The 69,085-nt window shown below is 50.7% G+C and overlaps 2 protein-coding genes across 3 annotated transcripts; one reads left to right on the plus strand and one right to left on the minus strand.

The window, feature by feature from the left end:
- The first annotated feature begins 8,902 nt into the window (after positions 1–8,902).
- On the plus strand, positions 8,903–40,277 carry COL2A1 (collagen type II alpha 1 chain). Of its 2 annotated transcripts, XM_039882196.1 has the most exons (54): positions 8,903–9,331; positions 13,323–13,529; positions 14,994–15,010; positions 15,203–15,235; positions 15,336–15,368; positions 15,466–15,519; positions 15,676–15,777; positions 16,753–16,830; positions 17,460–17,504; positions 17,604–17,657; positions 18,068–18,121; positions 18,877–18,930; positions 19,315–19,368; positions 19,502–19,555; positions 19,859–19,903; positions 20,442–20,495; positions 23,145–23,189; positions 23,702–23,755; positions 25,253–25,351; positions 25,650–25,694; positions 25,788–25,886; positions 26,059–26,112; positions 26,505–26,612; positions 27,002–27,055; positions 27,141–27,239; positions 27,385–27,438; positions 27,877–27,975; positions 28,365–28,418; positions 28,808–28,861; positions 29,295–29,348; positions 29,568–29,621; positions 29,844–29,888; positions 30,079–30,177; positions 30,392–30,499; positions 30,830–30,883; positions 31,195–31,248; positions 31,591–31,644; positions 32,054–32,107; positions 32,411–32,518; positions 33,118–33,171; positions 33,621–33,674; positions 34,440–34,601; positions 34,842–34,949; positions 35,179–35,286; positions 35,614–35,667; positions 35,835–35,942; positions 36,052–36,105; positions 36,262–36,369; positions 36,642–36,695; positions 37,152–37,259; positions 37,615–37,903; positions 38,365–38,552; positions 38,893–39,135; positions 39,687–40,277. In XM_039882196.1, the coding sequence occupies exons 1-54, from the start codon at positions 9,247–9,249 to the stop codon at positions 39,831–39,833; spliced, it is 4,464 nt and encodes a 1,487-aa protein (XP_039738130.1). In that variant the 5' UTR covers positions 8,903–9,246; the 3' UTR covers positions 39,834–40,277. The 2 variants fall into 2 exon arrangements, with proteins under 2 accessions (XP_039738130.1, XP_039738131.1); XM_039882197.1 differs by lacking the exon at positions 13,323–13,529 and having other exon boundaries at positions 9,247–9,331.
- Positions 40,278–43,564: 3,287 nt separating this feature from the next.
- TMEM106C (transmembrane protein 106C) lies at positions 43,565–49,054 on the minus strand. The gene is made up of 8 exons (XM_039882198.1): positions 48,906–49,054; positions 48,203–48,417; positions 47,066–47,129; positions 46,413–46,572; positions 46,177–46,317; positions 45,694–45,743; positions 45,189–45,242; positions 43,565–44,300 (listed from the first exon to the last, which is right to left on the minus strand). The coding sequence occupies exons 2-8, from the start codon at positions 48,387–48,389 to the stop codon at positions 44,204–44,206; spliced, it is 753 nt and encodes a 250-aa protein (XP_039738132.1). The 5' UTR covers positions 48,390–48,417; positions 48,906–49,054; the 3' UTR covers positions 43,565–44,203.
- Positions 49,055–69,085: the final 20,031 nt, after the last annotated feature.

Raw genomic sequence — 69,085 nt, forward strand, 5'->3', positions numbered from 1 at the left:
GGAAAAGAAACTGGAGCTGGTGCCACACGCAGCTACTTCACCTTACAGGTGAAGCATCTGAGGCTCACAGAACAAAGCAATTTGATCAGGATCACATGGCAACTTAGATACATAGGTAGGTGTAAAATTTAGGTTTCCTGACTCCAAGGCCAGAGTTTTTTTTTACTGCTTCATGCCCCGAGAGATTCACAGGAATGTATAAGCTGTTCAAGAAAAGAAATAGAATAGTAATAAATATGCATCTGTAGTATAATGCACAATATATGTGTTCTTTAAGTGTTTGTTTGAAAGGATGATAATGAAGTTGCTTTTTTCTTGTCTTCTTACTCCTACCCACCACTTCCTACTGTTAGATTCATCTTGCACACACTCTTTCTGGGATAACTAAACCTCCCGTCATCCTACACACATATCTCAGCAATAAAGCAACATCTTTAATGAGTAAGTCACCATGAGTAAAGACAAGTGAAGTGATGAGCACTGTAACCACAAGGAAATTTTCCAGGTGATAAAGAAGAGAACGGTAGCTCTTTTTGTGCTTCTAGACACACCACCCTGCACATTTGCAAACTGTGCAGCCCAAGGCAACAAAGTGGTGATCAGTCTGGTCTGAGCAAATGCATTAACTTACAACAGCCAACATTTATCGAAATCTCCTTACCTCTTTCCCACCTCAGCCCTGATCATGGTACTCACCAGTTCTCAGGCTAGAAAACTATCTGATAGTTACCACCATTCAGTGTTATCTCCATTGAGAATTGCTGCTAAACAAAAGTGATCGCTGCCCTTTGGTTTAAGGACCAGCAAACACACCAAAATGGACAGACACTCACAAGGCATTAATGTTGGGGAATCTAACATCTGCTAAGTGCTCTCATTTAATAAACATCAGTGGGTGTAATCTTACCAAGAGTAACATATTAACTAAATTCACAGATAGGATGTTAGGTATCTATGACTCTCTAGGAGAGATGGTATGATGTTTGCTGTTAGGTTGCATTTACACTCTTCAGGCCATTTGCTCTTGGGCGCTTTGCCAGCAATTGTAACCCTCTACCACCAGATGGAGGTTCTGAATAACTTGGTGCATGCAGTTTTCTATTCCATATAACTTCCCTGACAAACTAGAACCCTTTATTAATACAGTTAAGAATAAAGATCACAGAGAGTCAGGGTAAGTAATTTGTAAACAAAGTTACACAAGTCCAAGGAAGAGATAAAAACACAGAAACACTTAGATACAATCAGGCATCATTTTCACTTATTTTGAACTGTACTCCCTAACTGGGAAATACCACATTGGTGCTACCCTGACCTCCTTGTCATGTCTTTGAGTTAGATCCTCTGGAAAGCCTCATCAAACCAGATCGAAAAGCCTCGATTCTTGATCTTTTCCATTATATCAAACTTATCTTTTTGTTGAAGCTGATAGTTGTTGAGAAGATCAGTCTCTATCCTAGTCTTCTTAGCTTTCGTGATAACCTTGGAAGAAAGTATTTATTCTCCTTTTTAGGGAAAAGTTGTGCCCAGGTATTGGGTCCGTGTATCCCCAGTGCCAAGTTTCCTTTTTTAGGTAATATTGAAAGTTTGCAAATGCCAAGTTTGTGTTACTGATTTTAAAACATCTTCAACTCTACACCTCAAATTCCAGGATATTCAGCAATCAACCTAGAGGCTATCAGTGGTAATCCAAACTCAAGGAAACATAACTGGTAAAACAAAAATGTTAACAGGACTCAACTAAGTTAAAAACCAAGAAATGAGGTTGTTTCTTTCTGGTAATGTAGGTGGGGGAGGGGGAGGGAGGGCAAGGGCAAATTCATGGAGTGGAGACCTTGAGCTCTGTAAAGCTCTCTGCAGAAGCTCCACTTCTGTTACTTCATTCATTCTCCCTATGAGCCCGTGAGCAAATTGCTATATTACCTATTGTATGCATGAGGTTCAGAGAAGCTTAGTAACTCACTCAAGAGGACGGAGCTGGGAAGTGCAGTCGCCATGTCTAACTGGGCAAGGTGAAGGGCAGCCTGCGTTTCTTTTTGTGTCTATCCAGGAAAACATTAAGCATATTGTGCATTTCTAGGCATTTTTAGGATTAAACTAGACAGGCTCTCGACAGGCTGGTATAAGAGGAACTGGGTCCAAGCAGGATTCTTTATTCTTGTTTCCATGAGAATGGAGTCCTTGTACAACCAGTGGAGGATTCCAGGTCAGGGTCCCCACATGACACGGAGCAAAACCATTGTGGGGCCTCGCTGGTATCTTAGTTGGGCTGCCAGAAGAAGAAACTCACAACTGGGGATGGAGAGGGTGGAAGAAGGCAGATTGCTGCAGATTCTAAGGATTAGTAACACTATGAGACAGATGTGACCAAACTGCCTTCACTGCCCAACTCTGTGTCAAGAAGAGCTATTCTTAGCCAAAGGCCAGAACAGAGTGCTTCAACAAATGGCATTGCACTGTGCTGTGTCACACCACATTATAGTATATTATATTATAACTCGTTTACCTTGTAGTTTGGCTCGTTATGTGGATATCTCCCCTGAGGTGGTAATCTCCTGGAGGACAGTATCCACATCAAATAGACCTTTCTCGGTGTCTCTCACACCAACTAGCAAGTGCCTGAGGTGCAACCTACTGCAGCTGTGGGAATACTGGTTGAGGACTGGGAGGGGAAAGGGGACGCAGGAAAGAAGACAGAGCGAGGACGCCCAGGGTTCGAGGCCAGGAATCTGGGAGAGAGGGGTATCAAGGGCAGTGGGTGGTGTCAGCCAGGGCGATGGCTTTCTGGCTGGAGTGGGCTGGAGGCCTGCAGAGCCAGGTGCCCTGGCTGGCCCTGGACAGGTGCCTTGAGCAGGGCAGACAAACTTGCTCTCACTGGGTTTGTGGCATGGGCAAGGACGGCTCGCACTGTCCTTCTGCTCCTTCCAAGGTTGTTCTTGGCACAAGAGCCCACTAGAAGCTGACCACACATTCCCTTGAGCTTTTCAAGGACTTCCTGGAGGGCAGAATAAACTTTGTTTCCAGGTGCCTGGGCTTTTCTGAGGGGCGTACATACCCTGCTAGGCCCAGAAGAGGCATCCCACTCTAGCTCCTTGCTTCTCATGATACTTCCCACCCAGGAAGAGTTCAGAAGGCAGGGCTAACGGACTGTTGGGAAAGAGGTAAGCTGTCAACCTCCACTCTGTTCCCAGATCCGCCCTGGCACTCTTTCCACGGAATTCAAGACTGAGCTGTGGAATGGATCAGTCTCTTTCTAACACTGATCCCATTTCCTGTTGGAGAAATGGTACATGGGAAAAGTGACCTCCCATTTACTTCAGAAGACAGCCTTTGAGAATTAACACACTCACACCCCAGCAGCAGGCTCTTCAAAATCGTGTGTCTGTCGCCTCCTGTATAGCCCTCTGTCAATCATCTTCCCTCAGCTCACTTTTCCTTTCTGCCACCTCTCGACTTGGGCCCCCTCCTTGCTGTGCATGCAAATGCAGGGCAGGTAAGATCCTTGTGGTCTGGAATTACGGACCACACTGCTCTATTAGCCAGGGCCACACATCACTATCCGTCAACCGATATTTAGATCAGCACTTCTCTGACCTTAATGGGCACGTGAGTTTTCTGGAGATCTTGGTAAAACGCCAATCCTGATTTAGTAGATTCTGTTTTTCTAACAAGCTCCCAGGTAGGTTAAAGCTGCTGACTCATGAACTACACTCTAGTAGCACTTTAGAACACTTACTATGTGACAGCACAGTGACAGCAGGGTGCTAGATAGATTCTGTGGTGAATACTTTAAATGAACAAGTTATAGCCCCTGCTCTCAAGGAGGTATGTGAATAGACTTGCATAGAATTTCTCTTCAAGTTTGAGTGAGTGAATGAATGAGTGAATGAATGAATGAGGACAAAACTCCATGGTACTAGCCATATATAAGTTCAAGGAGTTCGAGGGTGGGAGAGAGATGAGAGATAGAAGCCACCCACTTTCGCATATCTGGCAGGTCGTTGGCCCCTCAAAGGGTGTCCCCTGGAGCCACTGCACTGTGCCGTTGCTTGATGAATGCCCAGAGCAAATGCTCTATGGTTGAACGACTACCTGATGTGGAATTGATAATGTCACATGTAACCTCTGTTGGGAGTGCTTTGGACATCCTGCACTGAGGCATTTATGTTTTTCCCTTCACAACAGCACCCTTGAGAGCTGATGAGATAGACATATGTTCTTTAAAGCCAGAAAGCCATGCACTTCAAGAAAGTGCAAGATTTGACATGAAAGGGTTTTGTGTTTTAAAAAGTATCGTTTCTGTATAAAAGTACAGCCATTTCTTCAAAAAGTAGTCTTTAAAAAACTCAGACATCTTTCTCTCTTTTCCTAAAGTCCTTTCTTGTAAGAGTTAAGTAGAAGAGGGAAAAATGAGAAGTGAGAAAGGCAAGTCTGAGCCAGGCTCAGTGACAACTAGTGGCATTCATGCAGCCCTCTGAGTCTGGCCTCGATTTCGTCGCTAGTGACATGTCTTATTCCCAGTGGCCCCCTTGGCTGACTATATACTGTTCTGGACCCCTTGCTTTGTCTTCTGGTTCATCTGCCTTTCTTTGCTTTCCTACCTGAGCCATTCTGCCTTCTCAATATAGCTCTGCATTTCAAAACCCCACCCATCCTTGGAGACTTACTTCCTCTGAGAACCTTCCCCAGTAGTTTCCAGAATGCTTTTTTTCCTTCCTTCCTTCCTTCCTTCCTTCCTTCCTTTTCCTTCCTTCTTTTCCTTTTCCTTCCTTCCTTCTTCCTTCCTTCCTTCTTCCTTCTCTTCTCTTCTGTTCCTTTGTCTTCTTTGTCTTCTGTCTTCTGTCTTCTCATATCTTCTTGTCTCTGTCTTCTCTTCTCTTTCTCTCTCTCCCCACTTTCTTTTCTATTTTTGTTGAGCATTTTTGAGGGACACTTTTTCAGTCATTTTTTTCTGGTTTCCTCTGCAGATTCAAAGATAGTCTCTTAATCCTCTCTGTCTCCCCATTTCATACAGGGGCGAGTGTTCGGTATGAGTGCTGAATTCTCATGGTGCTGGGCAGGAATGAGGAGACTGGGTGGGATTCTTAATGTTATTTGCATTTGAGAATACAGAGCAACACATTCATGCTCCTATGGAATGGACTGGACACCGTAAACCTGGAAGCCCTACCCTGGACAGTCCTGACCTTGTTACTCTACCCCCAAAATGCCAAAGCAAAACATAAACACATCTTAAAAGGATGTCTGAACTGAGCCCAGCCAACAGAAGTGGAATGTGACTGAGTGAGCTGGACCCACTCTCCTCCACCCGACTGCCTGTGTGAAGCGTGGCTAGAGGCTGAGTGAAGGGTGTGCATTCACCACCTGCCATATTTGGGGTGGACTTACCTCTTTGGAATGTGAATCCTTCCTCACTTTTATCACTATTTTTAAATGGGATTTGTGTCAAGGGAGAGAAAGATCTTTTCTTTCAGTTCTCCTACAAATATCTTTCCCAATAAGGCTGTGTTTACATAAGTCCAAATTTAAGGTCCCCACACAAGAGAGAAAAATAGTGAAACAGTTATTTTGCCTACACAAAACAAAATGACAAGTTCAATTCATTTGTCTCATTGAGTGGTCTGATTTGGAGTAGACACTGTTTGTGTCTGTTATTTTTAACCGTCCTACCTTGTGTTAGGCATGCTGTACTAAATGGTGCATGTGAACGATGGAGGAGGGACCTTCATCCTCAGCCACCAATGCCCTGCTTCCACTGAGTGGGGAAAATAGCAGCTCTGATTCCATTTCTACAGTTCTAGAAATTACAGTGCTTCTGTGTGTATCTAACCCTGCTAAGACATAAGATTTTTCACATTAAGTGAATGAACATTCGTTTTCATTATGTTTAATGGAAACCTTTCTGAAATGGAATGCATATTTCCCTGTCTCTTTGAAGACACCATATTACACTTAAAATAACATTTTGTTGGACATTTAAGTTCATCATTATAAACCACAGGGACTGCTATAAACCAGGATACTCCCTAGAGCCACTGAGGACCCTACTGTATTGGCCCTAGGCTACCATGTTTTTTATACATTGTGTCAACACATCTTGCTTTTCTGTCTCTTTTCTTATTGTCCCTTCTAGCTATTCTTACTGTGTTTTTATCCAACAACTGCTTTCCTATCTTATTTCTCTTTTTCTGCATCTAAATGGTGAGGTCAGATGACACTACCTGTCAATACAATATCTAAACTATGGATAGACACAGAGTAAGAGGGACTCTATAATGCTCAAAAAGCACAAGCTTTAGAACATAAATTCTGGCTGCTCAGAATTCTGAGTGGTGTTGCTCTCCTAGCTCTCAGATTTATCCACCCTTCTTTTCAGTTTCTTGGCTATGTTCTGGATAGTGAGATTGCTGGATAAGTAATCTCCAAATCAGGGATTTATTTTTATTTTTTATTTTTATTTTTTTGCCACATAGAGGTTCAATTCCAGCCAGAGTCACAAATTAGAGGTTTTTAAATTTCAGTTGTTTAGATCCATGGGTGGGTAAAATATTAATATTTGTGGTTAGTTGACTTTAGAGTTTAAATAATTTTCATAGTTTATTTTGACTTTGCCAATTTGTTTTATTTTGCTTTTATCAATTCTCATCTGTGATTTTAAAAAAACTCCCCCTAACCCCATAGGGAGTAGAGAACTAAACTTCGTATACACAGGTGAACCATGATTACTAGAAAAATCCAGAGATCTATATGTAGATACAGTTCACTGGCAAAGATGAATCACAGAGTTAGAGGATGAAATCAAGAGCAACTTAGCGATAGAAGTATGTATCACTTTGCTAACCACTAAACTAGATCACTTTAAAATGGCCTTCAATTTTTTCATGTATCTTAGTGTTTTCACCAAAATTCTCTTTTTACTTGAATTTTTATGACTGCTTGTATGAATGCCTAGCTTTATAGCTGCTTGTGTATTGCTTGTATCATAAGTCATAGTTTACATCTAAATGCATTAGTCCACAGGGGTTTAACTGAATCTATGTGTTAAAATTGTGCTGGGCACTGTTCTTGTCCCCAAGGAGCTTCCAGGCTCATTGATAAGATAAAGGGCAAAAATGAGAACTACACACAAAGGTATGTAGCTTAGAGTATAAGGGTGTATGCAGGCTATAAATACCAGAGGGATGCAGAGAGGCAGAGAGACACTGTGTTTAGAGATATCAGGGAACATTTCTCTGATGGGTTTAAACCTAGAAAGTCTTGAGAAACGTGTGAGATTTGGTCTTCTGTCTTGTAGGTGGAAAAGATAGGACCTTTTCCACCTAGGAGGGCACGGGACACTGTAGCTATGAGAACAGCTTTCTCTTGGCAGAGGCTGGAACTGAGGAGTGTCAGGGCTCAACGCAAGGCTTAGAACAAGAGAATGGTAAAAAGCCAAGGAAGGGCCAGGCAGGAGAGGAGAAGCTGGAACCAGTGTTTTAATCCTTCACCCATCTCCATTTAGCCTGGACAAAAAACATGGCAGCTTCTCTTCAAACAAAGTTCCTTCCTTTTCCAGCCAGCACACTTTCATAGAAGTTAAGTTCTGCACACTTGGAACTCAGAGACTTCAAATCAGAAGGAGGTGGGGAGGGGGAGGGGAAGGGAAGCCCGGAACCCCCTGTGGAAGGTTGAGACCTGGGTGGTAGACGTAGCTTTTTCCAAGTGCCCTCAGCTTCAAGGCAAAAAGTGCTGCAGAAACCCCACGGCTGGGGTGGAAAGCTCTGGTTAAGTCAGACCCCAATTCCGAGTTTCCCGAAGGTTTGCATTTGCCTAAAGTTCTTTGGGGGGAATCTTATAATCCTCGAGGACAGAAATCTATCTGCTCAAGAGGAAGAAGGTCCGTTTGGAGGTGTTTCTTCCCTGGCATCAAAGGAGGCACCACAAGCAAAGTGATGATTACAGCTGAGCCCTGGGGAGAAGGCAGAGCTTGGAACAAAGTGCCAGAGAGCCCTCACCGGGGAAGGTGAGGCGAGGTGGAAAGCGGAGGGCCAACTAAGAAATTCTGGCTTCTCCTCTGGCTCAGAGAGCTCTGTCCAGCTGGAACTGTCTCCTCGCTCCCTGGACAGGGCTGCAGCAGTGACCAACCGTCTCTGGCCAAAGCTGCTCAACGCGGGGGGGGCACCTCCCACTTCCCCTGGGACTCCCGGAGCCAGGCCAGGAAGAGCAGACACCACGTCTGAACCTGGAACTAGACGGTCCCCCACCTGGGCAGCGTGCACAATTTAGTCTCGGCTCCCTCCGTCCTCTCTGGCTCCTCGAGTCCCTTTCCCAGGACCTGCCCCCGCCCCCCACACCTTCACACAGGTCTCCCTCTGTGCTGTAACACACCGGCCCCTTTCCTGGCGATCAGCTCCGACCAATGTCTGCCCAGGCTCCAGAGGAGGCTCTTTCATTGCATAGCTGGATGGGGGGAGGGTTGGGGGCTGTCGCTCTGAACTTCCAGGTGGGAGCCCGGGGGGCAGGTACCCCGGGGAAGGGCCCCCAACTTGGCACTGTTTGCCAGTCTACCAAGGTTTAGGACTCCAGATACCTTCCAGGGCTCCACCACCCGCTGCCGCCCAAGGTCCCAATGTGGGGACCCCCTCTTCCTCCCCCGCTGGTCCTTTCTACCGCTTTTCCCTCCTCTCTCCCAAGTCTTTTCCGTCCTGGTCTAGGACTCTTGGCCTGAGGCTCTGCAAACACCCTCAGCTCCCGCCCCCCGCCCCTCCAATCCGGCCAGAACTCCGAGGGGAGGGGCCGGAGGTCCCCCTTCTCGCTGGTGGTCGGAGGGGGCAGTGCCACAGCCCCGGGTGGGGGAGGACAAGGGCCATCTCTGCGCCCCGCCCGATCAGGCCACTCGGAACACTAGGGGTGGGGGGCGGGAAGCCGGGCTAGCAGAGAGGGGAGTCCGGCCCAGGCAGGTGCGGGCTCTGGCTGGGCCTGGGCGGGCTCCGGGGGCGGGGTCTCAGGTTACAGCCCCGCGGGGGGCCCGGGGCGGCCCGCGGTTTGGGCCAGTTCACCAGCTTCAAGTGGGGCCGGGCGCATATAACCAGCGCCGCCGAGGGGACAAGACGCAGAGCGCTGCTGGGCTGCCGGGTCTCCTGCCTCCTCCTCCTGCTCCAAGGGCCTCCTGCATGAGGGCGCGGTAGAGACCCGGACCCACGCCGTGCTCCTGCCGCCTCGCCGCGCTCCGCTCGGGCCCGGCTCCGCCAGGCCCCGCGGTGAGCCATGATCCGCTTGGGGGCTTCCCAGACGCTGGTGCTGCTGACGCTACTCGTCGCCGCTGTCCTTCGGTGTCACGGCCAGGATGTCCGTAAGTCGCCCATCGCCCCTGCTTGCCACCCTTCTATGCCGTCCCTCCGCATCCTCCTTCTCGGCCCTCTACCGCTCTGGAGCCCGCGGCTCCGGATTAGAAAGGCTCTCGGGGTCATAGAACGCCGAGACTCGGTGCAGGATGAGCAGGAGCTTCGCGAGCGGAGTTTTGCAAGGCGGCGACTCTATCCAAACGTCCTCTGTGCGGGCCGCGGTCAGAGGCTTTTCCAGGTCCCTCCGCTTCTAGGAATATTAAACGTGCACAGCTTCGGGTCGGAGAGGTTTGCGCACAGATTTAAGCGCGCTCTTTTCTACTAGCTTTGATAATTAAGCGCACAGGCACATCACTCGCCTCGCTGAAGCACTCGGAGTTCAGGAAAACAGGTCGTGACCCATCGATCTAGAAGTAGGAGAGAAAAAGCACGAGCAAAGGAGGAAGCACGCACCAAGGGATAGACTTCGCAGTCGTGTCCAGCGGTTGGTGGCCGGGGGTTCAAAAGGGAGTCAGACAAAGGAGATGTTCTGGAAGTGGTGGGCTGAAATCCAAAGCCACAAAGAAAGACTTAGGAGGGGCACTCTGAGACTTCAGTGCCTCTGTGGGCTCCCTCCCTGTCCCGGCTGGCCCTGGAGCAAGGTGCAGCCCCCGTTCGCATCTCCGCTCCCTGCCCCCCGCCAAACTTCCCGTAGGGAAGGCCATCTGAAGGGGGATAGCATTCCAACCAGACCGTGCTTTTCAAACGCCCTGGAAAATAGCGCCCTCTCCCCATGGTCTCTCTCCCAAACCCCCGAGGAACTACAATGAATTACTTTTCTGAGTTTCTGAAACTCTTTGAGCTAGGCTGCGGGTGTGTGTGTGTGTGTGTGTGTGCGCGCGCGCCCGTGCGTACGTGTGTGTAGCAGGGGAGGGGGCACAGTTAGTCAATTGTTATAACTATTTCAAATGAATATAGTTAGAGATGGCAGTTTTACAATCTGGTCCAAAGGCCATTAGGACCCCATCGTTCCATCGCCTCCTTTGGTTAAGTCCCACTGTCTGGGATTATATTTAGGACAAACGAAGCCTGGAAAGTGTATTAGGTACAGAGATTTTTTTCCACGTGTTTGGGCACGTTTCCGACGGCTGGGATTCCAGCCTTCTCTTTGCATGTTACAGATTGTAAATCAATCGCAGGGAAAACTTTTTTGGGGGGGCGGGGGGAGGAGGGGAAAATCAAAGTCCCTCTGCCGATGAGGCTCTATGAGGTCTCCTCTGCCACCAGGCTGTCTCCAGAGACGGTTTGGAAGGCTGCGGGGCAGGAGGACTTTCGGCTCATTAGAGCGGCTGATGGGGGCGGGAGCAAGACTGGAGCCCGTGGCGCAGCCCCAAAGAGATCCTGGCCGGGTGGTCGCGTGGTGCGCTAAATTGGCGGAGCGGGCCCGGGCACCTGTTGAAATATGATGTGTCTATAAGTGGCCCTAGCTCAGACTGACTATATTTTTGTCTTAAAATTAAATGTACACACTAACAAAGCCGTCTTCTCGACTGACCTCTGCTTTAGTGCGCAACGGAATTAGCTAAGTGACTCTAAAATAATTCCTAAATTCTCCATCTGGTATTTGGAGGCGCTCAGTTAAGTGGCAGAGCGCTTTCGCTGCCGCCGCTTTCCCGGGAGGGAGTGAATTCCTGCTTCTTAGGCCCAGCTCTTCCAGTCGCTTCTCCTCCTCCCCAGGGGGAGTGCATCGGAGCCGCTGATTTTGCGCCCTGGCTCATCCCAGCTCCATAACCCCCTCCCCCGGGCCAGCAGACCCAAAAATGTGACGTGGGGAAAGGCTCAGTCTGCGTGGACTTCAGGAATGTCAGAAACCTGGAGCTCCGGCACGCCCCTCCTCCCCGTCTTTCCATGAGTTTGAGAAACTTACTGGCGGCGGCGTCTTTGACCCACATCTGCATTTCACAGCCCTCGCCTCCAAAAGTACCCCTCAGCCGGGGGAGAGACCTCAATCCTCCTTTGTAAGCTTGTTTGCGTTGGGAGATTGGCAGCGATGGCTTCCAGATGGGGCTGAAACGCTGCCCGTATTTATTTAAACTGGTTCCTTGCGGAGACCTGTGAATCGGGCTCTGTGTGCACTCGAGAAAAGCCCCATTCATGAGCAGCGAGGTCCGGTGGGTTCCCCTGGATTCCCCGACCCCCCTCTCCCACAATGCCCCCCTGTGCCCGCCTGCCGCCACCTCCCGGGCTCCAGCTCTGCGCAAAGCGGCGGCGGAGCGAAACAGTTCCCCGAAAGAGGTAACTTTTTAATTGGCCTGCTACAAAGAATCACTTATATGGGGCTGCGGTAATGAGCGGAACCCGATCGGGCGCGCGGGGATGCTATCGGCAGCCGTTTGGAACAGCAGTTATGGTGGTGCTGGGCTCCTCTGTCCACACCTAGGGGATCCGGTTACGGTGCTGGCTCCTTTCTGGGGCAGTCATTTAATCCCACTTTTCACCCTCCCAGTGTCTCTGGCTGAGCCACGTCCAGAGCCGCGGCCACAAAGAGTCACACAACGGCTCTCACGCCCAGCGCCTCCTGGCCCCGCCCCTGCGCCCGCGCATCCCCGTCGCCTTGCCTAGCGAAATCCGATCCACATTCAGGGTGTACACCCCTCTCTCAGCATTTCCCTCTTTCCGTCCTGGAACCTCTTAGGTGAAGGTGGGCTCTTCCTTAATCCGGATGGGAGACCATTAACCTTCTACATATCCCCTGGGATCCCCTACCCCCGCTCCCTGCGATTGTCTTGCCTAAAGGCTGAGTGGATTTCTTCTAGTGTAAAAGAGAAAAAGAAAGGTGTATCTAGGTTTTCAGGCTCTCCTTAAAGAGCAAGAGGCAGGCTCGTTTCTGTCTCCGCCCACCTGGTTTGTAGCTCTTTCCTATTATTCATCCCTGCAGTTAGTTGCCATTGCTTTGGAGATTTTGATGAGAAAAACAGCGCTGGGCGCTCCCTAGCACGTGGTGCGGGCTCTTTAGCCCTTGGCGCTCTCCGGAGCGCTCTTGTCAGCATATGTTTCATTTGCAGGGTGAATTCCAGACGGCAGGGCACTTGTGGAAGGGACGCGTCGCTGCCAGTCTTGGTCTGCACTCTTGGTGGAGGCCAGGCCTGGACGGGCTAATCTTAGCCCAGGCCCAGCATTCAAAGCCCCCTGCCCCACAAATTGGGGTGTTGTCTTTAGATGGAGGCAGGGTCTCTCCAGGGAGGTCAGCGATGAGGGCTCTTTGGCCCTATTTGCCTCCCAAGGCATTTTATTAGCCTGCTTGGGTCCCAAATGTATTGTTTGAATGGGCCTATCCTCCTCCCCCAACTGGCCCTGATCCTAATGTGGTTTAAAGAACGGGACAAGATTCTAATTCTAATAGTTCCTGCTTTCAGCTCCCCACTTCCATATTCACTGTTGGAACCTAACTGTTTATAGATTCTAATTTTTGTGGGTAGAATTTTCTTCATGTCTTCTGAATTTTAGCTGTCAGTTGTATTTAGGAAGTCCCATAATTCCTAGAGGAAGGCAGAATAAAGAAGGCTTCTGTTCTTGTGCTGGGGTGAGGGGAGGTCATAGCTCCGTTTTCCCCTCTCCTCTATCTTTACAGCCCCTGAGTTCTCATTCAGAGTCTCATCTTCTTCTGTTCCTGCTCTAACTTGCTCCTGCTGTTCCCCACATCATGTCTCCCTCATGCTACACCTGTGAAGTGAGAACAGTATAGTACCTGCCCCCCCCTCACTGCTGGGTCAGGAGTTTCCCTGGTGAATAGACAGCATAGTGCAAGGCACACAATAAATATTTGTTGAATACATGGAAGAATGAATGATATCTTAGAAAAATAATCTTCAAGTTCTCTGTGTTTGGGTTGCCCGAGTCCACATTCTTCAGCATTTGAATGATGTCAAGTTGACTGCAACCTCTTTCTCTTTTTCTCTTCCGGCTCCCGCCCCCTCCTTCCTTTTGCTCTCTGCTTCCCTTGCTCCACCCTTGGTGCAGAGAAGGCTGGCAGCTGTGTGCAGGATGGGCAGAGGTATAATGATAAGGATGTGTGGAAGCCCGAGCCCTGCCGGATCTGTGTCTGTGACACTGGGACTGTCCTCTGCGACGACATAATCTGTGAAGACATGAAAGACTGCCTCAGCCCCGAGACCCCCTTCGGAGAGTGCTGCCCCATCTGCTCAACTGACCTCGCCACTGCCAGTGGTCGTAATTTATTTATTTCCTGTTCCACATAAATAAATTACTTGCAGGTGCAGCAAATGCCCTCTCATGGATGCTGGTCATCTCTGCAAAGCAGAGGGGCTGGTTATCCATGGGACCCCAGCAGCTGAGGCTGAAAGGAAAGGCCACTTCTAGCTTGCAGGTTGAAACTGAGAGAGCCCGAGACACTAGCGGGGTCCTTCCTCACCTAACACCACCAAAATATATGCTTCTTAAAGTGTCCTCTCTGGAATCAGCCCTGCAAATTACTAGAGCCACAGTGGAGATAGACTGCTCCGTTCGGTCAAACCACAGATTCATTCCTCCTCTATGACCCACATCTTGTCTTCTCCTTAGAAGACCCTCAAATATATGTTCTTCAGGGAGAAGAAACCCTCTGCTGGCTACTGGGAGACAGTGGGCAGGCTTCTTCTTTGAGATGGGGAACATTGGTGGCAGTTTCCTTTTGTTTTTACCTTTCTCGGAATTGACTGCCAGTTAAGAAGCACATTAATAAGAGAAGGAGCTGGGCTCTGGGACTCCCAGAGCTGAAGGATGTAGATGGTGCTGGGACTGAGCTCCTTATGCCTGCACTCTGGTGGGCAGTTACAAACTCCCAGCTAGAACCAGTGCTGGTGGATGATGTGTGCAGGTGACCTCCCCAGCACTCAAATACTTGCACTGTCTCCCTGGGGCGGCGGGGGGGCGGGGGGATGAGGGTCTAGGCCTCATGGGTGGCCCTCACTGTTCCCTTTCCGCTTAAGCAGATAAAAAGTTGAAAGGGAAGGGAGAAGTTGCCTTTCCTTATCACTTCATCAACACTGGGAAGTTGCTTGGGGAAGCTGCTTTTATGGTCCAGATTCTCAGGTCATTTCTCAGGGGGTCTCTGTGAGTGAAGTGTTGGTTGCCTTTACTGTTGATGCTGCAAAGGGCAAGGGGTTACTGATTTGGGGTGGCACTGACTCCAATGCCCTATATAACTCTTGTGCCTGCTGTTGTTTTTTTTTTTTTCCTTCTTGTGCTTGCTTCAAGGAGACTCAGCTCGAATGTAAGGCATTTTTAACTACCTAACTTTCTCTGGGAGGGCTTGGGGGCTGCGGGAAGGCCTTCCTACCCTATGGGGGAAAGAAGAGACTGAACCTAACACCAGCTTCTGGTGCTTTCCTTTCTGGTGGCTGATTAGAATTTGAGCTCCTCTTATTGCCCCTGCTCCATTCTTTTGCATGCTGACTGCTCTTTGAATAACAAAGTCTGGGTCATCTCTGTTCTTCATGGGACCTCAGCAACCCCAGGACCCCAGTAACCCTAAGACCCCAACAGAAGGTTCAGTGGAGTAATTGAAAGCCGCCTCCTTCCTTGGTTGTGTCCTTTTTCTTTGATCCCTTAAAGAGCATTTGAGTGACAAGAACGTGTACTGCTCCATCTCATCAATCTTACATTTTTCTTCTCTATTTTTTTCACTTGCAGGGCAACCAGGACCAAAGGTGAGGGTTTTTTCTTTTTTGCTTTTCTTTTGCTTTTCTAGTTCCTTCTTCACAAGCAATGCTATGCTCCTTCAGGCTGTCATTTTTTAGATGTCAGACGAGGTCTGTTTCAGAGGGCACCTCGATGCAGGATTTTGTGCTTAGGGCTGGTGGGCTTGCTTGACTCAATCTTATGAATGTGTCATGTTTCAGGGACAGAAAGGAGAACCTGGAGACATCAAGGATGTAAGTAAAAATTATTCTCCCACCTTGTTGCTTACACTGCTCTGAGTCATTTCCTTGTGGTCCGCTCTAACTTGCCATCCTGTGGGCCTCTCTCTCACAGATTGTAGGACCCAAAGGACCCCCTGGGCCTCAGGTAAAAAAGGGAGAAAGCCTTTCCTCCACCCCTCCTTCGAGTTACGGATCTGCAGGCCCCTGGCCTTGCTATCATATCAACATTTCTTCACCTTCAGGGACCTGCAGGTGAACAAGGACCCAGAGGTGATCGTGGTGACAAAGGTGAAAAAGTGAGTAGAGAAACAACACTGCCCGACCTTTGTGGACTTCTCCAGTCTTCTAAGGCCCCCCTACGTGCCTGGCCACCACCTGAAGGGCAGCCCGTGGACTGGTGGTCCTTGCATAAACACTGCTGCACATTGGTGCCTTTTTCTCTTTCTGCCAAGGGTGCCCCTGGACCTCGTGGCAGAGATGGAGAGCCTGGGACCCCTGGAAATCCTGGCCCCCCTGGCCCTCCTGGCCCCCCTGGGCCCCCTGGCCTTGGTGGAGTAAGTATCCTTATATCCCCTTTCTTCAGACTGTCCCTCCAGAAATGTGGCTTCTAAATTGCTACTCACACCTATCTGGCTGGCTCCCAGGGCTGCCAGCAGTGTGTACACAGCCTGTCCCTGGGCTTCTCCCCTAGACCTATAATTTAGTGGAATCACATATTAGGCATGAGACTATGGCACTAAGGGTTGACTTTTTTCTCTCATTGGGTTTCTGCAAAGGGAGTCTTCAGTTACCTGGCTCCCTGGCGTCTGTACTGTGTGGTTGATTCTTGGAAGAGGGCATGGGGGTTAGGGGAGAGGATGACTGGGTGCTTGTAATTCCCTGGAAGAAGAGTGACCACTGTCCTTGGAAGACATTTATTCTTGGCCCTTGCCAAGTACATTCCAAATAACTATTCATTCTCATGAAAGAGCCCCACTGAGTGAAGGTGTGTGGCTAAAGTCATTTTTGGAATCAAACCAATCAACAAATTATATTATTGCCCAGTTTTTGCAGGTTTGCCATTTTGATGTTTTCTGTCTTTTAAATTTTTAAATTTTAAACTCACAGATGCCTACTTGCTAAAATATTTCAAGACTGTCAATTTTAATTTTTTGCTGGGCTTTAAAGTTTTGAAGGAAAAACTCACTTTTAAAAGTGAAGTTTTGGTTGTAGTCCTCAATTCATGTTCAAGAATGTATTTACTATTTTAGAATTTTAAAAAAAGTCATTTTATAAAACGAATGCAAGTAACTGGTACTCCTCCAAATACACTTTATCTTCCAGGAAAATGATTATGCCACTGTCATCTGATAACACATTTCCAAAATGATTTTCTAGGAATCATTGGTAATTCTGGTCAATGCTAGTTAATCTCCAGCAATTAGAGTTTGTCTAAATAGAGTTTTTTTCTATCCAGATATAGCTTACCCCGCCAAGTAGGAAAAACCTAGAGACTCTCAAGTTCCTAATGATGTCGGGTTTATTTGCAGAACTTTGCTGCCCAGATGGCTGGAGGATTTGATGAAAAGGCCGGTGGCGCCCAGATGGGAGTAATGCAAGGACCAATGGTAAGAAAAGACAACCAGCTCTTTCAGCCAAAATGGCAGGAGGTGGCGCTTAGCAGAGCCAGAGACTCTGACAACCTCACTTCACAGATAACTGCTTAGAGCAGCTCTTCTCTATCAGTTATGTGACCTCCTATTTAGTTATCCCAAAGCATTTGGTTTTTAATGGCGATGGATGCCAGTTTTAATGATGCGCTGGAGTGACTCAGAAGAATGAGGATGGAGAGATGCATATAGGCCGATCTGTTAGAAGGCCAGTTGCTATTGCTCTTGGAATGAGAACTGAAGAATGCAGACAGCAGCCACTGTTCTCCAGCATCCACAAGACTTCTAGCAGGAAATCTCAGCCCTGTAGCTCTGACTTGGCACATGCTAAATGAAACTCAGACTTTAGTAAACATGGCTGCCGTCCAGGAGAAAGCAAGGCCGGCTCCTCTGTCCAAATGGTGCCTATAAATAAAAATAGATTGTTGCGTGGGGAGTGGGAAATGAGAGGGAGCAGCCACTGTAGGCCCCCTGCCCACAGAATAGCTCCTTGTCCTTTGTCTGGGCTGCTTGCTGGGAGGAGGTGGCACACTAGAGGCTGCTGCTGGAGCATTTCCAGTCAATTCTCATTCTCTGTTCTAACGCAGGGCCCCATGGGACCGCGAGGACCTCCAGGCCCTGCTGGTGCTCCCGTAAGTACTGAGTCTTTTCTTCTCAGTGACAGTACAGATGGTTTCAAACTGCATGACAGTTTGTGGGGGTCAACTTTGTGTCCTCACTTTACCTTTTAGGGCCCTCAAGGATTTCAAGGCAACCCTGGTGAACCAGGGGAACCTGGCGTCTCCGTGAGTACCAGCGCGGGCCCTGCCCTCCTCCTGGGGAGCCTCCGAGACGTACCACTCAGATTCCAGTCCTGCCACCCCCCGGTCCCACCTGCCCTGTGCTTTCCCACAGTGGAGGGGCCCAATGGAGACCCAGATGGGGGAGCTCTGACAGAGAACCAAATGCACCAAGGACCACCAAGAACTCTGTCATGACCGTCCCTTTTCTGGGCCACCGCTGGCCTGTGTTGTCTGCTGCCTCCCGCTATGATCTGCTCAGGACCTTTGCTCTCTCTCAGCACAAAGTGGGGTTTTCCCATTTTTCTTCCTTAGAGAGGAACTAGCTTCTAAAAGCCACAATCCCAAAGCTTTGTCCACTGATTCGGTGCCTTCCCCCTCCAACCATCTCTTAAACTCTCTTATTTTGTTCGTAGGGTCCCATGGGTCCCCGTGGTCCTCCTGGGCCCCCTGGAAAACCTGGTGATGATGTGAGTATACCTGAGTAGTCACACCACACAAGCAGCTGCCTCTATGAAAGGGCCTGGAGAGCGTGTGTGCTGGAGTGGAGATTGGCTTAGCCCCGGGGGAGGTATCATAAAGGGCAAGACTGGTCAGTCAGACTCGAACTCTGTCTACTGTCTAATTCCCACTTGCAACTTAGCTTGCAAGTGCCCTGGGGACTGCCATGGATACATTGAGAAGGGAAATAATTAAAACATCATTACCTTCAGGAAGGGAAATTGAGACAGGAGAGAAGGGAGAGGGAGAACACCATGGGAAAAGGTGTGGAGAAGAAAAAACAAAAGACGGGAACGTTCAACAACCCGGCATTATCTCAATTGTAAATGAGTTAGGAAAGCTCGGCCTGAGTCAGGATGTCTACAAAGGATGCGACAAAGAGACAAGAGTTGGCACTTGAGCTGTTCTTATGAATCACATTAGACAAAGTCTCCTGAGGTTAGGGAGCACGAGCCCAGTCAGCAGAGTCCAGGAGAGCAGAGAGAGAGAGCCCACCAGGGGAAGTGGAAGCTGGTGGGGACAAGGCACTTGCCTACCCAACGGGCAGCCGTCCCAAAGAATACATCGTGACCCAGGAAAGATATTCAGGGAAGTCTAGAATACGAAGGAGGTGAGTCAGCAGGAGAACAAAGGCACGGAGGGCTGAGAGAAGAGGTGCTGTTTGGAGTATGCTAACTATGCTAACGTGTCTTCCGAGGAAACTGAGGTGCATGTCTTCCTACAGGGTGAAGCTGGAAAGCCTGGAAAATCTGGCGAAAGAGGCCCTCCTGGCCCTCAGGTAAAGCCCACCTTTCCCAGCCTCAAACGTCCTTCCTTGCAGTCAAGGCAGTAGCCTCACACCCAGCTCATCCAGTTCAGTTTGCTCACTTCTAAAATGAAATTCCAGCAGTCCCCACGTGTATCACGCCTTCATGCTGCTGGTCTTGTTTATGATCCTAATGCAGGCTCGCGGGGGAGGCTGGGCAGTTGTTGTTTCTACCCACTTTGCATAAGATGGGCGAAGCACAGTGAAGGAGAGTCTGGGATTTACTGAAAGAGCTGTCCTAGCCTTGCCCTGCTCCCTGACAGCCCTAGGGAGCTGGCTCCGAGGGCCGACTAGCAGCTCTGGGTAGCCTTTACCTGGTTCTGCTGTGTGTCCTGACGTCTCCTCTTGGGATTGCAGGGTGCTCGGGGCTTCCCAGGAACCCCAGGCCTTCCTGGTGTCAAAGGTCACAGAGTAAGTATCGTGGGCGAGGGTGTTAGAAGGAAGAGATTGCCTGGGAGGAAAGAAAAGCATTTGGGGGCATGTGTATTTCTTCCTATCTAGGTTCCCCCAGAAGTGTGATTGAATGTTTTCTATTGTCCTCTAGGGTTACCCAGGCCTGGATGGTGCTAAGGGCGAAGCTGGTGCTCCAGGTGTGAAGGTAAGAACCAGGAAGCACAAGGGAGGGACGGGAGATGGAGGGAGATGATGGGGAGCCTTTCTTCTTAGTCAAGGAGATGCCATTGAGCTTAGTAGAGCCAGGACATCAGAACAGCTTCGGTTGGGAACACCCAGTCCTATCTCCTGATGGACAAAGAGAGCTTGAGAGGTCATTCCACACAGAACTGATATTTGGGGGTGTCAGTGACAGCTGAGATGACCAGAGCTTTCATTCTCTTCCTTGGGACTTTTCTGGGGCTGGCAGAAGGGTCCCAGTCACTGACGCTGTGCATCTTTTTTCCAGGGCGAGAGTGGTTCCCCTGGTGAGAATGGTTCTCCGGGCCCAATGGTGAGTATGAGCATCACCCCTGGAGGGCTTCCAGATACCCTTCTGGCACCTCCTGCAGCCCAGCGGATGGCTCCTCCCTAAACACCAGTTCTTCCTTTATGCAAAGTAGTTATTCAGTTTTATATACTGATCCGATTATGAGCAAAAAGCAAAGTGTATTAAATAGACGATTTGTTCAAGGTTTCACCAACATTTCCTTGAAATAGCCTTAATACAATTTAAGTGTGCTTGAATTTTTAAAAATTCTGTTTATTCTCAACACGTCAGGGAGCTCATCTATTAGGAGAGGCGAGTGAGCCTGTAACCAGGCCCCCACTCAGTCACAACGGGAGGATCTGTGTGTTCGGCCTGGGCAGAAAGGCCTCTGCTGTGCCACGAGGAGTCCTGCATGAGTCAGGAGGGCACCCGCACCTTTGCCTCCTGGGCGCATGCACATTTCCTCCCCATCGGGTGTCTGGGAAGGGCCCGCAGGTAGAAGTGATGGCACAGCGTGTTGTTAAGTCAACTCATGCTCTTGCTGTCCTGGTGTGTATTCCAGGGTCCCCGTGGTCTGCCTGGTGAGAGAGGACGGACTGGCCCTGCTGGTGCCGCAGTGAGTAACTGACAAGGCCGAAGGCCACCATTTGCCCAGCACTTTAGAGTTTCCAAGGCAGTTTCACATGGAACTCTCAGAACAATGCTGTGAGGTGTAGAGAGTATCGTTACCCCACAGGGTTCACTCTGAGTGTGCCCTCACAAATTCCCAGATGAGGTCTGTTCAGTCAAAGGAGGGGGTAGGTTGTGGGGAGCTTGGTGGCGAGGGCAGGACTCTCTCTTAACTAGTCTGGATTATTCAGGTAACCCCCTCAACAGTGCACGCTCATTCCTCAGTCAACCTAGTGTGAATTTATAGACAGACTTACAGTGGCTTTAGTACGGTGCTACTTTCTATTCTTTTAGTTGCTCAGATGAAGCCCTATAACAATCTAGCATCATCTGCCAGGGCCTTTATACATGACGCTGCTGCTGCCCGTGGTGTTATGATATGATACCAGCAGCCACCGTTACATGGGCACTTCCTATGTGTAATGCCTTACGTGCTTCGTCTTATCTAATCTTCCCTCAGATCCTATGAGATAGATTCTACTATGCTCCCCATTTCAGAGAAGAAGAAATGGAGGCAGAGAAAGGTTAAATAGCTTACGATGAATAAAGCTTGGCAGGCTCAGACTTTGGTGCCCTCTTGTTAATGTGGGAAATTAAGAGCCAGGGGATTTACAGCCGATGGAGGGTGCAGGTGCTTAGCTCTGATCCCTTAGCAGTAGAGAGAGCCCTTGTAGGCGCTTTGTCAGGCGAGTGATGCGAGGAAAGCCGTGTATGAGAAAGATTATTCTGTTGATTTTATACCCCAACCACCCAAGCCCCGAGGCCCCTCCTCATGGTCCTCGCAGGGCTGGCCAGAGTAAATCAGTTTCATTCACTCGTGCTGCTTTGCAGATATTGTATCTGTTTGGCAGAAATGTTCCTCAAAAGCAGATCAGTGAAGTAATGAGCAGCCTCTACCCGCATTTGTCAGCCAGAGCTGCTGAAGTATCTTGTCTCGGGGTCACTTTGTATGAAGGGATTAGAGAGCACTGGGCCTGCCAAGAAACACTACTCTTTCTTCAGATTAACAGGACCTGGGTTGTGGCTTTTTGGCCAGGCCTAGAGCCACGGTGGCTGCCCCCATGAGGGACGAAGATGAGCTGCATCCCCTGACCTGTTCGCCCTCCTTCCTAGGCACAGTGGGCCCTGCTTTGTGATCCGCCTTGCTGGTTCCTGTCCCCATGGTAGTCAAGCTGGCAGGGCATGCGTAGGATTTGGCGTAGAAGGTTGACAATGTAACATAGTTCCAAGTATGGGCCTGATGTCCAAGCTGGGCCAGGGACTGGCTGGGTTGGCTTCTGCCTACTGTAGTCACGTGCCCCCCTCTCCCTGCCCCCGCTTTGGGCCCGACTCTGTCCTCCCCCCGGCTTGTTGCAGGGAGAGCCTCTGATGCCACCCCAGCTCTGGCCTCTCGGAGCAGCAACACAGCTCCCTTTTGCTCACGTCTGGCCTAGGCCTCTCCTCTGGCCAAGCCCTGGAGGGAGGGTGCGCCAAAGCAGCCAGGCCAGCCCAGAGGGGCTCTGGCCAATTCGAAGGCTTTATGTTCCCTGACATTTTTTTGTTAAGTCTTCTCTTGCTTTTTTTTCCTGTTTAATGCCAACCTGGAGAGTGTCAGTTGGGAGAAATGGACCATAGCCAGGAAGAAGATTTGAGTCTTATTTAAAACATGAGCTCCCCCTAAAGCATCCTTCTTCAGCTTCTGCGGAGAGGCAAAGGCAGGCAGGTGGGGCTCAGCTAGGGAAAGGTCACCTTCTGGCCTGCTCCGGTCTTCTGCCAAGGATCAGGTGCCGGCCCCAGCCCAGCCTAGCCTAATGGTTCCCGGAGTTTGGATAAAAGTTCCCTGGGCCCCGAGAGTGAAACTGAGGGGTTCTAACCACAAACCTGGGGAAAAAACTCTCAGAGTGCAAGTTCTATAGAGAAAGAGCCGGCAGCCTTGCTTTTCAGTGTGAAGGAGTCTCAGGGGCATGAGCTCAGATGTGGTCCATGGGCTGTGCTGGGTGCCCTGTCCCCATCACAGGGCATCTTCTTGGCCTGGCGGCAGACGTCCTGTGAGCATCTTTGTTTTCCTTAGGAGCAGGTTGTCAGGGAGGGGCCAGAGTACAGAGGCAGTCTGGAGTTTACCAAAAGGAGGCCTTAACCAAGCCTTCACCAAGGAGGCTAACCAAGCCTTGGAGGCCTTAACCAAGCCCTGAAGTGCTTCCTGCCATGAGCAGGCGGGAGGCAGCACCTCAGGGTGCTGCTTGGCTATTTCATTTTCCTTCCGCCCAGTTCTCTGAGTCTTTAAATGATTACTTGGTCTTGGAGTTGGGGATATTTGAGGTCTAAAGAAAATTAAGATATGATGGAATAGCTGGGTAATTACTCAAGCTTTATTTAAGCTGAAACCAAACCCTCTGCTGGCCCCTGAGCACCCATTTAAGCAGCCACCATGGAGTTGCTGTGGGCCGCTCCTTCCCACATGGTGTCCCATCACTCACACCTCACCAGCCTCATGCTCAGCCCTGGAAGACCGGGAGCACAGCGTCATCGTGTTTCCCGTGTAGATGGGCTGTGGGTAAGGAGGGACTGGACATGTGGGCACTTTTCACAATGGCTGCTTCTTTCTGCTTGCTCACAGGGTGCCCGGGGCAACGATGGTCAGCCCGGCCCTGCAGGACCTCCAGTAAGTCTGTTTCCTTCCCGGCAGGTTTATTCCCGAGGCCCAGTGGAGTCTGCTGTGTTTGCTCAGTGTAAGCGTAGCAGTGCTTGGACCTCTATTGGAAAGGAGGAAGAATGATTTTTTCAATATACTCGAGCTTGTTGATAAGCTTTGAAACAGTGGTTCAATTTTCAGAGGTTCGATGTTTCAATTTTACCTTCTGGCAGTTTTTTTGTTTTTTGGGTTTTTTTTGTTGTTGTTGTTGTTGTTTTGAGGAGGGATAGGTAGAGAGGTGGAAAAATCGTCTGCTTCTCACCACGTATATAGTCAGAATGTTGCTTTACCTTCTGAAGCCAGGCCTGGGGACACTGGCATAGGGAACAATTTTCATCCAGGGACTTAAGCCACAAAAGATGTACAGGCAAATCAGTACAAAGGTGGGATGGAGCGTGAGGTGTGGGGGTGGTTTACTCCGGGGTCTGCGGAGATTCTGCCCAGAAATGGCATTCACCTCTGTACCCTCTTCCTTCCTCCAGGGTCCCGTGGGTCCTGCCGGTGGTCCTGGCTTCCCTGGGGCTCCTGGTGCCAAGGTGCGTGCCCTGGTGGTCGAGTCTGGAACCCCTTTCCTCCATAACCTGAGCTGATTGCCCCCCTGGACTATGCCCCTTCCCTTCTGAGGAGTGTCTTCCACCCCCATCCACCGTTGCTCTCCTTGGAGCTACGGAAAAGAGCCAGACATTTTGCAGAGTCCCCAGCTGGAAGGGAAAGTGAGATGGAATGATAAAGAGCTGGAGGCACTATAGTTACAGCTTCAGAGAGGGGAAAGGCTGAGAAAGATGGGAGACACCGGAGACCTGGGAGGGAGCAGAAAGACCAGGCATGGGAGGGAAGAAGGCAAAGCTCAGCCGACTCTGGGCTCGGAAGAGAGTTGGAGGGAAATGGGCAGGGGTGTGGAGAAGGCTCCATGCGTCCTTCCTTCTCCTCTCCTTCGTCTGCGGGGCTCGGCTCTTCCAAGCCCTGTTAATTGAGTTCTTCTGAGGATTAATGAGGCCAGTGGGAGGCCAGCCAGGGCAGGGAAAGGCCCGTGTGGCCCAGGAGGGATTCCAGTGCACACATCCCTGGGAATTCTCTCCTGTCACCACCCGGAGATGAATAAGGAGCCTCCGTGTGGTCACTGGCATCAGGTTGCTTTTCCCCTCCTGGGTGTTTCCATGGTAACCAGACAGTGTCTGAGGCCCTGGGAGCCAGTGAAGGAGACCCATTGTGAAGAGGGACAGCGGAAGGTGAGGGGGCCTGACCTTTAGAAAATAATAATTACAAGAGAGAAGCAAGAATGTTCTGAGAAGAAACCTGAGTAGGCTCTGCCTTCCCTCCAGGTCAGCCGTCCTCCCCAGAGACTCTGCCGTCCAGAGCCCAGATATCAGCTAGTTGTAATTTTCAGGGTAAAATGAAAGTAAAAGCAGAGGCCATTTTGGAGGGCGGGGGTAGGGGGCTGCCAGAAGCCCCTGAGAATTGGACTTCAGTCAGAGCAGGGAAAAGTAGAGTGGGGCACTTGTCCCAGCTTGCGATTGCCCTGGCTTTCCGGCTCACTTCAAACGGGCCTGGCCCGGAGCCTGGGGCGGCAGTGTTCACACATCAGCCAGATACCAGCAGAGTGGCACCCTGAGCTGAGGTATCTGAGGGCCTCCACTTCCTCAACAAAGGAGAAAAATAGGTGAAGAGGGGGAGATAGAGATGCTTGCCCCCTTCGGCTCTCCATCTATTACCTCCTGATACTAGGATGGCAGGACGCCCCAGCACAGGCTTTCCGATGGGTGCTGATGGGACCGACATGTTGCCCATCACTATAGCGTGTAACTGCACTTGCTCACGGTAGTTCACAGTGTTGAGGGGAGGTGGAGGGTAGAGAGGCAATGGGGGGAAGTCATCAGGTTGGTGAGCTTGGTCAGGCGGCCCCTGTGGGAACACGTGTGCTCATCTGCAGGGTGGGTGTACGCCCATGACTCAGCTTTTTGATGCGTGCAGAAGCAGACCCTCGAGAGATCTGTGTCACCGTCTTTTCTTCATTCCCAACCTGTCTCTTCCAGGGCGAAGCTGGTCCCACCGGTGCTCGTGGTCCCGAAGGCGCTCAAGGTCCTCGTGGTGAACCTGGCACTCCTGGGTCCCCTGGGCCTGCTGGTGCCTCTGTAAGTGCAGCTTTTCTTTGGCTGAAGGGCCTGGGGTCTGTGGCCCTGGCACTCTTAACTCTGTGCTTAGCTGTGAAGGAAGCGGAACCTTATCCGAAACTTCATTCTGACCCAGTGCTTGCCCCCCATCTCTACAGACGTGTCTTCCTCTGTCCCCTGTCCGCCCCTTGAAGCATCCAGCAGAATGATGCCTGGAATGGGCAGGGTCTATCCCCCTGACCTGTGGCCTGGAAGGGCTGGGAGGGCTGGGGTTTATTTTTTGCTGCTTATTTTATAATGACATTATCTCCTTTTTCAGGGTAACCCTGGAACAGATGGAATTCCTGGAGCCAAAGGATCTGCTGTGAGTGTTGCCTTTGGACTTGGCTCATCCAGGTGGGGTCATTCCTTCCACACACCCTCTCCTGATGCCCCTCTCTTCTACTCATGCTGACAGGGCGCTCCTGGCATTGCTGGTGCTCCCGGCTTTCCTGGGCCCCGTGGTCCGCCCGGTCCCCAAGGTGCAACTGGGCCTCTGGGCCCGAAAGGTCAGACGGTAAGAACCTGGAGTGAACCCAAGTCCCGCTGACACCCTGGAGTTAAAACTCCATCCCTCCTTCACATGTTCACATTGGTGTCCTTTGGTGGGCACTTTTAGGGTTTCAGGAAGTGGGGCAAGGTCCTAGGAGAGAACTCAGTGTGAGAACCTTCCTCTCTCTTTTGTCAAGGGTGAGCCTGGTATTGCTGGCTTCAAAGGTGAACAAGGCCCGAAGGGAGAACCTGTGAGTATTTGTCTACCAGCCCTTGCTTCTCCATGCTGCAGCCATGCCCCAGGCATCCCCCCGGCATCCCCCAGCCCACTGCCGATGTCTTCTGTAGCTGTAGCCCTCACATGGGACCTCAGGTTGTGCCCGGAGAAGCGGATGTAACAGCGTAGAGAAGATGCAGCTTCAGCTTCCATCTTTGGCTTGACCAGTTTGAACAGTTTGAACTTTACACCCTCTGTCTTTCTGCTGGGCCACTTCTGCTCTTCCGCCATTAATCCATCATGGCCTCCCTGCCTCAGGTCCCCAGCCCTGGAACAATTGCCAGGGCTACGTCCTCCACGTGCAGGCCAGAGCTTGCCCAGGGCCAGGTGGAGACGCGCCTGTTTCTCTTTTGTGTTGGTTCTTAGGGCCCTGCAGGCCCCCAAGGAGCCCCTGGTCCTGCTGGTGAAGAAGGCAAAAGAGGTGCCCGTGGAGAGCCCGGTGGTGCTGGGCCCGTCGGTCCCCCTGGAGAAAGAGTAAGTGGGATAGGAGTTCCTACCTCCATTGGTGTGTGACCTTGAGATGGAAGTCAAGTCCTTGTGGCTCTGCGTTCCTGCCAAGTCCTGTGCCCTTCCGGATATCATACTCCTCTTTTCTGTACTCACCACCGAGGGGATAGGTCTCCCTTTTCTTTATTTGTGACCCCACCCCCAGGATGACATGAAATAATTTGAGCTCCCTTCCAGAAAGGTGGAGACAGGCCCAAGAAGTTAATGTCTCAGAATCTTGCAAGCCATGGCTACTGCTCCACAGAAACTGTGGTTGATGGGTTGGAGGATAGACTCCTGGAGCCTGGCTAGGTTCTCTGCAGCCACATTGAGTCAGGGGCCATTTTAACTCATTGCTTCTCCTCTCCACTTCTTAGGGTGCTCCTGGCAACCGTGGTTTCCCAGGTCAAGATGGTCTGGCAGGTCCCAAGGTGAGGTGGGGAACTGGGGCTGGGGTCCCTTCCTACATCTCTGGTCTAATGGCCTCTCGCTGACTCCCTGCCTCCTCTGGTATAGGGAGCCCCTGGAGAGCGAGGGCCCAGTGGCCTTGCTGGCCCCAAGGGAGCCAATGGTGACCCAGGCCGTCCCGGAGAGCCTGGCCTTCCTGGAGCCCGGGTAAGTACAGAGCTGCTTTTGTCCTTGGCTTCTGAGCAGACCCCTCGTATCTTTTTCCTCCTGTTCCCTGCAACCCTCTGCTGCCAGGGCTGGGAAGTCCTGGGACCTGCTCTGACACTCATCTTCTTCTCTCTCCTGAACAAAGGGTCTCACTGGCCGCCCTGGTGATGCTGGTCCTCAAGGCAAAGTTGGTCCTTCTGTAAGTTCATCATCTGTTTTTTTGGGAGGGCTATGGGGGTGTCCTTGGGGAGGCAGGTGGGAAGAGGGGCAGGAATTTGGGTGGGAGCATCCTGTGAATTTTGAGAGTTAAGGAGAGGGCAGATGGTAGGTACTGGCATCAGGTATGGACTGTGCAGTAGCTGTGAGCTCTGAAAATGTCACCCCTTTGTGCATTTGGGCCTCCCCTCACGGGAAAACAAAACCTAGTATGCACTCTCAGGGGCAAAACTTCTGGGCTAAGCAGCGCCTTGTCACCACATACCATGTGTGCGGTATGGGTCACAATCTTGGTAAAGCCCACATGCTGTGTCTAGCCAATGCCTAACTCTGTGCCTGCCACACAGTAGGCACTTAGTAGCTGTTGGATGGACAAATGTGATCAGAGTGTCTGTTCTGAGAATGGTGTCTTCTCTTTCAGGGAGCCCCTGGTGAAGACGGTCGCCCTGGACCTCCAGGTCCTCAGGGGGCTCGTGGGCAGCCTGGTGTCATGGGTTTCCCTGGCCCCAAAGGTGCCAATGTAAGTAACGACCTGCCCTTCCATTTCTTCCCATGTGGTGCTACCTACCTCCCTGCCCCGTGGGGAGAGGGCTGGCTTCTAAACAGAGTTAACCAAAGGGCAGTGATGAGCGGGGTCCCTGGTGCCACGGGCAGCTAGGGCCTCCATGTCCTGCTGGAGTGCATGCGATTGGGGAAAACCAGGGCTCCTTAGAGCTTTGGGACCTCTCAACCAGGACATTGTTCCATGGGGCAGACCCTCAGTTCATACCTCTGAGCGTGAGAGAAGGTGCTGATACTCAGCTTTAGCCTTTGCTATCTGTCAGACCCGAAGCCCTAGTCTCCCCAGTCTGCTCTACTCCCCATTCCCACCAAACCCTTGACCTCATGGCCCTGTACTCTCTCCCTCAGGGCGAGCCCGGGAAAGCTGGTGAGAAAGGACTTCCTGGCGCTCCTGGTCTGAGAGTAAGTGCCCCACTGCCTGCCTTGGTGTTGGCTGGACACCCACGAGGGAGAGACATTTCTATGGCATGCCCCCTGGGATCCCCGATAGCAGTATGGCTTTCTGTGGCAGAGCCCAACTGCTCTGGTACCTTTGGGAGTCCACACAGGGGCACTTTTGATTGCTGTGAGTCAGCAGCCCAGGGAGATGGGGTGGACCCCTGTGCTGAGAAAGACTGAGGGAGAAGGAGGGGCCTGGGAAGGAAGGGGAGGGAAGGGGTGCACGTGGAGTTCAGGCCGGGGATTGTGAAGGTATGGAAGCTCTGGGCCACAGAGCGCACCTCCACAGTCCTGGGGTTCTGCAGAACTGAAGAGAAGCGTGTCATCACATCACTCTTCTCTCTCTTCTCTAGGGTCTTCCTGGCAAAGATGGTGAAACAGGTGCCGCAGGCCCCCCCGGACCCGCTGTAAGTACCTGCCCAGCCTCTCCAGGTGGCCCTGTGGCAGGGTCTTGGTAGGGTGGAGGTGGGTGGCCCTGTGGCAGGGTCTTGGTAGGGTGGAGGTGGGTGGCCCTGTGGCAGGGACTTGGTAGGTGAAAGTGGGTGGGCCTCAGGCACACTCAGTAATGGAGCTGACAGATGTGAATCTGGGCTGATCCGGGACACCAGACCCACCCTGAGCCGCGGTGGGGCGTCTCACTCTGAGAAAGCATTTTGCCCCCGCCCCCCACCCCGGTTGTCATTGATAGGAGAACAGTCAGGCACACAGGCACACACACCTTGCTTGGGCAGTGCAGGAAGGTGTCTATCCTGCCCTCCTGTGGCCGCCCCCCAGGGCCTCTAACTGAGGGTCTCAGGGGCTCTGGAATGCTGGCTCAGCTCACCTTTGCTTCCTCTGCAGGGACCTGCTGGTGAACGAGGCGAACAGGGTGCTCCTGGGCCATCTGGGTTCCAGGTAGGCAGCTGAACCAGGCTTCCTCTGGAGCCCTTTTCTGCGTCCAGGGCTCAGTAGGGGCAGCAGCAGGCACTGTGGGTGGAGGGTCCACCTCCCTCAAGGGGGACCAGGGGAATGAGACTTCCCTGAACCACTGGTCTCCACCCTGTGTTGGCCTCCCTGGAAGGTGGGAGGCAGCAAACTTATTCCTTTGCTAATGCTTGTCACTTTGGCTTCTAGGGACTTCCTGGCCCTCCCGGTCCCCCAGGTGAAGGTGGAAAACCAGGTGACCAGGTGAGTGTGAGGTTCTTTGAATCTGCAGCCTAGTTAGATGGGAAGCTGTCTTCTGATGCCCAGGAGACAAGGGCTGGAGGGCATGAGGAGCCCCGTGAGGCCCAGGACGTCTGGGAGCACATCCCAGCTCCCCAAGACGACCATCTGAGCTCAGGGGGAAGGAATGCTCAGCCAGGCTCGGACACCAAAGCCTTCGGTCTCTCACACATTCTTGTTCTCCAGGGTGTTCCCGGTGAAGCTGGAGCCCCCGGCCTCGTGGGTCCCAGAGTGAGTGTCCTGTTGGCCATTCCTGGTGGTCCCTTGAGCCTGCTCTCTCCCTGTGCAGTTCTACCAGCGCCTCCCAACAGCACAGCTGCCCTGGGTCCTGGGTCCCTACCCCGCTCCCCACCTCCCTGCTTCTCCTCGGGCCTCTACCTCATCTCTCTGGCCTAATCACTCCTTGATGTCTCTGCCACAGGGAGAACGAGGGTTCCCAGGTGAACGCGGCTCTCCTGGTGCCCAGGGCCTCCAGGGTGCCCGTGGCCTCCCCGGCACCCCTGGCACTGATGGTCCCAAAGTAAGTGAGGCTGATCCTGCTGGCAGGGGTCCTCTGGGCTGGCCTAGGAGGCCTGCCGAGGAGGATGAGGAAGTGGGGGAGGGCGGAGTGGAAGATGAGACAGAAAGGGGGTCTGGGCATAGGAGGAAGTGAAAGAAAGGGGGGTGGGGTGGGCACTGGGGTCCCAGGGGTGGTGCTGCCCACCACAGACTCCCTCTCTCCCCCCACACCCCAGGGTGCCTCTGGCCCAGCTGGCCCCCCTGGGGCTCAGGGCCCTCCAGGTCTGCAGGGGATGCCCGGTGAGAGGGGAGCAGCTGGCATCGCTGGGCCGAAGGGAGACAGGGTGAGTACCAGCCTGATGTGCCTCCCCCAGAGCCATGCTTCCCTGCCTCGCCCCCACACTTGCTCCCTCTGCCACAGTCCCTGGGGGCAAGGGTCCTGGCTGCCCCTCTTGAGGACCTTGGAGATTCCCCTCCAAAGTCTCTGTTTGCCTTTTAGTGATATCCTCCTTCCACCCTTCCCTCCATCTCACTCCTCGTCACTCACCCTGAGACCACAGTAAATCCTCTTGGCTGGGGTCTGAGCTCTGCCTGGAGTGATACTGAGCTGGCAAAGAGGGTCTTGGAGCGACCCCCACCGCCCCCTGAGGTGGCTCGTTCTCTCTGTCCCACAGGGTGATGTTGGTGAGAAAGGCCCCGAGGGAGCCCCTGGGAAGGACGGTGGACGAGTAAGTGAATGGCTCCAGGCTCCTTGGGGACTGGGTGGGGACAGATGCAGTGGACCTCGTGGGTCCTCAGCTCTGCGCTCAGGGAAGAGAGGGGTCATGTGTGAGTGTGGTTCCTGGTCCTATCTCAATTGTCTGGGCTGGGCAGCTGCAGGGACTTCCCTGTCAAAACTGGGGGCCACAGGGCGAGTTCTGGGGGTCATGGAGTGTACACCAATGTCCACTGGGTGTGAGGCCCCCAGAGTCCCTGCTGGGCTCCAAGTCCCTGACTGACTCTCCCCACCTCCCTCACCATGCCCCTTCTCTCTTCCCAGGGTCTGACTGGTCCCATTGGACCCCCTGGCCCGGCCGGTGCCAATGGTGAGAAGGTGAGTCCTGGCTCCCTTCTCTTCCTCTGCCTCACCTCCCCCATCTCACATGCTGCCCAAGACTGTTAACTTCTCACTCATCAACTGTCACCCTCCTGCCCACCAGTGGCAGCAAGGGGTGAAGGGTGGGGTCTTCTTAGAAGCAAAGTCAGTGGTTGTGTGCCCTGGGGGTAAAAATGCATTCAGCAAAGGCCCCGGGGATGGTGCAGCTGTGGGCTGAAGCAACAAGGAGGAAGGCTGTGGGTAGAGGGACTCAGAGCCCCTGTCTATCGTCAGAGCTTCCTGGATGCACTTTGTTCTCAAAGGGCTCCACTTTGACCCCCACGCCCTTCCCCACCTTAGGGAGAAGTTGGCCCTCCTGGTCCTGCAGGAACAGCTGGTGCTCGTGGCGCCCCGGTGAGTATCTGCCCCTGAGCTTGGCTCTGTCCCTAGGCCCCTGGGAGTGAGGGAGCCAGCTCTGCCTCTCAGCCTGGCCTTGCAGGCCCTGGCACTGGCTCTCTCCCTGCCATTTGGGTCTGGGGGTGGGAGGAGAGAGGAGAAAGGAAGAGAGAAGGCATGTTGCCCTCATGATATGGACATGGTGGAGGGAGGGCCTTTGGGTCACCAGATCCTCTGACCAAGAGGCTTTCCGACCTGGGTTTCTTTGTTTAGGATTGAGCTTCCTGAAGCTGCTTTCAGATGCCTTCTCTCTGGGAGTTACTGCGCAGGGGGCTGGGCCGGGCCAGAAGGGGCTCTGGGCTTGTAGGAGGGAACAGAGCAGGCAGGCAGCAGGGCCTTACCTCTCCTGGCCCCTCTTTTCTCACAGGGTGAACGTGGAGAGACTGGACCCCCTGGACCTGCTGGATTCGCCGGTCCTCCCGTGAGTGCCTCTGTCCACCCTCCCTCCCCCTCCACTCAGGCTAGCTCCACATCCGGCACCCAAGGGCACCTTGCAGCCTGTGGAGGAGGGAGGGCCAGAATTTAAAGGAGAGAGAAATGGCCTCTTCCCTCCTCTCCTTTTATATCTCCACACTGAGGTAACACTCTTATCTTAGACCCAACTTTCAGGACCAGGGTGGACACACACACGCACACATACTCACTCAGAGTCTCTGGCCTTTTGGGAAGAACCACAAGTATTTGGCTTGCCCCTCACTCACTTGCTTCCTCTTTCCTGGGTCAGGGTGCTGATGGCCAGCCAGGGGCCAAGGGCGAGCAAGGAGAGGCTGGCCAGAAGGGTGACGCTGGCGCCCCGGGTCCTCAGGGCCCCTCTGGAGCTCCTGGGCCTCAGGTGGGTAGTGCTGAGCTCCCCCAGGAGCTGTTCCCACAGGGCAGGGACCACTGGGTGCAGGGCGAGGGGTGGACCAGCAGAGAATGGCTGGGAGGCCTGGGCTACACTCTACCTGAGTTCAGGGCCCTCCACCCAGCAGACTGCGGAGCCTGCTGCTCTGCTGCCACAGGAAGGAGAGGCTGCCGGGAGGAGGAGTTTGTACTTAGGGATAAAGGCTCAAGTAGCTAAATTGGCTTTCCATTGTCTTGGGTGTGGGGTATGTGGTAGGGGTGCTCTGGGAAGAACGGAGTCAGGCTGTGTCTCCCCGAGGAGTCATAGTCCCGGACAGAGCAGCCAATCTCCTGGGGGTGAGGGGGAGACCTCACAACTGGCTCTATGGACGCCTGATGGGCTTTTCACCCTTGAGCTCTCCTAGAACAGAAGTCTCTTGGTGGCCAGGATGGCAGGCCCACATGTGACTACTTCTTCAGGCTGGGATTTTTGTGCCAAGAAAGCTGCATCTTTGAAAAACTAGCCCTCAGGAGTCCATTGTTGGGGCTCAGACAACTCTCCCCCGGGGCGACCGGACCTCACTGTCTCTCTCCCTCCTTCCTTCCCAGGGTCCTACTGGTGTGACTGGTCCTAAAGGAGCCAGAGGTGCTCAAGGTCCCCCGGTGAGTGAGGCCCCATCCCCATTCTCACCCAGGTGGGGAGGGCTGGGGGTGCAGCAGCTTCTTTCATACCCCCACCCCCGGCCTCATGAAAATGATGTGGCCCCAGAGGCTCCACTGCAGTGTTCTGGGATTCACCAACTTCTTTCTTCCTCGTCCTGCTCTTGCCCCTAACCTGAGCCCATCCTGAGAGAAGAAACCCCTCTGCTGATGTACAGGGATCTTGGGAGGGCCGGTCCTAGGAGCTAAGTGCCTGGCTGAGTGCTCCCTGCAGGAGCCAGAGACAGAGAAGCTACAGCTGCCCAATCCTGTGGCCAGACCCCAAAGGCCCTTTTTCCCTCTCTGGTTCCCCTCGTCCTTTTCCACACTGGCCTCTGAGACCTCCCCCCACATTAGATTCTTGGACCTCCTGAGGGCCTGATGGATTCAGGGCCTCTCCTCTCTTCACACAGGGAGCCACCGGATTCCCCGGAGCTGCTGGCCGCGTTGGACCCCCAGGCTCCAATGTAAGTGCTGCTGCTGCCTGGTTCCTTACTCGGGCATGGGAGGCACAGGCAGGGGCCGCAGTCTGGCCCAGTCCCCCTGACAGGGCCCTGGAGAGCCCAGGCTCACGCCTTTGTGCCCATTCCCACACCTGGGAGGAGAAGCTAATCAGCCACAGGACGCATTCCCCTTGTAGACAGCTGGGAGCAGCGGGGCTCCCAATCTTCCTGGCTGGCTGGGGTTCAAACCCTCAGACTTCTGGCTCTGTTGGCACGATGGGGCTGGCACGATTGCCTTCATCACAGACATACATTTCTTGAGCACAGTTTGTGCACTGGTCTCTGTACAAGTCATGCATCTTGTCCTTAGGGAGTTTGCAGTGGAGGGAGGAGAGAAGAGGAAAAGTCACCGAGCTCACGGACGACACCAAGTGCAGGGGAGCAGGGGAGCCGGTGCACAGGCTTAGCGGGCAGAGAAGCAGGGATTGAGCTGTTTGTTTGAGGAACTGAGAGTGGGCTAAGGTGGAGGAATTGAAGCTGAAGGGGAGGTAGGAGGGAGGGACTCTAAGTAGATCAGAAAAAGCAAAGCGTGCAGGGGCCGGAGAAGTCAGGGCTGGCTGCCCAGACCAATAATGTAGGAGAGAAAATCAAAGAGGGAGGGAAACTGGTGGAGGGCACAGCTGCCCTTTCCCAGAGGGGAAAGTGCTGTCCCTGGGGCCACGGTAGCTTTGGCAGCCCAGGTGGAAAAGGGTGAATCGACTTTTCACTTCCTGCATTTGCTCCTTCTAGGGCAACCCTGGACCCCCTGGTCCCCCTGGTCCTTCTGGAAAAGATGGTCCCAAAGGTGCTCGAGGAGACAGTGGCCCCCCTGGTCGAGCTGGTGACCCTGGCCTCCAAGGTCCTGCAGGAGCCCCTGGCGAGAAGGGAGAGCCTGGAGATGATGGCCCCTCAGTAAGTGCCTCATCAGGCCCAGCCCAGCCCGGGGCCAAGGGTATGAGAAGCTTCTGAGCTCACAGAGCACAGAGTCGGGGGAGCAGGGGCTGTGGGTTTGCGGGGAAGCAGTGCAGAGGGAAGTATACCGCGAGAGCAGGAGGAATGCTGCTCCCCGCAGAGCTGGCAGCCAGGCTGGCGTGGGTGGGTGGGCCGCTTTGTGTCATTTCTCAAGTTCTTATCTCCTCCCTCTCCTCTTAGGGTCCCGATGGTCCTCCAGGTCCCCAGGGTCTGGCTGGTCAGAGGGGCATCGTTGGTCTTCCTGGGCAGCGTGGTGAGAGAGGATTCCCTGGCCTGCCCGGCCCATCGGTGAGTGAGGGGCACCCCTTCCTTTGGGTGAGCTGGGCCCAGCCTGGCTCAGGTCTGAAGCTCTTCACTTAGTGCTCTAGGCTGTGGTGGCCTGACCTCTGCAGAAGCAATGCCATCCTGAGGCTTCCACTCCCTCTGCCTTTGATAGCCCTTTCCCCAGAAAGGCTCAGTGGGGTCCTGGGCAGGGACTTAGAGGGCACATTCATCATCCTTGTCATTGTCTTTTCAGGGTGAGCCTGGCAAGCAGGGAGCTCCTGGCGCATCTGGAGACCGAGGTCCCCCTGGCCCTGTGGGTCCTCCTGGCCTGACTGGTCCTGCTGGTGAACCTGGACGAGAGGTGAGCAGTGGGACTCACTGTGGAGAGACCCTTACTAAGGAGAGGAGCCTCGTGCATCTCCATGCCAGGCCATCCCAGCCACGTCCTAGTGCCCTGGAGAAGGGATTGACAGGATGGGCCATTAGGCCCGAGGTCCCGGGTGCCATGGATGGTTGTTTTGGGAGAGAGAAGGGAACAGAGACAAAGCTTGGTGAGAAAGCAAGCTTTGGCTCCAAAGCTTTGGTTGGATAGCGGGAACAAGCCTGGAGCTTCTGAGGGGAGGACAGGGGAGCAGAGTGGGAGATGAGCAGGGCCAGCTCTAATGGCATCTTGTTTTCCGTTGCCCAGGGAAGCCCTGGTGCTGATGGCCCCCCTGGCAGAGATGGTGCAGCTGGAGTCAAGGTGAATATCTGGGGGGTCTCTCTGTGCCGTGGGACAAGGAGGATGTTCTGTTGGATCAGCCTGGGGTAGCAGCTTGGGGTCAGAGTCTTGTGTCACTCTGGAAGGACCTTCTTTCCTTGCTTCTTCTGGAGCATTGTTCTCTGAGTCTGAAACCTCTCTCCTGACAGGGTGATCGTGGTGAGACTGGTCCCCTGGGTGCTCCTGGAGCCCCTGGGCCCCCTGGCTCTCCTGGCCCAGCTGGCCCAACTGGCAAGCAGGGAGACCGAGGAGAAGCTGTAAGTACTGTGGGAGGAGCCGTCTCCGTGCTCCGCCCAAGGGCAGATAAAGAAGAAGGCCATGCTGTCCTGGCCTTGACCTGATGCTGTTCCCACTCTCTCCTCACAGGGCGCACAAGGTCCCATGGGACCCGCAGGACCAGCTGGAGCCCGGGGAATCCCAGTGAGTGAGCGTCTTGTGCTGGGTCTCTGACAGAGGCAGGCTGGGAGGGCAACAGGGGCCCTGAGGACCCTGGACTCCTTGGCTTGGACGAGGCCAACAGAGGGCTCCTGCCCGGCTCGACCTGACCCAGCCTGTGTCTGTTGGTCTTGTTCCCAGGGCCCTCAAGGCCCCCGAGGTGATAAAGGAGAAGCTGGAGAGGCTGGCGAGAGGGGACTGAAGGGACACCGTGGCTTCACCGGTCTGCAGGGTCTGCCCGGCCCTCCTGTGAGTGTTGCTGTCTGTGCTCAGCACCCCAAGGCCACCTCTGCTCAGAGCGCACTTGAGTTTCCCATGCTGCTAAGACACCTGGGATCATCCTAAGAAATTTCTTGGGCTCTCTCAGGGTTGGAGGGAGGAGTAAGTAGAAAGGGAATGGGGATGGGACATGTATCTTCTTTCCCAACTTCATATATAAATATATTCAGAAGGCTCCCCATCCTGGAAGAGGGGGCCCTGTCTTTGCTGACCTCTGACCTTTGCCTCTTTCTTCTGCCCAGGGTCCTTCTGGAGACCAAGGTGCTTCTGGTCCTGCTGGCCCTTCTGGCCCTAGAGTAAGTGAGATGGAGTGAGCTCTTCCTCAGGGGTGGGGCCAGGGCACTGGCCAGGTGTCTGATGGGGAGGGAAATGTTGCTGCTTCTTGGGAAGCCTTGGGCTCAGGGGGCCTCACTCAGCAGTGGAAGTAGGACTGGCTCAATGTGACTATGGCCAGAAAAGCACCTGAGATCATAGGTAGGATGAACTTGAGAGCAGCTCTCGGCTGTCAGACAGACCCCTGGGAACAGGACTTTACAAAGAGGAGCCTCGGAGGGCAGGAGAGCCATGACACTGTCCTCTGGCTCTTGGGTGAATAGAGAGCTATTTGGGGTTCTGTGACTGAGAAATGTGAAGAATTGGGAGCAGAGTGGCTAGTGCTATCAGGATGGCCGCCTAATCACCTCCAGCTACTCCCCGACTTTCCCTTTGCTGATGGCTCTTCTCTTACTGCCTTTTTCTCTCTTGACTTGCAGGGTCCTCCTGGCCCCGTGGGTCCTTCTGGCAAAGATGGGGCTAATGGCATCCCTGGCCCCATTGGACCTCCCGGTCCCCGTGGACGTTCAGGCGAAACAGGCCCTGCTGTAAGTGTCCTGACTCCTTCGCTGATGTCTGGAGTGTCCCAGCATCCAGGAAGCTTGAGGTCTCTGGTGCTAAGGGGCCTCTTTTGGGGCATCAGCCTGCAGTTAATGATGATGGCACCCTTTATACTAGGGTCCCTCTGGAGGTTCAAAAGGCCCATGACTTGTGCTGGGATGAGAGGGGCTAATGAAGAAGTAAGGAAGGTGCTATGGTTTTCTTGGTCCTGGCCTGCTGTACCCCTTCCCAACTCATGGGACTGGGAAGAAAACACTCCAGCACATTCTAATAGGTGGGGAATGGACACAGGAGGGACAACTCCCCAGAATTCCTGATTGATTTCTCTGTTTCCTGCTACAGGGTCCTCCTGGAAATCCTGGACCCCCTGGCCCTCCAGGTCCCCCTGGTCCTGGCATCGACATGTCGGCCTTTGCTGGCCTGGGTGCGAGAGAGAAAGGCCCTGACCCCCTGCAGTATATGCGGGCAGACCAGGCAGCTGGCAACCTGAGACAGCATGACGCCGAGGTGGATGCCACACTCAAGTCCCTCAACAACCAGATTGAGAGCATCCGCAGCCCTGAAGGCTCCCGCAAGAACCCTGCTCGCACCTGCCGGGACCTGAAACTCTGCCACCCTGAATGGAAGAGCGGTGAGCCAAGAGAGCAGGACTCCCTGTCTCAGAGAGTAGGAAGTCAGCCCACTGGGCGTGGCCCCTTCAGAAGGAGGGAGGAGACACCCGTTAGTGCAGGGCTGAGGCAGGCCTGGGAGGGTCTGGCAGGTGGTTGCTCCCCAGACAACAGCAGAGAAACTGCAGCCCTGGCTCCTGTCTTGCCACGCTACATGGCAGATGTGACGTCAGGGCAGAGTTCTGTCCGCCAGGCAGGCACTGCTCCTATCCTATTGCTTGCTCTGCCATTTGGCGCTGGACTGTCCCATTCAGGTCTCCTTGTCCCTGATCCCTTCATCTCCTCTCCCTTGGGCCATAATGGCCCTCACACCCTGCTCCTCTTCCTCTGGTGCCCCTGTAGCCCTTCCTGTCTCTGGCCCTTCGGGGAGGGTGTGTCAGTGCTGGCCTGAGCTCTGACAGGGTGTTGCCTCCTCCCCCTGCAGGAGACTACTGGATTGACCCCAACCAGGGCTGCACCTTAGACGCCATGAAGGTTTTCTGCAACATGGAGACTGGTGAGACCTGCGTCTACCCCAACCCAGCCAGTGTTCCCAAGAAGAACTGGTGGAGCAGCAAGAGCAAGGACAAGAAACATATCTGGTTTGGAGAAACCATCAACGGTGGCTTCCACGTGAGTGTCTCATTGCTCTCTAGGCCAGAGATGGCTCCTCAAATCCTTTTCTTTTTTCCCTGGAAGTTTTTAGCACCTTGCCCACATTCTTACCAGTTTTCTTTGGGGCTGAAGAGGAAGGAAAGAGGAGAAATAGTATTTTCTCCCATTTAGAAGTGGAGGAAGAGGTCCTCGGAGGCTTGCTCTACTCTCTGGAAGCAAACACGTCCTCCCAGTGACCCACTCTCCCAGTCCCCTTTAGTTCCTCTGAACCCTGGACACTTAGCAGCCCCTGAAGCTCATGGTCCCACTGAATGCCGCTCACTCCCGGGCCTCATACCACCACTGTCTGCCCTAACAGTTCAGCTATGGAGATGACAACCTGGCTCCCAACACTGCCAACGTTCAGATGACCTTCCTGCGCCTGCTGTCCACCGAGGGCTCCCAGAACATCACCTACCATTGCAAGAACAGCATCGCCTACCTGGATGAAGCAGCTGGCAACCTCAAGAAGGCCCTGCTCATCCAGGGCTCCAACGACGTGGAGATCCGGGCTGAGGGCAACAGCAGGTTCACGTATACTGTCCTGAAGGATGGCTGCACGGTGAGTGGAGCTGGCTAGAGCTTCCAGAGAGAAAAGTTGCCTATGGCTGGGGGCTTGGGCTGGAACAGGTGGAGGGTTGGTCCCCAGTAGTGCCATGGTCCTAAAGTGACAAGCTCATTAGAGGTGTGAGTGTGAGGGGTTATACAGAGAAAACATGCAGAGTGACAGGTAAGGGAGAGGAGCAAGTTGTTCTGTCTTCCTCACTCCCTTGGCTCAGGGGAAATAAGACCTTAGCCAGTGTTTCCAGTGACTCTTGTAAGAGGATTTGTATAAAGTGTAAGGGCTGCCTGTGAGATGGAGTGACAAGGGGTTCACAGGTGGGGAGCTTACTGTGGGGAGTGGGAAGGAGGAGAAGGGCGGAGTAAAGGAGGCCTTGCTACTAAGGACAGGGGTGGAAGTGGAGAGGGCTCTGGCCAGCCAAGAAGAGGTCTAAGGAGCCCCGAGTGTGGTTTGCACTTTTTGTTCTATGATGCTCAGTTTTGTGGTCCTGGGCAGCTGGTATTGGATTGCAAGGCACCCTCTGAGTAATGTCTCCTCTCTTTCTCCCCTAGAAACACACCGGTAAGTGGGGCAAGACTATGATCGAGTACCGGTCACAGAAGACCTCGCGCCTGCCCATCATTGACATTGCACCCATGGACATAGGAGGGCCCGAGCAGGAATTTGGTGTGGACATAGGGCCTGTCTGCTTCTTGTAAAAACCTGAACCCAGAAACAACACAATCCATTGCAAACCCAAAGGACCCAAGTATTTCCCAATCCCAGTCACTCTAGGACTCTGCACTGAATGGCTGACCTGACCTGATGTCCATTCATCCCACCCTTTCACAGTTTGGACATTTCTCCCCTCTCTTTCTAAGAGACCTGAACTGGGCAGACTGCAAAATAAAATCTCGGTGTTCTATTTATTTATTGTCTTCCTGTAAGACCTTTGGGTCAAGGCAGAAGCAGGAAACTAACTGGTGTGAGTCAAACGCCCCCTGAGTGACTGCCCCCCCAGCCCAGGCAAGAAGAACCCCCTTCAGGTGCCGGGCGCAGGAACTGTGTGTGTCCTACACGATGGTGCTATTCTGTGTCAAACACCTCTGTATTTTTTAAAACATCAATTGATATTAAAAACAAAAAAAATTATTGGAAAGAAACATTGACTTGGGCTTTGTTCTTTATTTTCCATTAGTCCTTGATTCTGTAGGCATGACCAAATGGCCACTCTAAGGCCTATTTCTGTTGACTTTTCAGCCAAAAGAGAGGACACTGAAGCCACACTAACTGGTTTAGTGACCTTACACAAAAACAAACTTACCTCTTTTTGTAAACCTTGGCACTGCACAGAACCCAGGGGTAAACTGGGACCAGACATCAAGATTTGGGAAGGGAGGCACGAAAGAGAGATGGCCTTATTCTTGAGAATAAACACAGAACACGACTCCGGGGCAAATTAGTGCAAGACAAGTGATAGCTCTGAGCTCAGGGGATGGGACATCGTGTGGGCCACATCTTGCTGGGTGGGAGAGATGGGAGTCCCTCCTGAGGGAGGAGGAGTCTTGGGATGGGAAGAGGAGAGGAGGGGAGTGAACTGCAGGGGCCTGTGCTGAGTGTACACAATCAGACAATCTTGGTGATCTACTTTTTTGTATCTTTCTCTAAGACTTTTAGGTCAAGAGAGGTGGGAGTGTTAAACGCTTACTGTACCCCTTATTCCTCTTTCCTGCCCCTGTCCTTCTGGTTCCTATTCTACACTTCCTGGGCTTGCACTTAAAACTTCCATGGACTTCCTCTCAACACCAGGCTTATGAATGGACAGCCTCTCATTTCTCCCTACCATCGGGCATCCCTTCCTTTCCAATGGCTTATGTATGCGTGGCAGAAACGAGGAAGCGGTCACCTTCTCCACTGGAAGAGGGCTAGTTCATGACGAACTAAAAGTAAAAATGAAAACATAAGAATGCATAATTAGAATAGCTATCTCATAATTTAAAACAACACATCCATCTACCAAGAGAGCTGATGGGGGCCGGGGGAGAACAGTGCAGGTGCTTGTGAAAGCGTTTCCTTAGGCAATAGGTGGAGCTGAAGAGTTGAGTTCTAATCTGTCAACCACACTCCAAGAGCCCATGCTGCTTCCAACCTCGCTTCACGTCACACTCTGGCGTTGGAGCTACTTTTTCTTACTAAAGCAGTTCAGTAGATTGTGGCCAGCAGCTTAGATCTTTGTAAGAGAAGTCCCATTTGCACCAGGATATCAAGGTGATCCCTTGCAGGCTACCCACTTCTTGGGTTCCTGGTAAAACCTAGAAATTATAGCAACCGCAGCTTAGTAATCATGTGAACCAGAGGTAGAGCTCAAAGGAAGAGAAACAAGTGGAACAGAAGGCCCTGCCTCTGTGGTCAAATCGAAATGCACACCCTGGCTGGCAGTGCGTGCTACTTATTGCTGCTTCCTTGTCTCAACCTGGCCCAGAGGGGAAGGTGAGAGTAACCAGGTTCATTACGAATTCCTGTGATCCCTGATGTCCCAGGAAAGGTAGGTCTCTCCAGTCAGAATAACCTCTCAGATAAATTCCTGACCCCAGCAGGATGGAGCAGACAGAACTAGCTTAATTGTAAGGGCTCTCTTGAGCGTCTTCAGCTCTATGAAAATGTCCAAAGGCTTTTAACTAAGAGTCAGGAGTCTGAGCTCCAGCTAAGACTTACTCAAGTTTCCTGTTTCCTGGTAAATCACAGAACAACTTCTGAAATCGTTTCCCCTTCTAAACAAGTGAAGGAACACAGAGTGCTCTCGAGGTGAAGAATCTTACTTATAAGGGCAAAGAACAGAGATTATTTTTGCCCAGAGGAAATACTTAGGAATGGGCTGATTCTATTAGTTGTTTCACACTTGGAGCTAGAATCCCTAGACAGTTGACCCAGAGATTGCAGGGATCCTGCTTTGGGGTAACGAGAGTTGCAGAAGAGACAGTGGAGGTAAATTGTGGCCTAGACGGAACCTGGTGAGTATGTCTTGTGATGGTGTTTTAAACTTCAAGCTATGACTCTGGACAAAACGCATCAGAAAATGCAATTTTTAGCACACAGCAGTTGCTCGATATGGAATGAGAAAATGGAAAAATGGAGATTTCAACCAGGTGACCCAGGGTAAGCAGTTTGAGAGCAAGAAAAGGTCACTGTAGAGGCCAAGGCAGAAGCTTGAGAGAAAAGATCTCTGGTGAAGCCTCGTCTCAAAGAAACACATTCTTTCCAAATCTCAATCCACTAGAAATACAATGATGATGGCAATGACACCTGGGCTGGCCACTTCCCCTATTTGAGTGTTGCTGAGAGCAATTCTATGCATCTCTTCAAGAACTGATAGATAGCATGACATAACTACGCAGAGCATCTTAAGGTGCAGTTTGGGATGCTAAGGATATAAATAGGTATGAGAATTCATAGCATTATGAGGTCAGATTTGTTGCTCTATGTTCAAAACAAGTACTTTGAGTATCATGGCTAGATTTAAAGGTAATATTGAGAAGTAGGAAATGCCATTGAGGCAGAGTCATGAAATTATTAAAACTTAATTTTAAAATTACTAAAATTATTAAAAATAACTAGAGGCTATTGGGAAAACGGGATAGCTAAAGAGAAGAGGTAGCAATGCGGACAACTTCATGTATTTAGGGCATGCTGTGTTTAGGGTGATGTTCTGAGAAATGGTGTACCTTTGCTTCTATACAAGTCGTGTTTCATTATCAATATACAGTCATCACTATCCTGTTCCTACAGAGCATTAAAGGACCCAGTGCAACACTGAAACTGAGCTTTCAGCCCTCAGCTTTTAGGTTACTCAATCATGGTATCAGCCAAATGAGTCATGAAATTTAGACTTCAATAAAGATTCAGTGTCAAAATTATTAATATTTAAGATCGAGCTATGGGAATGACTACTATAGACCCCCCACTCCCATCTGTTGCTGTTAGGGTTTCCCAAGGCTATCTCAGCCAAGTTCTGAAACCCGACTACTCAAGCTTCTCAATTAGATTCTCTGCCATTGTGGGGCTGTAGCCTGCTTTTTGGTGACAGAGCGTGGAGACAGTTGAAGCAACTTTCAACGTCAAACCAGGCCCTCTTAATCAGCACTACAGCCAGTTGGTTGGGGTAAGTTAATCCTCAGGAAGCAGCTTCTCACTCCTCAGGCGCCCCTGGCTCTACCTCTTCCAACCTCCAGGGGGCATTAAACGCTCTGTTCTGGAAGAGCAATGGGGCAGCCTGTCACCATCGGAGGCAGACGGTGAAAAGTGAGGTTGCTTTCTGTGACAGGAGCTTCTGGGAACAGTACAATCAGTGCTCTTTCTCTTCCCTTCCCACCCTGTGCTGACCTCAGGCAACTATCCTATGGTCCCCCACGGGTGCCTACTAAGACATCCAGGCAAGCAAAGGAGACACATATGAATTAAAAGCAGGGTTTATTATTCTATCAAATTCCTAATCCATGTTCTAGCCAACGGATGAAGGGTAAATCAAGCCTCACACAGACTCTTGGTAAAAACAATTATAACTTTATACAGGAAAAAAAGTTTTGTTTTTAAAAAAAGTTCCTAGGCATTTAGGAGCAGATGAAAAATTTTCACGTATTGAATGGTCTGTGCTTTCTTCTATGTGTTTGAATGTTCTCTCTCTGCTGCCTCTTCTGTGCAGATGAGGCCCTGGTAATAGCTGTGCAGCTCCACTAATAGTTCTATCTTTAAGTCGCTTGCTCTATGGTTTGACAACCTCAAACCATGGTATGCTTTCAATTTATAATGCTCCAAAACAGCTGAAAAGATCTGAATTAAATTCTTGAAACCTTTGAGTGCCTACTATTTGCTGGGCATAGGCTGGGCATTGGGCAGTGATTCTGCTGTTTGAAGAAACATAAATGGTGCCACAGAAAGGAGTTTTCCTCCCAAGTGGCAGGAGGAGGTTTGCGGGGATTAAGAGAACCAGTTTTTTCTCTACTTCTACCACCTGGGGCAGGTATGGAATTCCTGGGAACAGATGCTGTGTCTCTTCTGACAGCTGCTGTCATGGAAGAATCAAGAGAAGTTTCTAAACAGCTGTGGAATTTGCTCCACAATCCACATAGTGATGTGTCTCCAAGGAGCTCTGGGTCACATGGCCAATGTATGAAATCTTCACTGAAGTTCTAGGAAAAAGAAACCAAGAATTATTTCTGTTTTTGAGATGAAATAAGAAAAACTGTCCAAATAATTTCTTGCAAGCTCAGGCAACAATATCCATGGGTCCCAGAAGAATATCTTCATGGTTACATAACCAAGAGGCCAGAGGATCTTTCTATATCCACAAAGATGCTGTGCTACGAGATGACGTTCTAAAGAAGTGGTTCTCAAATGGGGATGATTTTTTTCCCCACAGGAGACTTGGGCAATGTCTGGAGACATTCTGGGTTGTTACAACCGAGGGGGGAGGAGGTGCTGAGTGTTACTGGCATCTAGTGGGTAGAGGCCAGGGATACTGTTAAACATCCTACAATGCACAGGACAGCCCCCTACAACAAATAACTGTCTGGCCCAAAATGTCAATAGTGCTGAAGCTGAGAAACCTTGCTCTAAACACACTTATTTCGAATGTCTGCAGCAGACCTGCACATTTAACAGTCATGGTTCAAGGAATACCCCCAAAGGTCCGTGACATGTGGTAATTTGTGTGACTATAGAGAGTAAGTTTGTCTAAATGTCCAGTACTTTACACATTGAGAAGACTTTTCTGTTCTTTACTAGTCTCATTAGGATTCTAAAGGGATCACAAAACTAGACACCATTTCATAAAGAAAGTTATATGTCTAACTGTTCACTGTGAGTCTGGTGATTTGTGAAGGGGATTTGGACAGTGCATCTGGAGGACACCAAGAGTTCACTGTATCTGTGCCTGTAAGGCATCGGGGTGTCCCCTCTTTGGCTGGGGACCTCTGCCTGTGGGTCATACAGGATCTCCCAAGCACAGGCGGTGAGCTGGCACAGCCTGACGGTCCATGCTCAAAAACAAAGGCCATGGAACAGGGAACGTGACGTACCTCATGAAGATCACTATGTTGTGAACCTGGATATCGGGCAATGTGCAGAGGAAGCTACCGAAGAGCAAATATGGAAATGGTCAGTTTGGCTCAAAAAAAGAGAATCAGCGGAGTGCCGAAAACTGTTAAACTGAGGTGCAGTCGGCCCTGTTTGGGGCGCCTCCCCTTCCCCACACCCACCCTCCTGACCTCAGTGCTGCCATGGCTCACCAGTTCGGAGTCCCTGCAATGTCCTTTCTCCTCTCACATCATGATACTTTTTGTTTTTTCAAACCCATCATATAAATGCTGAGGCTTGGAAATGTTTCTAATGGCTTAATGTTCTCTTTTAGAAACTGTAGCACTTTGGTCAAATATCAAAAAACACATCCTCTAAATAAACCTCAAGATGGCCAAGGCTAGCGAACCTACAGGTCAAAGGCAGGACCAGCCCCAGTTTACTGAGTATAACTCTGCATTCCTTTTATCTAGTAGAGAGCACACAAAGAGAGAACACCATCCTTACTACACATAGGAAAATGGTCCTCCCATCTCGGCCTGCTCCATAAAATTCACCTGAAAAGAAGACACCAGAGTCAGTCTCTGTCCAAGCAGTATTGACACAGAACAATACTATTATTAATGTCTAAAGACCTGGGAGCGTCTCTCCATCACATACAAAATATCCCCCCAAGATCGTCCCTCATACAGACTATGAGCCTCTAACAAATGCTTCCGACCGCTTCTCTTTTGAGAGGCCAGTGGACCTCAGACTATCATTCTGCCTCTTCTTGATTTGTAGCAAATTGCTTTCTTTTACAAATTCTTTTGCTCCCCTAATACTTAAATCCTTAATTTTTCATAATTACAGAACCCATCAGCTCTTTTTCATCAACCAGTTCCTACAAGTGGAAAGGAGAGGAAAAGGAAAGCAATGTGGCTACGGCATTTTCCTACACCCTCTCTTCTCTCAGGCCTGTGGGGCAAGGATCCTAGAAGAACAGCATACCAGCTGCTCGCTCCGGGGTGGAATGAGGGAGACGTTAGCTGTCGTATACGACCCAACCACTGTGTTCATGTACTGAACCTGGCTGGACAGGCTGGTCACTGCCACAGGGTAGAAGTTGGAGTTCCTGATTTTCAGGGTGGCCTGCATCAGTTAGGGCAAGGAAGGAAACGAGTGTAAGTGTCCTGGGTCCAAGACTTGCAGGTGCACAACCCAGGAAGGGAGGGCCTAAGTCTTACCTTGATGGCGAGAATTACAAGGGAGTCCTGCTTATTAAATGTGACTTTCACCACTCTGATGCCACCATCATCCACAAGGACTGAATGTGGAAACAGGAAGAAAACCACCAAACCAGATGCCAGGAGACAGAGCAGAACAGACAGGAGGACATACTGCTTACTGCAAATGACACAACATGTGACCGACTTAGGCAGTCAGATATCAAGGTCTATTGCTTAAGATTAAATGCAAAACCTGGAATGAGGTGGGAGGGACAAGAAAGTAAAAAGGGATAGGAACCACAAACCAGGCAAGAATGAGTGGAGTGGGAGAAGCTTTTTAAATCCATCAGAATGCTGTTTGCAATCTGGGAAGAGAAGCTGAACAGAGGAGCTGTGTGGACAGAAATATTTCCTAACCTCCCAAGACACCCCTCTTCTCCAATTCCTTCTAATTCAGTTCCTTCACTTGGCCCTCAGAATGTTTTTAGCTTCACGTTTCCTACCCCAGATGGTGACAGGGGCAGTGCATTTTGCTGGAGCAAACAGTATTAAAGGAAATAGAGGAATTTATAAGAACAGATAAGTTTTCAGAAAGTTAACTGGCATTCATACATATAAAAAGAGACTAGGGATAGAAGCGGGTATTAACAGGAGAAAGACAAGTAACTCACGTTCTCTGAGGGCGCAATCTCTGATCGCTGTGTGGGATCAAAGCCACCAACTCATTTACTTGCTCTAGAAAAGACCAAACAATAATTTGGTAAAATAAGTCCCATGTGTTGGCAGTACTTTCCTTCACATCACACATCAGCCTGCCACAACATATACTAGTCTGGAATTAGACATTTCTAAGATACTAGTTTCATATTTTGGGTCTAATGAGCAAAAAACAAGTAAATCTAGAGAGTACCACAAATTACAAAACATCTACCAGTGCTGCCAGGGCAGTGATATGGAAGTTGAGAAATCTAGGATCTTGTTCTGGCTTTCCTGCATGAACTCGGGGAAGTCATTACCTCTCTAGGACACTGTCTTCTCATTTCTAATATGAAGGCTTTAGAGTGAATAGTTATCACTAGCTCTAAACCTTTGTGACTATCTAAACTGTTACAACTTTCTGAGGGTCGACTTTGTGATAGACGATCCTGCATCTAATCTAGGCTCCACTCCTGAGGATTTGTTTTTCCTCCCTACTTGACATATTTTTCAGACCTTAGGTTAATGAGTCATGATCTGCTTCCTTGAACAGAAGCTTCGAAGTTGTCTTTACCCTGATCCTCCGGTTCACTCATTGCCAAGCAAAGCCAAGCCAGGCCTTATGAGTGAGACCAATAAAGAAACGTACCTGTCAACAAATCCCACAATGTACAGCAAACTGTTGAGGAAACCACAGGTTTCAAATGGAGTCACTTGTGCCAAAGCCCATGACAGTGAATCTAGGCTTAATACTTGACCTAACTGCAGTTTCTCCAGGAATATAATCTTAATCAGTCTAGAGTCAATTAGATCTTCAAATGTACTAGACTGAATTTTTGTTCTTTAACAAAACCAAATGTTCAAAACCAAGGAAACATAGAACAAAAGTAAAAGTGAGGAAAAGAAACGCTTTCAAATATAAGGAAACCAAGAGAAGTTGTGAGACCTGCCCAAGTTTATCAAGTCAGCTGAGCTGGCTCCTGTTCAGGGCACAGTTTATAATTGATATTACTGACTAGAATAAAAGCTCTATATGGGAGACAGGAGAAGCTCTGTGGGTATCTCGGGATTCTTATTGGGGAATCATCCTTGCCATGATCAAAGATTCTCACCTGTTGGAATGTAGCCTGTCCCTTGGCATGTGAGACAAGTGATGCTGTCCCGCCCAGTGAACTCCACATATGGGAATTGGGCAATGGCTTCCTCCTGCTCCCGTTCATCCAGCAAATCCTCCCTGTCATCTTCTTTCTTCCGCTTGTAGGAAGAGAGATGAGCAGAGGTGGAATGCTGGGATCCCATGGCCGGGATGTGCCACCAGTGTCATGTCCTAGAATGCAGAGCCAAGTTAGTGCATGTTGGTGGCCACACTGCGCCAGGAGAGAAGAAATGGTATCAATGAGAAAAGTGAAAACACAAAAACGACCAAACTGCCGTCCTGAGTGTGATCTTAAACACCTACACAATTTCTACCAGGTCTTCATTTTGTAGCACTGCTCCCCCCACCTCCCATACAGCCGGAGGAACGGAGCCCGCTTCCGCCAACCTGCCCAGCTCCTAACAGCCCTGGGACTCGGAGCACCCCAGCTCCCACCTGGTCCCATCTCGCCCTTCCCGTCCACTATTTGCAAACTCTGTGCCCTCCTCAAGAAAAGCTTCCTGAACAAATAACACACACCAAATTAATAACAGGCCTTAAAGACCCTCCCACCCCGACTCCCGGGCCCGGGAGGCAGGCTCAGGTCACGCCCCCTGACAAAAATGGGACGCTGTGAGCCCACCAGAGTCAGAAGCAAAAGCCGGAATCGACGGACCTACCTGCAAGGCGCGAACCCCCAGCAGCTCCTTTCCGGACCGTTCCTCAAGCCACCGGCCGGCTTCAGCTTGTTTACCTGTCGGGTCGTCAGAGCTGCACACACTCGATGCGCACGCGCCGAATGGCAAGCGAGCCAGAGACGGCCGCGTGCGCACGCGCTTGCGCTCTTTGGGGGCCCAGCAGTCGGCGCCGCTAGAGGGCGGCAGAGTGCGAGGGAAAGCTGCGTCTACGCGGCCTAGGGAGGGTGGACTTGGAGAGAAGGGTGATGCCCAGCCGTTCCCCAGAAATGCTGGGAAAGGCTCGAGTCAGGCTTCCTGAGCAGAATGTTTCTCTGCGGCGGGAGGAGGAAGAAGACCCTGGCGGCCAAAACCATTGTCATCTATTCTTTGAGCACAGGGGCTGTGTAGACGCTGAAAATACAAAGATGCAGAAGACACTGAACCCGCCCTCATCCTGCTTTAGGATCTCCCCTTCCCCAGCCCGCCACACCACACAAAAGGCAAGCACGTAAAGGATTAGATGACGTTTTAAAGGGTGCGTTTCTCTGTGGGTACTGCCACGTTGAGCTTAGCCCGCAGCGGAAGGAAGTGGGGGTGAACATTAAGCAGGTGAAATTATTAAAAATGATGCTGGGGGAGAGGAGAGATTCTGAACTGAGTGAATGAGGGGCCTGCTTGGCAATGGAGAGTGAGGTCTCTGCCCCCTCCGTCTCTCTTTTCTTATTCTCCGGTGGGGAAGGCTGATGCTCCATAATCTGTCTAGCCACCTGCCTAACTGCTGATCATGAGCATCCCCATGAGTTTTTAGAGTAAGAAGTGCTAAAAAAATATATATATATTGAATGACAGTTGTTGAAGACAGAAAGGCAGACCTTATTCAAGAGGGCCATGGTGATAGGGATAGGGACTGCTGCAGTGGGGTTTTGCAGTGGGAGAGAGAGATTGGGCCCAGCTCTGAATATAACATGGGCAAGTAGGAATTTATAGAAACGGGGCAGAGTAAGGGTCAGATGGAAAATTACTAAGAGAAAACATTAGGAATAAGGGGAATTCTGGCTAAACCGACCTAACAGGATTTTTGCTGAAGACAGGCCAAGGTGATCAGATATCACTTGGGGGATAGTGGAGGATGAAGAACCTATCAGATTTGAGGGTGATCAGATATTGAGGATTGGGGGTTCTTGCTAAGCTGACTTAGCAGTGTTCTTGCTAAAACTGGATTTTATAATAAGTATACAGAGGGGCCTAGGAGAAGGTTCAGGAGCCTGACTAAAGTTCGGTCAAGCAAGAAACCTTTGTTAGAACCAACAAGGATCCATTGCAACTCTTTTTCCACTTCTGCCCACACTTCCTTCCTAAAATCTAGTCTTCACCTTTCTCCTTGCAAGCACTATACCAGTTTATATTCCTTATTTATCTAAATCTGATTTTGTTGGAGGTGGCAATATGCTCACGTAAAAATATATTTCCCAGCCTTTCTTGCCATGTGACAATTCGAGCCAATGAGATATAAGCAGAGGTCGTGTGGGACTTCCAGGAAAGCTTGTTAAAAGGAATTGAGACTCAATTGGTACTTTGACCTTCTACTTCCTGTTTAAAATTTGGACTTGTTGGAGGTGGGGCAGCCATATTGTGACCATGAAGCAAAAAGTTCATGCTAAGAAAGGCTGGGTAGAAGGGTAAAAGGAACCTGGGACTCTGATAACCTCTGGAGCTACATTCAGGCCCTGGTAACTATCTTCTGATTTCTCATTACATGAGAAAATAACAACTCCTCAAAACTGTGGGGTTTTGGTTGTCTCTCACAGTGGGATGCTATCTTAAAAGATACAGATACAGAGCTAGTAAAGGGGAAAGCCTGGATTTTAACGCAAGCAATCTGACTGCTTTAACCACACACCGTGTAGACCACACTTAGGCTTCTATCCTCTTCTAAAGTCTGCCCTTGGGCACATGCCCTTGGAGATGGGGAAGCCCCTTATCTGTCTGAGATCTGTCTCTCAAGTTCAAGTTCTTGTCTGAGGACTCACTTCTGGCAGGGAATTCACCTGGGGAAAATGGGGAATGAGCCCATCCTTTAGTCGCATGGGTATCACCTCACTTTGTGGCCTCTGCTGGAACACTGCCAGAGACAGGGTACAATAAACCTAATGTCCATGCTACAGATGGACATTACAGAGGGTTGTCCAGGCTGTCCCAGAAGCAGAGAAGGTGAGCAGGCAGCAGCCTGATTCATGCCAGCTTAAGAGGAAGAGGCCAGAGGGCTGTGAATACTTTGAAAAGAAGGGAAAGAGGCTAAGGGCTGGGGCTTGTGGGGAGGAAAAGGCAGGGTTTGGGTTGGTGAGGACGGTAAAGGGGGCTGGGAGCTTAACAAGCAGAACCCTTGGGCTTTCTGACAATCTGTGTTTGAAAGTGTGTCTGGGACAGATGGACTGTACTCTCTAGAGTGGCTCTTATACCTCCTTGTCTCCCCAGCACCTGACTTGATGCCTGGCGCATAGTAGGCCTTCAAGAAATGCTTGCAGGATGACTCAGCCTGGAGGCTGGCCAGTGCTGCCTGAGGAAGTAGTCCCAGCATCCTCCTGAGCCATCTGGGAGGCAGTTTTAATTGGGCAGCACATTCCTGAGCAGACAGCCATCACTTCTCACCTGTGCCTGGTTTCCAGGTTTGTCTCATCATCATGATTATGAGCAGCGAGGTTACTGCAGACGTGAGCTCACTGGGGCTCTCCAGGTGGGCTGGGACAGAGTAGGGTCAACTGGGCATCCCTACACCCCTAGCCTCTTCAGTTTCTCCATATACCTTATGTCCCCTGGGCCCCACAGGCTGAGAGGAATAGAGGCCTCGAAGGGCTCTCTGAAAGACTCCGAGGGGCAGGTAAGGTCAGACGCTAGCTCTACTCAGCTCTGCAACGCCCCCTCCCATGCAGGGGTTGGGGGGGCTGTCTAGGACTATGTTAACCTCCCTCAGTACTGACAGGGAAACTGAGGCCTCAGAGTTGGAAGCTCTCTTCATGTTCTTCATTTTGACTCCTTTATTCCACAGTTGGGAGAAACTTTGCCTGAGGTTAAATGACACCCAGTAAGTGAAAGAATCAGGACCAGAAACAAATCTGCTGTTTTCTTGTTCAGTATACTTTCAAAAGAGATGAAGTGACTTGCTAGAACTTGGAGAGTTAGGGCAGAGCCAAGTCTTAACCCTGTTGCTGCATTCACCGTGGTACACATGTGGATTTAAGGGCCACACAACCCTTTTTATGTAATGGATTCTGTGTTTAGTCTAATGTGAATCAGAGATCTCAGTATGCAAAGCTCTGGCCCTTGTGTTGTCCAGATAAAGAGAGAAAACAGTCACACACTCTGAAGTTCCAGGTTTGGATCTCTAAAGGAAGATCTTAGGGGAGAAGAGGGAAACGAGGTCTCTTGCATTTAAGAACCTCTTATAGCAGTAGAGCATTTTGCCACTTACCTGGCACTTCCTTTGCTGGGAAACCTCTTATTTCCATTTTACACTGAGATACCACCAGCGAAGCAGATTGCCTCAGCTCTAGTAGGAAAGTCATGAGTTTTCTGCTCTCAATTCCTGTCTCTTTTTAGTATGCTGTTTCCTATGAAGAATGGTCATGGGAAGAAAGTTTTCAGACCAGTTCTAGGAAGAGGAGTGGCACAGAGGGTGCTTATATACAAAAGGGGCCTAGGCAGGGGCTGCACCTGTGTGCCACTCCCAGAGCAGTCGGAAGCGGGGGCTCTGCTCAGAGAAATCACCTGTGATGGGGAATCACAGTGGGGTTGCAGGAGCTTGTGTGTTCAAGGAACTGACAATCCACCACAACCTGGTAAAGAGGACCGTTGAAACCAGAGTCAATCAAGGTGGTCTCCTCAGCTTTTTCCATGAGGGGCATAAAGGAGGTCGATTGTAGGGCTCACATTTACCTGGCTCACATTTACCTGGCTCAGGATGCATTCTGGAACAGCCAATGCAGTGTTCCAGAGGTAGGAATCTTCCTCCACAAACCCAGGTAGACAAAAGATGTCCTGTTTTTGAAAAATGGAAACCAGTCTAAATCCAACTCAGAGCCCCGTCCTGACCAGCTGGCAGAGAATTTAATCTCCTTGGTTATTGAGGCTGCCTTCCATTCCCCAAGGTCACTCAAGAGCCCCAGAGACTTGCTTCTTAGAGCTCAGGAAACAAGGAAAGGCAGCGTCTCTCATACTCAGCCCACCAGAAAGTCACACACTTTCTCTTCCTTGTCCAATGCCTCACAGGCCTCCGATTTGAATGTTATTACTTCTACCTCAAGGCCCACGAATCTTTGCCCAGGCTGGCAGCACTGGTGCCCAGGCTTGGGCATGCCCAGTGCACAGTGCAGCCACTACCCCATGGCAGTGCCAGGGAGGGGGTCTCAATTCCCACGCTCAGGCAGCAGCCCCCCAATCAGAGGTCCCGTCCCACCTGGCACAGGCTCCATCTCTCTTTGCCGTCCCTACGTTTTCCCTTTTCTCTTCAGTGGCAATTGAGGAATACCTGATATTATCTCTTTGAGCCGCGGATGAAAGACAGTTCAAGGAGTTGTCTTAAAGCATTCTTTTAAGAAATATTTCTACCTCACAGAAATCAAAGAAATCCGAAGGGCCCTTATCTCTTTGGAACAAAGGACAGAGAAGTACAGGGAAAACCAAAACACAAGCTGACATCTTAAAGGAGCACCTAAACCAGGCTCTTGTAGGCAGACTTGCAGGCTGAGGAGACTAATATCTGGCTCCTAAACACTACAACAACCGTCTCTGGGCTGTAGGGGGCCTTGGTCCTTAATAATTTCTAAGAGTCCCTCAATTGCTGGCAACCTCAGATGAACACACACTCTAAGTCACATCAGTGTGTATGTTGTACACACGTAAACAGTGTGGCCCTCCCTCCCCTCTAGGAATTGCCACCCCTAAGCACCCTTGCCTAGAAATTCTGAGCCACCGCCTGAGTAGGAATTGTGTTAGGAGCTGGCACTCCCGGGGCAGGTGTGGCAGGAAAGCTGCCTGGGCTGGAGGATTTGAGAAGCTGTGCCTGAAGGGAAGGCCGGGGGAGGGCTTGCTGGATTTTAACTCCGCAGTAAGTGATGAACCCCACGCGATGGTCTGCCAGTCTTTGTGGTTGACCTTCTTCTAGCGCTGCCTTTCTTACCACCTGTGCCAGCTTCAGGGACAAACCTGGTGGTCAAACAGATCTACATGTATCTTCAGAAACTGCTGTTAAACTCCTGTCTGTGTCTGCTGTGGTGCTGGGTGTTGTTCCTGAAGCCTCAGCCAGCAGAGCCTCTGCCTTTCCCCAAGCAGCCTCCACCTGAGGCCCAGCCAGACGAGCACTGAACAAGCGAACGCCCTGTCCAAAGCAGGCAATGAAAAATGTGGGAGGATGATAGGAATGCGGGAGCCACAGGGCCGAGCCTTAGGACAGAAAGCAGAGATGAACTCCAAGAAGTTTTTTTTAAAAAAACCCAAAAACAAAAAACAAAATTTATACCCAGCCCTATCCCAAAAGTCAATAGTCTGAGATAACTTTTGGTGTCTCATCTCTTGCATAGTCATAATTGAATTCAGGCCCTCCATCTTCCGCTTAGGCAATCAATGGCAGTAGCTTTTTGGCTTAAAAAGTTATAATTTACTGAGTATCTATTATGTGTCAGATACTGTAGTAGGTACTTCCTGCTCATTATCTCATTTAGTCCTCTCAACAACTCTGCAGGCTGGGTATCAACACTTCTTTCACAAATGCAGTGTCTGTGGCTCGGGGAAGTTAAGTGGCTTGACCAATGTCACACAGCTGGGATACAAGTGCTATATCATCTCCAGCCATGTGCCCTTTGTCCACACTCCGTTGGTCTAGTGGTCTAGTCTCATAGACCTATCCTAAAATGCAAATGTGGTCATATCATTATGTTTCTTAAAACCTTTGGTGGCTCCTCACAGGCTGTAGGACCCAACCCCCTTCCACAGCTTGCAATGCCCTTTCCACTCTCCTGCTGCCTTCTTCCCACTAACCACACACTCCTACCACAGGAGACTATTTGTAGCTCCCTAAACATGCCGGTACTTTATGTGCTCGCTTGCTCTGTCCTCTCTGCAGAGGGTATTCTTTTCTCCTCGCCCCACCCCACTCCACAACCCATTTCCTGCACCCAGAGAGATCCAGTACAGCCATAAAAGCCAATCCCAGATGTCACTTGGAAATCTTTCCTGCAAACGCAACTCCTGCTACCACTGCACGCACACACACTGCCAACGTCAGTGCAGCTGTCCTGACACCTGTCTGTCTCCTCCACTGGACTCTTCTCTAGCACCTGTGCTTTCCCCACTCTATTGTAATTGTCTGTGAACTGTTACATGGTAACCTCCTGAGGGCAGGAATGGTGTCCCTGGAACCTAGAGGAGAGCCCGGCAGAGAGTAGGAGCTCCATAAATATTTTATTGATTGCATGAGGGAGCTGAGTATTCGAATGGATGGGGAGCACCTCGAGACAGGAACAGTGTCATAGTCACAGGACACAGTGTGTGTCCTCATCTCGTGGAATGTACCTGGCACCCAGTGGATGTGCAGTCAGGGTGAATGAATAGAGGTGAGAAGAGGAGAGGATGGAGAGGAGGCGAGGGGAGGGAAGGTTGAACTCGAAGGGCTGTGCAGGCCTGGGCACAGCTCTGTTCATCCGCCAGGGGGCGTGGAAGGCCTGGGAGTTGGGGCCTCCAGGCGAGTAGCTCTCTTTGTCCTGAGGTTTGGCCTTACCTGCGGAGGCATGGGTTAGTTTTTTCCCTCCATAGAAGGGTTCAGGAGGCAGCCAGGATCCGAGGGAAGGAGCCTACCCAAAGCTGGGTTCCTCCAGCAGCAGGCCTGGGATCAGCCTGGCCTGCCCTTGCCTGGTGGGATAGAAAGGAGCTAGCTCCCTGTCTGGGGATCTGGATGCACCCAGGTAAGGCCCACCTTGGGACAGGTAGGTGCTTGCAGCTGGAGGCTGTGGCTAGAGTCAATTAGGTCTGGAGCAGGGAAAGAACTCAAAGCCATTCATGTCATGGGCCTGGGGGGAGGAAGTTTGCACAAATTCCTGGACACTAGCAATTTGTTAGAACCCACAGCTTTGTCTCTCCACTCTACCCCATGCTAGTCATGGCCAACCCAATCTTCCGGGAAGTCAGGGCCCTGCAGTGAGGCACAGGATACATTCCTTGCCCTCCAAGAATTCCCCGCTGATGGAAGCCCTGAACCTGCTCCTTCCAGGGGCTGCTGGAGCCAGGCCACCTGGGTGGGAATCCTGGCTCAACCGCTCACTAGCTGTGTGACCTTGGGTACCATCCTTAATCCCATCTGTGCCCCAGTTTTCTCATTTGAAATGTTAAAATGATGAAATAAGTTGTCACATGAGAGCCTCTTAGAGTAGTGCCCATCAGGTAATACACATTCAATAAATGGCAGCTACTATCATGATGATGATTCTTTAGCAGCAGGTCCTTAGAAGCTTGCAGGTGAAGGCCCACAAGAGACCAGGTGGACCTGTGTCCTGGCAGCATTGCCACCACCTTTGGATTATCCTTGAGCATCCACCCAGCTGATCATTCCATGGCAAAGTCCTTAGCTGTAGAGAAGAGGACAGAGTACTCTGAGCTCATGGTGCTTTCGGACCTGAAAGGGAGTACACCAGACAGACCCAGAGAGAGAGAGAGAGCTGAGGCCCAAAGATGCCAAGTGATCTAGAGAAGGTCACGGAGAAAAGTGGAAGCAGAGCAGGGAGAAGGGTCTAGTCCATTGACCTGCCATTCTATCTGTTGGGGTCTCGGGGCCACATGGCTACGTGGCCAACCCACTGGGCCATCCATCCCAACCAAGACAGCTTGCTGACTTTTGTCCAAATTAAATGCTACCAATATTTGTATGATAAAGAGCTTTTGGAGTGTTGTGGCTTTTGTCTTTCACCTCCCCTGTGAATGGGTTTGCAAGGGGACCAGTATACATGACAAGAATGAGAGAATCGAGTAAGCAGGGAGGGATCAGAGGGAGGTGAGAAAGCAGGCCTGCCGGAGAGTTGGAGCAAGAATCTGAATCACTGTCCACCATGGCTGGGCCTGGCCTATCTGTGCATCCTTCTCCTCTGGGAACTGGGCTGCTGTGGGGACTGCCTCTGGAGTTATGGGGGCCATACCATGGGAGCTGGGCCTCTTGGATCCTGTTTCTGCCTCTGCTCCCACCTCAGCTTTCCCTGCAATATGCCTTCCATCCCTGCCACTGAGTATAGGCTCAAAATCTCCACCGTCCTTCCAGAAGCAGTATATATATTACTTCCTCCATGAAGCACTCCTTGATTCTGATTCTCTGCCAGAAACTATTCCCTTCTTTGAATTCTCATGTTGGTGTGTTTGTACTTCTCTCCTGGGATTTTTGCCTTGCCCTTGCATGACCATACAGAGGCGGCATAGCGCAGTGGCTGAGAGCATGGATTCTGGGACAGACTCCCTGGGCCCAGAGGCTGACCCCATCATTTATCAGTTGTATGGTGGTATACGTTTCTTAACTTTGGTATGCCTCAGTTTCCTCCTCTGTAAGATAGAGATAACAATAGTACCTTCCTTACAGGCTTGATAGGACTTTCAGTGAGTTAATGCATGTGAACTACTTAGGCCAGGACCCCGTATATAGAAAACACTTTCTGTGTGCTATTGTTGTCATTGGAAAATTTCTGTCTGTGCCTTGTCGCTTGATTGAGCCTGTAGCCCCTTGAGGAGAGGATCAGTCTCTTTTACTTAAACCAGTTCGTGTCCCCACCATGGTCTCAGCACCAAGCCTGGCCAGCAGGTCCTCCCTGACCATCTATGGAATGATGGCCCCCTCCTCTTGCTTGATGTTTCTGCTGCGGGCCCCTGTAGAGAGGGGCTGTCTTTGTGGCTGTGGCCCTTCCTCCCACAGCCCCGCCTGAGCTCCGGCAATTTTCCCTGGCAGCTCCCACGTTCTGGACTAACTTTAGGGTTGGTTTCCAGCTGTGGTTGGATTTTTCTGTTTGAAAAATATTTTAAGCAGCTGGTAGGGAAGAGGTGGAGAGGTGGGAAAAGAATAATAAATAAGCTTGTGAAAGGAAGATTGTCTGAATGGCTTGGCACTGCTAGGGCCTACAGCTTGACCCTGGATTGTGCCAAGGACTGGGGAGCTATCAGGACCGGGTGGGGAGGGGACACCCTAGTAGCTTCATAGGCCAGGGAGAAAGATTGCCTTTCGTAAGCACCTTTTGTGCATGCTTCCATTTGATGCCCTGCATGGATTCTGAGGATGCAAGAACCAAATCGATGGGAAAGAGCTAGTTTTGCAGCAGGCAGGATTGAGGTTAGACACTGAAAAGAGCTTAATATCAGAAACTATCCCAGATACCTACCCTTATTTCACCCAAGACTCTATTTTATTCCAGAACTCGACTTCCTTCTTCACTCTTATTACATAATATTTCATAATAATTCAGACAATCTGCCCCCCAGTTGCTCTTCATCCCCCTAACAATAGCGGTTCCATTCTCCTGCACCCCAGGTTTCATCCCTTTGAGTGCTGCTCTGCCACTGAGGCCCTCAGGCCCTTTTTGGAAATCTTTACCTCAGTCACCTCTCTGGGTGGAGGTGGGGCTTGAGGTAGGGAGACCTCCCCGGCAAGAGCAGGTAGTGTCCAGGCCAGCAGCCAGGAGCAGAGGCCCATGGGCTGTGCTGGCTGGGGAGGATTGCGGAGACAGATACCCACAGAAAATCAGGGATGGGAGAGAAACTAAATCATAAAGTTGAACAGAAGCCGAGTCAGAAAGAAACAGGGAGCAAGTCAGACGTGGGGGTAGAGAGTTGACTGTCACCAGGCAGTTCCCCTGGCCAGGCCCACATGGAAATTCCTGTGGCCTCTGATGGCAGGGTGGGCTCAGCCCTGAGGGCTGCCTGGTGCTGGCAGGGTCTGAGGCCCAGCATGGGGTCTCAGGTCTGCTCTGACAGGGAGGCCCTGCCCTTGAAGCCCTGGGTTCTCCTGAGAGCTCCCTCCACCCAAGTCAGAGCTGGCATTGGGGTGATGCCCTGGCACAGCCTGGGCTTTGCAGGCTCAGGAGCTGTGGGTAGGAGGGAGCGCCTCCCAGTGTAGGGGAGCCAGCTGTGAGGAGTAGGAAATGCTAGAATGTGGGGAACTGACCTTCCAGGAGCAAGGCGGGTGCCAGTGGAGCAGGGAATGCTGGGCTCAAGGACCAGTGAAGAGGTTGTACTGTTGAGGATTAAGGGGTGGTGGGGAAGTGTGGAAAGGAGGTTGTTTGGGGTTCAGGCAGCTTTGCTGGGTGAATATTATGCCAACCAGGAAGTCTGGGTGGGAAGATGTGCCTACAGCTCTCAGCAGTCTACTGTAGAGGAGGCACTGTGGGGTAGGGAGAGCTTACTCAGTTTTGAGTGGATTGACAGCTTTCTTCAAGGCCTCCCACATAGGGATCCACACCCGTTAGGCACCTCTGCCCTCCTAGGCCTCCCTCAGCAAGGAGGATAACACAGGTCTAAATTTATCACTGAATTATCTACTTGTTAGCTGATCTTTGCCACTGGCTAGCTCAGACCACAGCAAAGTTTAGAGTCCCAGCTTCTCAGAGGCTAGAAAAATGGGAATTTGTACTTCCTAATACTGAATATGAATATTTCCAAAACATTTTCATTATTATAAAACATAGCATATATTAAATATATGTACAATTTAGTAAATAATTATAAATTAAACACCTATATTTCTGTTGCCCATCAACAAATAGAATACTGCCAGCACAGCAGAAGTCCCTGTGTTTTTCCCTGATCACAGACCCATTCCTCTGCCCTGAAGGGAACCAGTATCCTGACTTTTGTGATCTTGATTTTCTTGTTTGTCTTCCAAAGCATTTAATCTCTTAGATATTATCATCTTTGAGTTTCACAATAACCTTATTATTCCCATTTTACAGAGGAGGAAACTGAGGCTCAGCAAGGTTAAATAACTAGTCCAATGCCACCCAACCAGTAAGTGGCAGAACCAGGATCATATTTGGATTGGCTGATTGCCCCCAGGCTGTTTCTCAGTCAAACTAGAATCCAGAAGACACGCTGGGACAGCCCCAGCGTTGGAGACTGGTGCCCTATTGCCCCAGAGAAGGGGGAGGCCATCTTCGTGAAGGCAGGCCAGGTACTCCCCTCTCGGACTGGTTGACTCTCTTGACTCCACAGGGTGCTGCTCTCTGAGAACCTGGCAAGAAATGATAGAGGCTCAGTGGAGAACAATTGGAGGTCAGGGAAGCAAGAGGAACTGGGAGCTGATCAGGGATGAGAGAAAGCTTCAGGCCCTGCCTGACACATGCCAAGGGCACCCAGGATTTTGGGGACGTGCCTGAGCCAGGTGTGTGCCCAAGTGTTTGCCAGATTCACCAGGTGTGCCCTCCTTGGTGGGCCAGGTGTGCTTGGTGTGAGCATACGCGTGTGTGTGCATCTGGAATGTCCATGTGCATGCTCGGCCCTACACACTTGGATCACTCTGTACCAATCTTTTTTCTTTTCATTGTAAAATTATACACGCTCACTATAAAAAATTCAACTATAAAAGTCTCTCCTCTAATTCTAATCTAAATTATCCCCAATGTAACTTCTTTTAACAATTGGCATTTATCCTTCTTACTTCTTTCTAAGAACATTCAAATATATAGTTATTTAGATACACATATCCAAATTCAGTAGCTTTAGGTTTAGTTGTTTTTAACAAAATAGTATCAGAATGTACTTATATTTTTCTTTTTTTCTTTTCTTTTTTTTTTACTTAATATATCTTTGTCATTTTCCCTGTCAGTATGTGTGGATTTCTGTCACTTTTTTTAACGTACCATCATGGATTTAACTGGGTGGATCCCTCTGTGTCCTAGATCCCCTGGTCTCCCAGGAGCTGAGAAAGTGGGGTGCAAGAGGAGGGGGATGACAAGGAAACTGGCTCCTCAAAAGTCAGCCCTGCCCTGAGAGGCAGCCCAATTCCAGCTATTCTTTGACCTCTTGCAAACGGATTCCCCTACAACCCCTCCACCCAGTGTTCACCCCTTGTTCTCCTGTCCTCTGTCGAGGGTCCTCTTCCCCTTTTCCCTCCTGACTCTTGACCTCTGTGCAGTGCTGCAGATATAGGGGCTGTTGGGTGAGCTCCCGGCCTCTGAGACCATGTCATCTCAGAGAGCCAGTAGGAATTGGGCTTGGGGACCCAGAGTTCAGGAGGCTCTGCACAGACAGCCCCAGGAGAAGGCATCCTGCTGATGTGGAGGCTGGCACTGTCCTGTTCCCAGATGGCAGCTTCCTGCTTCCCAGAGGGCATGGATGACGGGAATTGTGCCAGGTAGGCATGGCGCCCCCGCCCCTGCACTAGTGTCATGGAAAATTCAAAGCCTTGATCTTTGCTCTAGATTGCTCCTCCCTGACTTTTATAACTGGAAACTTGCGGACTCTTTGTTCCCGTCAGCTTGAGTGGGAGCTGTTGAGGGGAGGACCGGGGGAGGTGGCTCAGTCAGCAGTGGGGGACAACTAGAGAACTTGATGCTTCTGAGGCCCAACCCTACCCATTCTCTCTCTCACTCACACTCACACAGTTTACCTATAATCACGCCGCACTTCTGTGGGAGCGAGTGAGCAGGGTAGGAACAGGATGGGCACAGTCATCATTGTCTTTCTCGGGTAAGCTGCCTCCCCTTGCCCAGAATCAGCCCCCAGCTGTCCTGGGCCATGGTTCTCCTTCCTGCTAAAACACCTGATTCCTCTAATGTCCCTGTAGCAAGTGGTTCCCAGAACTTCTCATTCCTCGGGGCAGGTCCTGCATGTCTGTTTACCATAGGATCCAATTAGAACTTTAGGGCAAGGAAATCACTTGCCAGGTTGCTTCCCTCCCCAGCGCCTTGCCCAGCTCCTGCTGCCCTCTCCTCCTCCCTTCTCCTCATGGCCAGAGTTCATGGAAACTTCTCAGGTCAATGATTCTCACCTTCCTTTCCTCCTCAGGAGAAAGGGGCCCAACCCCCCTTCTCTGGAGCCTGGCACCTGTCTTCCTCAGGGACTGCATGGGGTAGGGGAGCAGGGGTAGACCTGGGGGCCGAATCCAGAGCAGAGCATCCCCTTCAGGCCTCACCTGGTTTTCTGGTTTTCTGGCATTGTCTGCTGGATGAACAGATGTGCCTCTTGCTCCCTGCCATCTTAGAGGTGAACCTGGGAGTGAGAGGTGAAGCAGAGAGAGATGAGGGAGACTTTTCCCCAAGGTGAGGGAGGACAGAGGTGCGAAGCAAGACGGGAGAAAGCCCAGCTTTTCATTCAGCAGCTTCTGTACTCAAAAAACCTGTGCCTCATCAATTTATATGTACCGTTAGAAGACCAGCACCTCATTGAGGTACCTTGTCTAGCTGTGTGTGGAAGTGTGTGTTGGGGGACACATGTGGCACAAGCTTTTGGATCTCAGAAGAGGGAGATGGGAGAGGGCCTGGTGAAGTCAAGGCCTGCCTCCTGGAGGGGTGGGAGGCAAGCCAAGATTGGACCAGCTGGCGGTGTCAGAGGAGCGGGTGCAGGTGCGGGGAGGGAAGCAAGGCAGCCTATCTGGAATCCTGTGCTCAGGCCTTGTCTGCCTGGCTGGGGTTTGGTGGGGCTCTGCCCTTTCTATCTGTCTGTCTGGGTGGTGTGCTCACCTGGCATCTGGAGTAGGCAGTGGTTGTGGGGCGGAGGGAATCAAACCGATTGGCCTGCATGCTGAGTGCTTGACCTTCACTTGATGATGCTCTGTCCACCAGGAACCTTAACATCTGTCTATGCCAGAGCAAGACTGAGAAGAGCTCACCCCTGCAGGTCAGGAAGGGGTGTGCGGGTTGAGGGACTACAGGCCAGGCTTCTCTGCCACCCATATCCGATCCGCCTTGTTGCTCAAGCGAGACAGATTATTTTTGCCCCTTCAGACTCTGCCAGTGCCTTTGCCCCTCTCCATGGGTTATTCAGTTACCAGCGTCGGTTTTCTATTTCCAGAGCGAGGCAGGCCCTCCCTGCCCGGCTTCCTCCCCACCAAGCCTTGGTAGGCATTTCCCTTCCATCCGGCCAACGTTGGGGCTGGGTGCCTGGGTCCAGGTCCAAGGTCAGGGTCACCCTCATTGCATCTGAGGGAGGGCTAAATCCTCTCTTTTTCTCACCTTCACTCTCCTGCTTCCTCCCAGACCATTCCCATCAGCACACCAGTGTGCTCTCTCATCTTTAAAATCATCCCTCTCCAGGACCCAGACCCCTCCAGCCATAGCCCACTACTCTGCTTCTTTAACAGCCACACTCTTCAAAGTAGGGACACTTGCTACTTCTACTTTTCCCCAGACTGTCCTTCTTCACCACCCTCCCAACCCTGCCCACCCCCCGCCCCCCGCTGGTGGCTCCTTCTCAGGCTTCTTGGCAGGTTCCTCTTCAAAGTGACTTTAATGCCAGTGCCCTTGGATTGGGTCCTGGGCTTCTCCGTCCATGTTTCTGTGGGTGTAGACACCACCCATATGGTGGCAAGTTCACGTTTTTGACTCTAGCCCATTCCTCCTCTCTGAGCTCTGACTTCCGGAATCAGTTCTCACCTGGTATTTCTACTTGAGTCTCCCAGACTTAACCCGTCCCACGGAGCGCTCTTGATTCTCATCCCTTTACCCTCCAGTCTTGCCTGTATCATCTTCACCTTCCTAGTTGCTAAAGACTGTCGTCCTTGATTCCTCCTCACCTTTCACATTAAATTTATCATCAAGTCTAGTAAATTCTACTTCTAATTCCATGATTTCTCTCAATTGTCACCACCACCCTGTTTTTTCCTAAACTACCATCCTCTTATGTGGACTCTGAGGTGGCCTCGTAACTGGTCTTCCTGCATCGAGCTTGAGGCTCCTCCAGTTCATTGTCTACGAACCATTAAGAATTGTCATTAAGACTTTAACACCCTTTCCTCACAAGCCTTTCTGTGTGTGTATCTGTGTGTGCCCTCACAGTGAGTGATTCTGACTTTCACTTCCTCAGCTTCATCTCCTGACCCCCTTTCCCCACCCCTGCCCCTGCCTCCCATACACACACTGGCCAGGCACTTGAGTCTTCAGTTCCTAATGATCAAAGTTCTCTTCCTGCCTCAGGGCCTAGAATTTCTCCTCCACCCCACAGCCAGCCCATTGTCATCCTTCAGGTGGACCTGAGTGTTCATCTCCTCCGAGAGGTTTTCATTGCTGTCCTATCAAAACCAGTCCCCCTCCTCTAATTTCTATTTCAAGCCTCTATTTAGTTTATTTGCATAATAACACTTACTACATTTGTAATCATTTTATTTATTTGTTTGCTTACTTCTACTTTTATAGCATGTAAGCTCCGTCCACAGGACTATGATGTTTTTACCGTCATACCCCCAATGCTTAGCAGAGAGCTTGGTGCTTGCAATAAAAATTTTATTTATTGCATGTCTACCAAAATGAGTGAATGAATAAATGAATGAATGGCCTCTGAAGTCAGTTCTGTTTTGTGGGGCTGGAAGAAAGGTATGGAGGAAAGGAAGACTGGTTGGTAGAGAGACACTCCTTAGGTAGGGTTGCCAGATTTAGCAAATAAAAATAAAGGAAGCCCAGTCAAATTTCAAATTTAATTCGGATTTCAGATAAACAGCAAATCATTTTTGGTATAAGTATGTCTGAAATTAAAATTTAATTGGGCATCCTGTACTTTATCTGGCAACCAGATGAGTGAGGAGAGGGGGTGAGAGCCTGATGATATAATGGGGCTGAGATACAGTACTCAGAGCCAGTGGAGTCACTGGGAGTCACTGGAAGTCACTGGGAGACCTAATCAGCTAACAGCAGAGCATGTCAACAGTTTATCAGTCAGTGGCATTCTCGGAGTGAGGTGCAAAGGAAGCTCAGAGACATTGGCTGAGATCTGAGTGCGGGTTGCAGGACTGTGTCCTGGGGGATGGTGGGGATTCAGGTCTTTGCCCTTTTATGGTCACGGGCAAAACCTGTCAGACCCTTCATTTTCCATGATCTTCTGACTTGTCAAATTTAGTTTGTTTCAAGACACTCTTACTAGATGCCCTAGGGCATGCTGGGTGCTGGGCCAGGTGTTGCGGGTGCAGTGATGAGTTAGACTTTTCTTATGTTCCTTCTCTTCAGTACCCAGTGCCTGAGCACTGGACAACATGATCTGGCCCTGGGAGGCAAGCACCACTAGCACCCACTGGCCCCAGTTGCGGGGCTGGGCACCTTCCTTGCTTTACCTCATTTCATCCTCTAAACACCCCGACAAGGGAAGCCATTTTTGCCATTTCATAAATAAGGAAATAACTGTTCAGGTGATTCTGTACCTTAGCAAAGGTCTCAAAGAAAGTAAGTGATGGAGCTGGATGTAAACTTGGTTTCTGATCCTTTGGAACAGAGCTACCCCCTCTCAGAGGCACTCAGCTTTCAGAGACAGGTCAGAGAGAGTTGGAGGGCTACAGGAGGCGAGCGGGAAAAGATTCTTCCAGACAGACCACTGCTGCTTTGCTACAAGGGCCGGAACATAAACTTCCTAATAGTTTTTTTATGCCCAGACCCAGTGGAGCTGCCTGGACACATGATAGGACAGGCCATCACATAGGTCCTGGTCTCATCGGCCTCTCCCAGTGACATTAAACATATTGTCTACTGACTTCAGTCCCTCAGAGGCTTCTAAGCCCTGGGGAATACAAGCAGTTTGTGAGAAGGGGCTGGTGAAATGCTAATTCCACCCTGACCCCTCCCGCTCTGAGGGCCCCTGTCCCTTCTAACTCTGGAGCTATAGCTGGCTTCGTATTGCTTTGCTTAGAGACCCCATGTCTCATAGACTCTCAGATCAGGCTGGGCTCCAGCAGGGCATCCTTGCCCTCCTTCTTCCTCCAGGAAAGCCAAGCCCTCCCCTACATTGACAAGTAGGCTCTTGTAGCATCAGAAATCCCTGGGAAGGAGAGGCTGCCCAGCTCATCTTGCTTACCCTCCCGGGGTCTTCTATGCCTAAGGAAACCTCTACCCAGCTTCGTCCCCCCCAGTGGCATTTGTGGCAATTTGCTATAGCCCAGGTACCTGAGAACCAAGATGACATTGGAACTCGTTGTTCAACTAATTCTTTTTCTGTCTTTCCAGTTTTATTTTCTTTTGTCTGTATGCTGCTTCCCAATTAATTTTCAAAGAGACGTAGCTTGGGTGTGAGGGATCCCCTCCTTGAGTCTTTCATGGGACTGACACATGGGATTTCTCAGCATTGGATCCAACACCTAATGAAAGAGTCTAGACACACATTTTACACATTTTCCTAATTGCATTTGGTCTATAGGGCTGCTCCCTACACATACGCGCACACATACAGTCACACATACGCACACTTGCACATACATGTTCTCTCACCAATGCTTACACATACATTCACAGACTTACACCAGCACCTGGATGCCATCCATCTTTCTATCCTGTAAAAGAAGGCTTCAGTGTGTTGGGAGAGGGCCCACTGTCACTGGCGGTCTGTGGGAAAATTCATCCTCGGGCCCTTTGTTCAACAAACATCATAATGGCCTTTTGGGTTGAGGAAGGCAGCCCTCTAATGGGATGGGCTTGGACTTAGACAAAGGATAATCAACAAAGGAATTTGTGGGTGAGGGCTTGGTTGAGAAAGGAGCCATAACATAGTAGGAGGCTTGAGCCCAAGTGGAAGACAATTCCCCATGGTGGGAATGTGGAGAAAGAGAATAGCTGGAAGATTTTTAAGGACAAAGATCCTAGTCATCAACATTATGATCTGTTTTACTGTGTGGCAAAGAACTGCCCCTCAGTTACTTCCATATCTACAGGGGAAGTCTACTGCATCCACAGACCTTGATGAGTGATGTTTTAGAGAAATCGTAGAAAATAGACTAAATTAGATGTTTGATTTAGTGCAGGTGGAGAGCGGACATGTCCACAGGAGGAAGACATGAGAGAGAGAGAAAATTCCACAGAAGCAAAAACTTAGAATCAGAAGTGACTTGGGGAAGGAGGGAAAAAACACGAGGTCAATCCCATTACCACTCCAAACATTTCCGGAGATATTGGGAGGGACCCTGGATTTCCCACCATGTGTGGGGTGAATGTTTGAGTTAATATTATCTCATTTCAAAGAACAAAATGACCCAAGCTGAATTATATGTAAATACACATATTAAGACACGTGTATGTTCACACTCACATGAGCATTTTTTTCTCCTTGATAGAATCTGAACAAGGCAGTAATTTGGCAAGTATCTGGTTAAGTTTATAAATGAAGACAGCCAAACCAGAATATTTAGGTTAAAAAAATCTACTGCTGGCCTGAATTATCTGGTTTGGCCATCTAGACTTAGCAAATTAACCAGAAAATTGCCAAAGTCCTGCACTTATGCTGGACAGACATAGTTTTAAGGTAGCCCACATCCTTGTGATACATAGATATTTCTCCACATATTATTATTAAGTCTATCTCTCCACATGTTATCATACCTAATATGTATTTATAGCCAACTCGATGATTGTCCCAGATTATCCAGAACCAATCTTTCATACCAGGCTGATTTTCTATAGCTGCCTCTCGTGTGACTGAACCATAAGCATAAAACACTGAAAAAGTAGGGCATACTAAACAAAGAGAAGGCCACAATTGCTTCTATTCTTGTTATTATTTTTATTCCCTATTAATGTGTGCTCAGAAAATGCAGTGAAGTTTACTGTTAGCCTCAATTGTACATACCTGGTGAAGAAAGCCTGCTTTTAAAATAGAACACCAAAGCAAGTATGAAACTAAAAAAAATAAAGAATTAGGAAGGGGGTAGATATAATGAAGGCTTTCCAGTCAAAAGAGAGGAGATTTGGGTTTTCACCTCAATTCTGCTAGAGACTTGCTTTGAAAAATTTTCAGTGTCATCATTTGCACCATGATGGAGTAGATCTAGGTGATTTTAAGAAGTCCCTTTCAGCTTTAAAATACTGACCCCACCCCCCAAGAGTGTGTAACTCGAGTAGATCATCAGGTGTTATAAAGAGTGGTCCGATATGGTGAAAGTGGTGCTTCTCAAATTTTAATATGCATATTAAATGTGAATCACCTGGGAATCTTAGTAAAATGCAGATTCTGATTCACTACGTCTCCGTTTGAAATTCCTTATTTCTAACAAGCTTCCAGGTTGGCCGACGCTGCTGGTCCAAGGACCACACTTTGCGAAGCAAAAGCATAAACACACTGGGCCTGGAGAAGTCCCAGGTCTGTCCATCCTTTCTTAACTTTGCAGAACTTCAGTTTCCTCTTTTGCAAAGTAAAAATTGTCAAAAACACACACTCCCAGAGGATGTTGTGAGGCTATAAGATAATACATTTGAAAGCCCTCTCTATATCATGAAGTGCCTAACAAATGTTTGTTGTTGTTGTTTTGGGGCTGCCCAGCTCCACCCTCAAAGACTCCTGGGAGCTGCTGACATGGCAGATGGACTGATGGAGCGATAGTGGTGCGCATCCTCACATCTGGTCCACAGCGCACGCACGTGACGCTGTTTCCTAGAAGCTATTATTTGCAGAGCCAGATGCCCTGTGTGTCTTCCTCCACCCTCTGATTACAGGTCTGCTTGTGCTGCTAGCCGTGACCTAGGAAGGTCACATGGCTTCCAGCTATGGTGGGGCATCTGGGACTCGGTCCTCCCCCTCCCAGCTTGTGGGCTCTCCTTTTAGCTCATCACACAACCAGGCCTGGGAGGAACTCTGCACTCGGCAGTTTTTTCTCCCCATGTTCCCCTCAGGCAGCCAATGCCCTCACACTCCCCTGCCACCCCCCCACGCCTCATGCCCTCATGCTCATGCCCTTATGCCCTTATGCCCTTATGCCTTATGCCCTCAGCTCACTCCACCCGACCTGCTCCCATCAAACCTCACACCAGGAAGACTCCTGATACTCAAATTCACAGAGTTGGCAATGACTGATAAGGCTTAGGGGTGACCTCTCCTTAGAGGACAAAGCCAAGATGGGGGTTGGAACCACAAAGGAATGTTTTAGGCTGCAGTGCCTGGAAGGGGCAGCATTTGGGGATATGGTTAGGAAGCCTCTCTACTACCTCTGAAATCCTAAACTTCAGTGTCCTGCATCTGTATGCCTTGCCATTTTCCATTTCCAGCCA

Source organism: Pteropus medius, unplaced genomic scaffold (genome assembly GCF_902729225.1).
Source record: "Pteropus medius unplaced genomic scaffold, Ma_sr-lr_union100, whole genome shotgun sequence".
In the NCBI taxonomy this organism is placed as follows: Eukaryota; Metazoa; Chordata; class Mammalia; order Chiroptera; family Pteropodidae; genus Pteropus; species Pteropus medius.

Bases quoted from the DNA above. Each gene is read 5' to 3' on its own strand.
- COL2A1 (XM_039882196.1), top strand. From the start codon at position 9,247: ATGATCCGCTTGGGGGCTTCCCAGACGCTGGTGCTGCTGACGCTACTC. The intron at 29,622-29,843 runs GTGAGTGTGAGG...CTTGTTCTCCAG, and splicing joins GTGGAAAACCAGGTGACCAG to GGTGTTCCCGGTGAAGCTGG. The intron at 30,500-30,829 runs GTGAGTACCAGC...TCTGTCCCACAG, and splicing joins CTGGGCCGAAGGGAGACAGG to GGTGATGTTGGTGAGAAAGG.
- TMEM106C (XM_039882198.1), bottom strand. From the start codon at position 48,389: ATGGGATCCCAGCATTCCACCTCTGCTCATCTCTCTTCCTACAAGCGG. The intron at 46,318-46,412 runs GTAAGACTTAGG...TAACTGATGCAG, and splicing joins TTGTAATTCTCGCCATCAAG to GCCACCCTGAAAATCAGGAA. The intron at 45,243-45,693 runs GTAAGGATGGTG...GCTCTTCGGTAG, and splicing joins GGACCATTTTCCTATGTGTA to CTTCCTCTGCACATTGCCCG.